We start from the raw sequence: 72,089 nt of genomic DNA, 5'->3' as shown, positions 1-72,089 counted from the left end.
CGAGTCGTGGCAGATATTCAGAGTCATCATCAGGCAGGGAGTAGTCACCCGTGGGGTCCTCGGTGCTGATCCAAGATGGCGGCGCCCGTCGGCCACACATGGTGGGGGGTGGACAAAATGGCGGCACCCGTTCCCCGCACGTGGAGTCGGGGGTCCAAAATTGCGGCGCCCGGGGGTCACACGTGGCGGTGGGGGCAGCAAGGTCCACGGGCCGCGCGGGTCCCCTGAGGAGAGCGGGAGGAGGGGGAGGGAGTCCCGCGGTCGCTGCTTGGGACCACAGCGACCGCTTTAGCTTGGCAAACGGCCACAAAGTGGCCCTTCTTCCCGCAGCTCTTGCAGGTTGCGGAACGGGACGGGCAGCGCTGACGGGGGTACTTTGCCTAGCTGCAGAAATAGCAGCGGGGCCCCGTGGGTTTTTTGAGGCACCCTGCGGCGCAGGCCTGGGGGGGGGGGTTCCGAGTCCGTGGGGGTGAGAGAGGCCAAGTTCAACACTGCCCAGGGGGCCGCCGCGCGGTCGGGGGTGTACGAGCGAGCGTTACAATTCGCAACGTCTAGGGAGGAGGCGAGGTCCCGTGCCTCTGTGATGCTTAAAGTTTCTCTCTCCAACAGTCTTTGGCGGATCTGCAAGGACTGCATACCTGCAACAAAGGCGTCTCGAATCAGAAGTTCAGTATGCTCAGCAGCAGACACCTGTGGGCAGCCGCAGTTCCTCCCCAGCACGAGGAGGGCACGGTAAAATTCGTCCAGGGACTCACCAGGTATCTGCTGCCTCATGGCTAGTAAGTGCCGAGCGTAGACTTGGTTCACCGGCCAAAATGAAATGTTCTTTGAGCAAGTCCATAGCCGCGTCGTAGTCTGTCGTGTCCTCTATGAGCGTGTACATGGCGGTGCCGACACACGAGTGGAGGATGTGCAATTTCTGCTCCCTCGTCGGGACGTTTTCCGCTGTGCTCAGGTAACTATTGAAGCAAGCCAGCCAATGCTTAAATGCGGCTGTTGCATTTGCTGCGTGAGGGCTGAGTCGAAGACACTCCGGCTTGATGCGAAGCTCCATCCTTTAAAATCTTGCTAATTAAATTGATGCACAATCAATGGACACGAAACGTAGGTGAAGTCCGAAACAAAAGGCTTTAATTAGCAAGAAGTGAGCCCGGCAGCAGACGTACAGGAAATGGCTGGCTGCCGGGGAACACGGGTTCTTATACCCTGCCTCATAGGCGGAGCTACCTTCCTTAGCCAATAGGGATGAGGCACACGATACCTGGGCCAATGGGCAGCGAGTCCTCTGCACCAATGGTAGTTCACACTCCCAGGTACCGTAATACCCCTAGTCATACTACCACACCTAGGAATTTTAAACTGCTAACCATCTCCACCTCGGCCCTGTTGATGCTGACAGGGGTGTGTACAGTACTTTGCTTCCTGAAGTCAATGACCAGCTCTTTAGTTTTGCTGGCATTGAGGGAGAGATCGTTGTCGCTGCACCACTCCACTAGGTTCTCTATCTCCCTCCTGTATTCTGACGCATTGTTATTCGAGATCCGGCCCACTATGGTCGTATCTCCAGCAAACTTGTAGATGAAGTTGGAACCAAATTTTGTCACGCAGTCGTGTGTGTACAGGGAGTGTAGTGAGGTGCTAAGTACGCATCCTTGCTGGGCCCCGGCATTGATGTTGATTGTGGTGGAGGTGTTGTTTATTCTTACTGATTGCGGTCTGTGGGTCAGAAAGTCGAGGATCCATTTGCAGCGGGAGGAGCCAAGTCCTAGGTTTTGGAGCTTTGATATGAGCTTGTTGTGACTGCAGCGTTTTGTGTTCTATGTTTCTAAGGGTGCATTTCTATTTTTTGATTATGTGATAATGTTATGTCATGTAACATCATACTCAAAGAGTACCATCTAAAGATGCAGTATTATTGGAATGTTACCGGCACACAAAATCTTTAATAAATATCGAGGTGTTCATATCACAGAGGGTCCACCATCGATAACTGAGTTTCCTTGAGAAGACGAAGAACAAATGCCAGTGGAAAAAAAATCATGCCTCACAGCACTGTTCACCATGCCTTTCCAGTAGCCATCAGAATCACTGTAGCTTTGAATCTTTTCATTTCTGGCCCCTTCCAAAGAACAGCTGTGGGTTTTGATGGTGTATCACAAATGAGTGCTCGCTACCACACCTCACAGGTTACTGGCGTGCTCTTTGCAAGGCATACAATTCCAGACATAGGATGCCTCACAGGCAGAAAGGGTTTCACCTCTAACACTAGATTTGTGCAGGTGTAGGACACCGTTTGATGGCCATCAAAGCACGCAATGATTGGCTTGTCAGATTCATCAACAGGAAGCGCTTTCACTCCCTTAACATTCAACTGGTCTGTGGCCACAAGGACTCTGTGCGCCCACATTCCTGACAGCTGCCATGACTCCTTCAACCCCCTCCGTCCCAGGATCCAGCTGCTTTCTATTCCACCAACTAAACTCTGTGGATCAATTCTAAGGGTGGAATGACAGTCCTTGAAGAGATGGGTCCTTACCCTTTACAAGAACCCATCACATTGGCAGGTGCATTACAACCACAGTCATCGGTTCAGTAAGACAATAACCGTGCAGACCATTAGGCTGGTTGGGCATAGGGGCTGGTTTAGCACACTGGGCTAAATCGCTGGCTTTTAAAGCAGATCAAGGCAGGCCAGCAGCACGGTTCAATCCCCGTACCAGCCTCCCCGAACAGGCGCCGGAATGTGGCGACTAGGGGCTTTTCACAGTAACTTCATTCAAGCCTACTCGTGACAATAAGCGATTTTCATCTCATTTCATTTCCCGGCTTTGGTCACTGTACAGAGTCTGCACGTTCTCCCCGTGTGTGCATGGGTTTCCTCCGGGTGCTCCGGTTTCCTCCCACAGTCCAAAGGTGTGCAGGTTAGGTGGTTTGGTCATGCTAAATTGCCCTTAGTGTTGGGTGGGGTTACTGGGTTCTGGGGATAGGGTGGGGGTGTGGGTTTGGATAGGGTGCTCTTTCCAAGAGCTGGTGCAGACTCGATGGGCCGAATGGCCTCCTTCTGCACTGTAAATTCTATGAAATCCATTTCTGGTGCCTGGACCGGTCGGGTGATACCTGCAGTACACTCCTTTGAGGTTCTCCTGCATAGTGGTGACTGATATGTTCTCAAAAACATTGCCTACCAGATGGGGTGTGGACCTTGAAGGGTGCAGTGCTGGGTCAACACAGCTCAAAGGAGGAAGAGGAGGATGAAAAGACTAAAAGGACATAATGCTGCAGGGAGATGGCAAAAGAATCCTTTATGATGTCCTGTGATCACTATATAGGTACAGATGCTTTATTTAAATTCAATGGAAACTTTGTATCTTAAAGCACACAATATCTTGTTCTCCTACCACTCTTTCTGCTCGCCCGCCGACACTGGCACCTTGTTAGCAAAACTTCAATTTTAAAATTCTCACCCTTGTTTTAAAATCTCTCCTTGACCTTGCTCTTTCTATCTCTGTAACATCCTTGAGCCTCACATCTCACCGAGATCTCTGTGCTCTTCTAATTCTGCTTTCTTGACAATCCCCGATTTCCATCGCTGCATCATTCAGCTGCTTTCAATTGCCTCTAATCTCTGGAATTCCCTCCCAAAACCCCCTCTTTGTACCTTGCTTCCCTCCTTTAAGACTCTCTTTAAAACTCGGTTTGAGCAAGCGTTTGGACATCTGACCTAATAACTCCTTATGTGGCTTGGTATGAAATGTCTTTTTTTTTTAAAGGCAATTTTATTGAGGTATTTTTTGGCATTGTAAACAGTAGCAATATACATTAGTGTGCAAATACCAATTACAAAAAACATAGTGCAAATAACAGTTCCTCTCTCGCAAATCGACCCGCCTATCTTCCCCCTACTCTACACTATTCTATCCCCCCCCCCCCCCACCGCTGACGATTAGTTCCCCGCGAAGAAGTCGATGAACGGTTGCCACCTCCGTGCGAACCCCGATAGTGATCCTTGTAAGGCGAACTTGATTTTTTCCAAGCCGAGAAAGCTTGCCATGTCCGACAGCCATATTTCGGTCTTTGGGGGCTTTGAGTCCTTCCAGGCCAACAGTATTCGTCGCCGGACTACCAGGGAATCAAAGGCCATAACGTCGGCCTTTATCCCCTCCTGGACCCCCGGGTCCTCCGACACCCCAAAGAACGCCACCTCTGGACTCATCGCCACCCTTGTTTTCAGTACCCGGGATATGACGTCTGCAAATCCCTGCCAGTATCCCCTAAGTTTTGGACACGCCCAGAACATGTGGACATGGTTCGCCGGTCCTCCCCCACATCTAGCACACTTGTCCTTCCCTTCGGCTCAAAGAATTTGCTCATCTGGGCCATCGTCATGTGGGCCCGGTGAACCACCTTGAACTGAATCAGGCCGAGCCTGGCACATGTTGCGGTTGCATTTACCCTCCTCAGAGCGTCTGCCCATACGCCTCCCTCCAACTGCCCCCCAAGCTCCTCCTCCCACTTGAGTTTCAGTTCCTCGGTCCCTGTGTCCTCCGCTCCCATAAGCTCCTTATAAATATCTGAGGCTCTCCCCTCTCCTACCTCACCCCTGGAAACTACCCTGTCCTGGATCCCCCTTGGTGGAAGGCGTGGAAAGGACAGGACCTGTCTACGTACAAAATCCCGCACCTGCAAGTACCGAAAGTCATTCCCCCTCGCCAGCCCGAACTTCTCCTCCAGCGCGAAGCTCCCTTCCAGGAACAAGTCGCCCATCCTTCCCACCCCCGCCCTCCGCCACGCTCGAAACCTGCCGTCCATCTTCCCCGGGACAAATCTGTGGTTGTCACATATTGGGGACCAGACCGACGCTCCCACTTCCGCCGCATGCTTCCTTCATTGGCCCCAAATCTGCAGAGCCGCCACCACTATAGGGCTGGTGGAGTACCTGGCCGGCGGGAGCGGCAGGGGAGCCATGAGCAGGGCTGCCAAACTGGTGCCCCTGCACGAAGCAGCCTCCACCCGCTCCCAAACCGACCCCGTACCCACCATCCATTTCCTTATCATGGCTATGTTAGCCGCCCAGTAGTAGTTGCTGAGGTTCGGCAACGCCAGTCCCCCCTCGCTAAGGTTCCATTCCAGCATCCCCCTCTTTACCCGCGGGTAAATCCCAGGATGATTTTATTGATTCTTTTAAAGAAGGACCGCAGAATGAAAATAGGGAGACAATGAAAAATAAACAGGAATCTCGGGAGGATCGTCATCTTCACCGTCTGTACTCTCCCCGCTAGTCACAGCGGGAGCGCATCCCACCCCCAAAACTCGCTCATTTGCTCCACCAGCCTAGACAGGTTCAATTTATGCATCTTACCCCAGTCACGCGCCACTTGTATCCCTAAATACCTAAAACTTTCCCCAACCAGCCTAAACGGTAGCTCCCTCAGCCTATTCTCCTGACCCCTCGCCTGCACCACAAACATCTCGCTTTTTGCCATGTTCAACCTGTAGCCCGAAAACCGGCCAAATTCCCCTAGGATTTCCATAATCCCGTCCATCCTTGTTGTTGGATCTGACATGTACAAAAGCAGGTCATCCGCGTAGAGCGAGACCTTGTGTTCTATCCCCCCCCCCGACCATTCCCTTCCATCCCCTTGCCGCTCTCAGAGCAATTGCCAGTGGTTCTATGGCCAACGCAAACAGCAATGGAGAGAGGGGCATCCCTGTCTTGTCCCGCGGTATAGTCTCAGATGACGTCCTGTTTGTCCTTACACTAGCCTCCGGGGCCTGATATAGCAGTCTAACCCAGTCCACAAAGCCTTCACCAAACCCAAACCGTCCCAGCACCTCCCATAAATAGTCACACTCCACCCGGTCAAAAACCTTTTCGGCATCCATTGCCACCACTACCTCCAACTCTCTGCCCTCTTTGGTCTTCCACAATCACGTCCGGTACGCAGTCTTCGATTCTGGACACCAGGATATTGGCCAGCAGTTTAGCATCCACATTAATCAGGGAGATTGGCCTATAGGACCCACAAGCTTCCAGATCTTTATCCCGTTTTAATATCAGCGAGATGGTGGCTTGCGACATCATCGTGGGTAGCACCCCATTGTCCCTCGCCTCGTTAAACACCCTAACCAGCACCGGCCCCACTATCCCAGAGAACTTTTTGTAGAACTCCACTGGATACCCGTCCGGCCCCGGGGCTTTACCCAACTGCATGGCCTTCAGGCCCCCCATTACTTCTTCAGCTCTAATCGGGGCCCCCAGCCCCTCTACCATCCCCCTGCCCACCTTTGGGAAGGGTCAGCCCATCTAAGAAGCGCCTTATCCTCTCCGGCCCCGTGGGGGCTTCCGAGGTATACAGCTTGCTGTAAAAGTCCCTGAATACCCTGTTCAATCCTGCCGGGTCTCCAACCCGGTTCCCTGCCCGTCCACTACCGTCCCTATCTCCCTGGCCGCCTCCCTCTTCCTAAGTTGCTGTGCAAGCATTCTGCTGGCTTTCTCCCCATACTCATACACCGTGCCCCTGGCCTTTCTGAGTTGCTCTACGGCCTTCCCAGTGGATAGCACCCCCAGCTCCGCCTGCAGTCTCCGTCGTTCCCCAAGTAGCTCTGCCCTCGGGGAATCCACATATTCCTTATTCGTCCGTGTCATCTCCTGCACCAGTCTGTCCATCTCTGCCATATCCATTCTGTCTCTATCGGATTGAGATCAGTTTCCCTCTCACCACCGCCTTCAGCGCCTCCCAGAGCACCGCTGCTGAGACTTCCCCTGTATCGTTGACCTGCAGGTAATCCTGCATGCATTTCCCCACTCTCTCACACATCCTCTCCTCTGCCAACAATCCCACCTCTAACCTCCATTGTGGGTGCTGATAACTTTCTTTGCAGACCTGCAGGTCGACCCAATGTGGAGCATGGTCCGAAATAGTGATCGCTGAGTATTCTGTATCCCTCACCCCCTCCAAAAAGTCCCTACTCATAATAAAGTAGTCAATACGAGAATAAACCTTGAGAACATGTGAATAGAACGAGATCTCCTTCCCCGTCGGCCGGCTGATTCTCCAGGGGTCTACCCACCCCATTTGTTCCATGAACCCTCTCAGTTCCCTTGCCATTGCCGGGACCCTGCCCACTCTGGAGCACGACCGGTCCAGGTCGGGATCAAGGACTGTATTAACGTCCCCACCCATAATCAACTTGTGTGAATCCAAGTCGGGGATTTTCCCCAGCAGACTTTTGATGAAGTTAACATCATCCCAGTTTGGAGCTTAAACTTTCACTAGGGCCACCCTCACGCTTGCCCCGGATCATGAAAAATCTACCATCCCCATCCGCAACTGTGCTGTCCGCCTCAAATTTAACCCGTTTGTTAATCATGATCGCGACCCCTCTGGTCTTAGCGTCAAACCCTGAATGGAAGACCTGGCTAACGCAGCCCTTCCGTAATCTTATCTGGTCCGCCACTTTCAAATATGTCTCCTGCAGCAACATTACATCCACCTTCAGTGCCCGTAAGTGCACAAACACACGTGCCCTCTTGACCGGCCAGTTTAACCCTCTAACATTCCAGGTGATCAGCCTGGTTGGAGGGCACCCTGCTACCCCCCCCCCCCCCCCCCCCCCCCACGCCGAGCAGCCATCCCACTTCTTGGGCCCACCCCCTGCCCATGTGGCGCGCCTCCCCTGATCCACCTCTTGGCAGCTCCCACCCCCGACCTCTTTCTCGTTACCCGATTCAGTTCGCTCCCTCGTCAGCAGTTCATCTTTCCCCCCTCCCCCAGCAACAACCCCCTGTAACCTAACCCCTGCCATATACTGGCTGAATACACAAACCCCACCTCGCGCCCGTTGACTAGCTCGAAGCAGCTCGCCTGGTGGCTCTCAACTCCAGCGCCACATCTCCCACCTATTGTCCCCCCACTCCCCTCCCCTCATTAACACCACCTCCCCAGAACAGCCCTGTTCGAGCAATCGCTCTGGTACCGAAACAGAGAGAAAACAAACAAAGAACAAGGCTCGCCCCCACAATAGTGCAATTCAAACTGTGTAATGAGGTGGGCGCTACCACCCACCCCCCTCCCAACATTCCCAGAAAAATAGCAAAAAGAACCTGAACTGCCCCCAGCACCCAATAACTTAAACTTTAACTATAACTTTAGCTTTAACTTTAAAACTTTCAAACAAACTTAAGAACACCCCCAATTTTAAGTAAAACATACCGAACGACATCGCTAACACGAAGGGCAATCTACGAACAAATGCAAACATCCCTCAATACACTCTAACTTGAGTCCATGGGTCCTCAGTTCAGCACCAGTCCATGCCCCTTAGCGAAGTCCATCGCTTCCTCTGGGTCATCAAAATAATGTTGCTGAGGGCAGCACGGTGGCGCAGTGGTTAGTATTGCTGCCTACGGCGCTGAGGACCCGGGTTCAAATCCCGGCTCTGGGTCACTGTCCGTGTGGAGTTCGCACATTCTCCCCGTGTCTACGTGGCTTTCGCCCCCACAACCCAAAGATGTGCAGGGTAGGTGAATTGGCCATACTAAATTGCCCCTTATTTTTAAAAAAAAATGTTGCTGTTCCCGCTATGTGACCCAAAGCCGCGCCAGAAAAAGTAGCCCGAACTTGACCTTTTTAAACAGGATCTGTTTAATTTGTCTGTAGGCTGCCCTCCTTCTGGCCACCTCCTGGCTCAGATCCTGGTAGATGCGCAGGACACTGGTGTTCCATGAGCAGCTCTTCGTGCTCTTGGCCCACTGTAGAACCCGTTCCTTGTCCACGAACCTATGTAACCTGACCACCATCGCCCCCCTCTCCTCCCGGCTGCCTCGCCTGCACAAGTGTGCCCTGTCCAGCTCCAACGGACGCAGGAAGAAATCATCCCCCACCAGCTTCTGCAGCATGTCTGCCACATATGCCGTGGCATCCACTCCCTCGGCCCCCTCCGGGATCCCAATGATTCTCAGATTTTGCCGGCGAGACCTGTTTTCCAGGTCCTCCAGCTTGTCCATCAGCCTTGATTGCTGCTCCTTCAATCTTCTAATTTCCACGTCCGCTACCATTTGGAAATCCGCCTGCTCTTCCACTGTCTTCTCCAGTGCCTGGACCTTCTTATCCTGAGCGTCCAGCCTCTGGTCCAGTCGCTCCACCGCTTTCTGGAGCGGTTCCAAATTATCCCAGTTCAGTGCTGCGAAGCTCTTTCATGACCTGCAGCATGTTGTCCAGTGCTGTCTGGACCGTCCTTCCGTGGTCCGTTCATCGGCCATCTTTCCTCCCACTTGCGCTTCCACACCACCTTTGTTCAGCCCCTTTTTTGCCTGTTTTCACTCCCTTCTGCTCCTTAAATCCATACAAGTCTGTATGGATTCAGATCTAGAGTGCTATAGTTTTTCACTCCAGCGCTCAAAAGTTCGAAAACGTCGGGGGAAAAGGTCTAAAAGTCTGACCGGAGCGAGGGCCACCAAATGGGCGACTTACTCCCTCATAGCCACCACCGGAAGTCTCGGTATGAAATTTCTTAAAGTGCTGGGACCTGTTACACTAAATGCGCTATACAAATGCAGGTTGTTAGGCCGCTATATGAATGCAGGAGTTGTTAGGGCATGAGGGTGTTAGGGTGCTATACGAAGGCAGGCGTTGTTAGCGCGTTATTTAAATGCAGGGGGGTGTTAGGACGCTGTACAAATGCAGGAGTTATTTGAGCACTATATAAATGGGGGGTTAGGGCACTATACAAATGCAGGAGGGTGTTAGGGTACTATATAAATGCAGGAGTTTTTAGGGCACTATTTAAATGCAGGAGGGTGCCAGGGTGTTGTACGAATGTAGGAGGGTGTTAGAGTGCTTTATAAATACAGGCGTTTGTTATGGCGCTATAAATACAGGGGGTGTAAGGTGCTATATGAATGCAGGAGGATGTTGTGGTGCTATATAAATGCAGGAGGGTGTTGTGGCAGTATATGAATGCAGGAGGATGTTGTGGCACCAAATGAATAGAGAAGGATGTGACGGTATATGAATGCAGGAGGGTGTTGTGGCGGTATACAAATGCAGGAGGGTGTTGTGGCGGTATACAAATGCAGGAGGGTGTTGTGGCGGTATATGAATGCAGGAGGATGTTGTGGCGGTATATAAATGCAGGAGGATGTTGTGGCGGTATATGAATGCAGGAGGATGTTGTGGCGGTATATAAATGCAGGAGGGTGTTGTGGCGGTATATAAATGCAGGAGGGTGTTGTGGCGGTATATGAACGCAGGAGGATGCTGTGGCGGTATATGAATGCAGGAGGATGTTGTGGCGGTATATGAATGCAGGAGGATGCTGTGGCGGTATATAAATGCAGGAGGGTGTTGTGGCGGTATATGAATGCAGGAGGGTGTTGTGGCGGTATATGAATGCAGGAGTGCGTTGTGGCGGTATATGAATGCAGGAGGGCGTTGTGGCGGTATATGAATGCAGGAGGGCGTTGTGGCGGTATATGAATGCAGGAGGGCGTTGTGGCGGTATATGAATGCAGGAGGGTGTTGTGGCGGTATATGAATGCAGGAGGGCGTTGTGGCGGTATATGAATGCAGGAAGGTGTGAGGATGCTATATAAATGCAGTAGCGTGTTGTTCCCCCCGGTCTCACCGGTGAAGGGCCAGTGCTTCATGTCCGTCTGCACCATCGGGTCGTCGAAGGTGCGGCCGATCAGCCTCTTGGCGTCGAAGACGGTGTTGGTGGGGTTCATGGCCACCTGGTTCTTGGCCGGGTCGCCGATCAGGCGCTCGGTGTCGGTGAAGGCCACGTAGCTGGGGGTGGTGCGGTTGCCCTGGTCATTGGCGATGATCTCCACCTTGCCGTGCTGGAAGACCCCCACACACGAGTATGTGGTGCCCAGGTCGATGCCCACGGCGGCGGAGCGGCCTGCCATGGCCGGGGAGAGGGACCCGGTCTGAGGGGCCCGGGCGGAGGGAGGGTGAGGGGCTGGGGGAGGGGCCGTTCCAACGCGCACGCGCGCTCCTCACTCTCGGCACGTGCGCCAGCGGCGCCTGCGCGGGAGGCGCCCCAGCCGGCCAATCAGAACAGAGGGCTCGGGCGCGCTGAGCGGCCATTTTGACCCTCCCTCAGTCTCCCTGGACTCTTTCCCCCCCCCCCCCCCCCGTCTCCCTGGACAGCCCCCACACCCCCCCTCAGTCTCCCTGGACAGCCCCCACACCCCCCCCCCCCCTCAGTCTCCCTGGACAGCCCCCACACCCCCCCCCCTTCAGTCTCCCTGGACAGCCCCCACACCCCCCCCCCCTTCAGTCTCCCTGGACAGCCCCCCCCCCTCAGTCTCCCTGGACAGCCCCCCCCCCTCAGTCTCCCGGGACTGCCCCCCCCACCCCACCCCCCTCAGTCTCCCTGGACAGCCCCCCTCTCAGTCTCCCTGGACAGCCCCCCCCCCCCCCTCAGTCTCCCTGGACAGCCGCCCCCCCCCCTCAGTCTCCCTGGACAGCCCCCCCACCACCCCTCAGTCTCCCTGCACAGCCCCCCCCCCCCCCCCAGTCTCCCTGGACAGCCCCCCCACCTCCCCCCAGTCTCCCTGGACAGCCCCCCCCCCCCCCCCCCCACAGTCTTCCTGGACAGCGACCACACCCCCCCCCCCCCCCTCAGTCTCCCTGGACAGCCCCCCCACTGCCCATCAGTCTCCCTGGACAGCGACCACAGCCCCTCAGTCTTCCTAGAGAGCCACCACACCCCCCCTCAGTCTTCCTGGACAGCCACCACACCCCCCTCAGTCTACCTGGACAGCCCCCCCCCACCCCCCCTCAGTCTTCCTGGACAGCGACCACAGCCCCCTCAGTCTCCCTGCAGAGCCACCACACTCCCCTCAGTCTCCCTGCAGAGCCACCACACACCCCTCAGTCTCCCTGCAGAGCCACCACACCCCCCCCCCCCCCTCAGTCTCCCTGGACAGCCCCCACACCAAACCTCTGTCCTTTCAGAAAGTACTTTTTCTGCTCTATCCAATTTTTTTGGTCCAAAAATATAACTTCACACATGTTTACATTAAATTCCATCTGCCACAGTTTTGCCCATCCCCTTGTCTGTCAATGTTTCATTGCAATTCTATCCTATTGTCTAGGCTGTCGACAATGCCACTTAACTTTGTTTAATCAGCAAATTTGGATATACGAGTTTCTATGCCATCATCCAAGTCATTAATGAATAATTGAGGCCCCAACACAGATCACTACCACAGCGATGGGAAGAACACAACTTGGCAAGTATATTGCCCTTGAAGAGAGAACTGCATTGATACCTGCACTCCTGTGCAGAGGCGGCACGGTAGCACAGTGGTTAGCAATGTAGCTTCACAGCTCCAGGGCCCAGGTTCAATTCCCAGCTGGGGTCACTGTGTGCGGAGTCTCCACGTGTCTGCATGGGTTTCCTTTGGGTCCTCTGGTTTCCTCCCACAAGTCCCGAAAGACGTGCAGGTTAGGTGATTTGGCTGTGATAAATTCGCCTTGAGGAAAAAAAGGTTAGTTGGGGCTATTGGGTTACCAGGATAAGGTAGAGGCATGGGCTTAAGTGGGATGCTCTTTCCAAGGACCGGTGGAGACTCGATGGATCGAATGGCCTCCGCCTCCTTCTGCACTGTAAACTCTCTGATTCTATGACTAAGCAAATTAGACTTGTATTTCCTGGCATTTAGAAGTTCAAAGCTGAGCTTAAACCGTGGACCACAGAATTCTTGGAGTGCTGGTCAAGGCCATCCAACCCATTGCATCCTTTCACGAGTGGGAAGTTTCTCCCCATCTACTTTGTCCAGCCTTCTCGTGAATTTGAATAATTCTTATCGTATCTTCCATCAGCCTTCTTTTCTCAAAGGAAAACAATTCCAACATATTCAATCTATCTTCATAACTGGAGTTCCTCAACCCTGGAAGCATAATCTTGAATATTTTCTGCACCCTCTAATGCTTACACATCCTTCTGCCATGTGAGTGTCCCTTTACATGGCTTGTAGCATGGCTTCAGTGATGTCATTTGTGGGTGGAAGAAGAAGCAGTGTTGCAAAGCACTGAGTAAACTGCAGGAAGTTTCCCTGTTTTATTTTAAAGCTGTTCCAGTGAGCTGAAAGCACATTGGGCGTGGCAAACTGCCTTGGTAACCTTAAAGCAGGAGTTGCTTGCCTGAAGGAGTTTTGAATCTGTTGGTTGGAAACTGGACTAGAACCTCAGGGAAAGGACCAGTCCCATTCAATTAAGATTAGTGTGCTGGGCCACGCCCTTGAAAGGGGTTTTGGTTTTATTGGATTTTGTATTGAATTGGACCAGCTAATAAAGGGGATTCATTAAGAGTTATATACACAGGGGGGGGCACGGTGGTGCAGTGGGTTAGCCCTGCTGCCTCATGGCACCGAGGTCCCAGGTTCGATCCCGGCTCTGGGTCATTGTCCTTGTGGAGTTTGCACAATCTCCCTGTGTTTGTGTGGGTTTGTCCCCACAACCCAAAGATGTGCAGGTTAGGTCGATTCGCCACGCTAAATTGCCCCTTAATTGGAAAAAATGAATTGGGTACTCTTATATTTAAAAAAGAGTTACAGACACAGATTACTGTAGCTGTTGTGCTTTTTTCATGTTTGTAATAGATAACAAATTCTTGCTAAGAGTTTTATATGTTAACTACATTCTTATAATAAACGTTGTTTTGATAAAAGAGCCTAGGAAGTCTGATGAATCACACCTGAAGTGAAGGCTCTTGTGCTCATCCTAGCCAAATTCAACATTAAAGTTATCGGTCAGGTGAGCTTCATAATACACTTTGCAGTTTCTAAGCCCTGGCCCATAACAGATTGGGGGCTCGTCGGGATAAAAGTCTATATTTCATGATTGACTTGGATTAGAGAACTCAAAGACAGTGGGGGGTGAGCATATTTGTGTTTTCTTTTTAGGTGTTGTATTCAAGTATAAATAGGGATTGTGTTGTGGACAATGGCTCTTTCAGAGACTCAGAGGTTTGTGAGGGTGGAGAAGGTCACAGTCTGAGGGTAATGATGAGAATAGTGAGAAAGAGCAAGCGCATCATAGTTGAAGGCTTCATGGGGATCTATTTAAATATGTCCAAGCATTGCCAAGGTTTGATGAGAAGGATGTAGAAGCATTTTTCATTTCATTTGAGAAGTTGGCTAAACAAATGAAATGGCCACAGGACATGTGGATATTACTGATTCAAACAAAGTTGGTAGGTAGAGCTAGTGAAGTGTTTGCATCACTATCAGAGGAGGTATCTGGGGCGTATGAGGAGGTGAAAAAAATCCATTTTAGGAGCATATGAACAAGTGCCTGAAGCCTAAAGACAAAGGTTTAGAAATTTAAGGAAAGAACCTGGTCAAACATGCATAGAGTTTGAAAGGAACAGAGTAATTTTGATAGGCGGATAAGGGCTTTCAAAATAGACCAAACGTATGAAGCTCTTAGAGAAATCATAATTTTGGAGGAGTTAAAAAATTCAGTCCCTGATGTAGTGAGAACTCATGTGGAAGAGCAGAGGATTAAAACTATGAGATTAGCAGCAGAAATGGCAGATGATTATGAATTTGTTCATAAATCAAAGTTTGGTTTCCGATATCAGTTTCCGCCTGTGAGGGATAGAAACTGGGGAGAAGAGAAATACTCAGGTGGTAAAGGTAAAGGGGATCTGATGGGATATAATAAGGATAATGTATCTCAGATTTAAAAGGAAATCCAGGAGGATGGAAGAGAAATGAAAAGTTTCAGATGTTTTTACTTTAATAAACTAGGCCGTGTAAAGTCAGTGTTGGGGGTTGAAGAAAATCACTGGGAAGGAAAAGCACTGGGAAGGCTGATGTGATAAAACAGGGTAAGTCAGTGGGGTTTGTTAAAGTGGGAAAGGAAAGCCCAATTGAAACGAAGGAGGTGCAAAATAATGTATAGCCTGATCAAGAGGTGATTGATAAGATGGTGCCAGATCTCTTCAAAGAATTTACTTGTGTTGGTAAAGTTTATTCATGTGTCCCAGTAGGAGCAGGTAAATAACATTTTAAGAGATATGGGAGCAAGTCAATCTTTAATAGTAAGAGATGAGGAGTTATGTAGTGTAGAAGGAATGTTGCCAGAAAAGGTGGTAATATGTGGAATTCAGGGTGAGAAGAGTAGTGTTCCATTATATAAAGTAAGGTTGGAAAGTCCAGTGAAGAGTGGTGAAGTGGTAGTCGGAGTAATAGAGAAACTATCTCGTCCAGGAATACAGTTTATCTTGGTAATGATATAGCTGGATCGTAGGTGGGAGCGATGCCTACTGTGGTTGATAAGCCAGTGGAAAATTAAACAATTGAATTGTTGAAGGATGAATATCCTGGGACTTTTCCTGATTGTGTAGTGGAGCTGGGCTGTGGCTGTCAGGTGTAAAGGGGGTTTAGTGTTTTGGTTTCATTTTCGGTTTGTTTGTTTGCACTGCAGAAGAAGAAGCAATGTTGGAAAGCAACGAGTTAAGCTGCAGGACATTTATCCTGTTTTATTTTAAAGCTGTTCCAAATGAACTGAAAGCATACGGGGGTGTGGCAAACTGCCTTGGTAACCTTAAAGCAGATGTTGCTTGCCGAAAGGAGTTTTGAATCTGCTGGTTGGAAACTGAACTAGAATCTCAGGGAAAGGACCAGTCTCATTCAAGTGAGATGACAGTGTGCTGGGCCACGCCCTGGAAAGGGGTTTTGGTTTTATTGGATTTTGTACTGAATTGGAACAGCTGAGGGGGATTCATTGAGTTATATGCATAGATTACTGTATCTGTTGTGCTTTTTTCATGTTTTTAATTAATAATAAATTCATGCGAAGAGTTTTATATGTTAACTACGTTCTTATAAGGGCAGCACGGTGGCCTAGTGGTTAGCACAACCGCCTCACGACGCTGAGGTCCCAGGTTCGATCCCGGCTCTGGGTCACTGTCCGTGTGGAGTTTGCACATTCTCCCCGTGTCTGCGTGGGTTTCGCCCCCACAACCCAAAAATGTGCAGAGTAGGTGGATTGGCCACGCTAAATTGCCCCTTAATTGGAAAAAATAATTGGGTAATCTAAAAAAGAAAAAAAAAACTACATTCTTATAATAAACTTTGTTTTGATAACAATTCTGATGCCCTGTCTAATGAAGTCTGATGACTCACACTCGAAGTGAAGGCTCTTGTGTTCATCCTAGCCAAATTCAACACAAAAATTATAGGTCAGGTGAGCTTCATAATACACTCGAGTTTCTAAGCCCTGGCCCAAAACAGTAATCTGCTAGAAGTTAAGTTGAACAGCAGTTTTGCCAAATGCTATCGGGTTGAGCAGGAGCTTCTGATAAGACAAGGATTTTCAGGTTGCTCTTGAAAGGTTCTCTCCATATAGTCTCTGCAAATATAAGCAATAAAACCTGCTCTGTTAGCTTTATAAATGGCTTTTGAACTGTATTGGAGTTGCTAGATTGGTGTTCCCCGGAGTTGCCTGTAAGCGGGGAAACCAAATAGGGCGAAGATGGCTTTGATGACAGTGGCAGACGTCATATCGGGGCATGCGACGGTGAAGGGGAAGCTGGAGTATTCGTTGACCACGCGAAGGAAATACGTGTTTCGGTCGGTGGAGGGGAGGGGCCCTTTGAAATCCACGCTGAGGCGATCAAAGGGGCGGGAGGCCTTCACCAGGTGCGCTCGGTCTGGCTGGTAGAAGTGCAGTTTACACTCCGCGCAGACCTGGCAGTCTCTGGTGATAGTTCCATGACTCTTGGGTGGCAGAGATCGTCATGTAGGGCCCGGAGTCGGTCCACTTGTGTGGTGGCATGTACCTCGGGACAGGGCATCAGGGGGTTCGTTGAGCTTACTGGGGCGATACAAAATCTCGTAATTGTAGGTGGAGAGCTCGATCCTCCACCTCAAGATCTTATCATTTTTTAATCTTGCCCTGCTTGGAAAGGGTCAAGTTCGCCCTGAGGGGGTCGATACAAGGGTTCTTGAGGGGGGAAGGGGGGGGAGAGAAGGGGGGAAAGGGGGGGTTTAGAACATAGAACAGTACAGCACAGAACAGGCCCTTCGGCCCTCGATGTTGTGCCGAGCAATGATCACCCTACTCAAACCCACGTATCCACCCTATACCCGTAACCCAACAACCCCCCCCTTAACCTTACTTTTTAGGACACTACGGGCAATTTAGCATGGCCAATCCACCTAACCCGCACATCTTTGGACTGTGGGAGGAAACCGGAGCACCCGGAGGAAACCCACGCACACACGGGGAGGACGTGCAGACTCCGCACAGACAGTGACCCAGCCAGGAATCGAACCTGGGACCCTGGAGCTGTGAAGCATTTATGCTAACCACCATGCTACCGTGCTGCCCCGGGGGATAGTGTTTAAGTTAATTTGCTTATTGTTAATTTATTCTGTTGTTTATTGGGGTGGGGGGGTTTAGGGGGATAGTGTTTAAGTTAATTTGCTTCTTGTTAATTTATTCTGTTGTTTATTGGGGTGGGGGGGTTTAGGGGGATAGTGTTTAAGTTAATTTGCTTAGTGTTAATTTATTCTGTTGTTTATTGGGGTTGGGGGGGTGGGGGTTTGTTATATGCGTTGTTACGGGTGCTGGGGGGTGTTTATTATTATTATTGTTATTATTGTATTGTTTTGTTGATATATATTTTTCAAAAAATTTCAATAAAAATTATTTTAAAAAAAAGAAGCTGTGTGGCATTGGAGGCATTACCTGGCCGGCAGGAGATTCACTCTCCTCACTGACCAATGGTCGGTTGCCTTCATGTTTGACAACACACAGCGGGGCAAGATCAAAACGATAAAATCTTGAGGTGGAGGATCGAGCTCTCCACCTACAACTACGAGATTTTGTATCACCCCGGTAAGCTCAACGACCCCCCTTGATGCGCTCTCCCTAGGTACATGTGCCAGCGCACAGGTGGACCGACTCCGGACTCTGTCACCCGTTTTTACCATTTCATCAAGGCCCGCAACCTGCCCTACTCCATAGTGGAAGTCAGGTCAATTACCACAGACTGCCAGGTCTGCGCGGAGTGTAAGCCGCACTTCTACTGGCCAGACCATGCGCGCCTGGTGAAGGCCTCCCGCTCCTTTGAACGCCTCAGCGTGGACTTCAAAGGGCCTCTCCCCTCCACTGACCGCAACACGTACTTCCTCAGTGTGGTCGATGAATATTCCAGATTCCTCTTGGCCATCCCATGCCCCGATATGACGCCTGCCACCGTCATTAAAGCCCTCAACACCATCTTCGCTCTGTTCGGGTTCCCCGCCTACGTCCACAGCGACCAGGGATCCTCATTCATGAGCAATGAGCTGTGCCAGTTCCTGCTCAACAGGGGCATTGCCTCGAACAGGACGACCAGCTATAACCCCCGGGGAAACGGGCAGGTGGAGCGGGAGAATGGGACGGTCTGGAATGCTATCCAACTGGCCCTACGGTCCAGAAATCTCCCGGCCTCCTGGTGGCAGGAAGTCCTCCCCGACGCCCTTCACTCCATTCGGTCGCTCCCGTGCACCGCGACTAATAAAACACCCCATGAACGTCTCTTTGCCTTCCCTAGGAAGTCCACCTCCGGGGTTTCGCTCCTGACATGGCTGGCAGCTCCAGGACCCGTTCTCCTCCGTAGACACGTTCGATTCCACAAGGCGGACCCGTTGGTTGAGAGGGTACAGCTACTTCACGTCAACCCGCAGTACACCTACGTAGCGTACCCTGACTGCCAAGACACAGTCTCCCTCAGGGACCTGGCACCAGCTGGTTTCACGCACACACACACCCCCGACCTGACGCCACCCTCCCCTCCCCCGGCGCACCCGACCGCAGCACCCGGACAATCCGTCCTCCCCCTGCTCACACCCGAGGATGAAGAGGATTTCGACATGCTCCCGGAGTCACCGAAAACCAAACCGACGCCGGAGTCACCGCCAGCACTGCGACGCTCTCAACAACAGAAAAAGGCTCCGGACCGCCTGAATTTGTAATATTATCTGTACTTTTAAAACACATCTTTCTGTATATAGTTCTCCACCACCCCCGCCGGACTCAACTTTTTTAACAGGGTGTGAATGTGATAGTCACCACTGATGTATATATTGTATATAGAGGATGTCGATGTAGGTGCTTTATGGTAAGGCCCTGTACTACAGGTGCGAGGGTACCTGTACCTGCTGGCTCCACCCAGTAGGCGGAGTATAAATATGTGTGCTCCCCATACAGCAGCCATTTCGCCAGCTGCTGTAGGAGGCCACACATCTTAGTGTAATAAAGCCTCGATTGCATCCAACTCTCGTCTTTGTGTAATTGATCGTGCATCACAGAGCGCACTCCGTGCCGGGCAGCGCTGCCTGGGGTGTTTTGTCTGTCCCCGCAGAAGTAGCACTTGGGTCCCCCGGGGGTTGGTTGGCTGCCACAAGGCGCAGGCCTGGGGTTGGCACCTCACCAGGACTTTGGCCTCAGTCCTTAGGAGTGAGATGGGTCTGTATGACCCACACTCCATCGGATCTTTCAGGATCAGCTAGAGTGAGGCCTCTGCCAGCGTGGGTAGCAGGATTCCTCTTGACAGCAAGTCATTGAACATCTCCCGTAGGTAGGGGGCCAGTGCTGTCGCAAATTCTTCCCCCAGTGCATGGATTGGATGCTCCCCATGACTTCCCCCAGTTCTGGTGGTGCTTCCAGTCCCTGCCTCTTTTTCTTCCCCACAGCTGGTATGTCCAGCCCATTGAGAAATCGTCTCCTCATCGAGCCCCTCTCCAGGGGCTGGGAGGTGTACTGCTGTCGGTAGAAAATCACGAGATTACTACTGCGGAATATTCCACCTCTCCTACCCTGAAAGCAATAATTTACCAACTGCAAAATCATTGATAAAGGAACGGGAGAAGAATTCCTTCTCCCTCGGATGGTTGAACTTCCACAGGTCCACCCACATCTGCTCCATAAAGGTGTTCAGCTCCTTAGCCATCATCGAATGTCTCTCTGATTTGGGGAGGGATTTTTCCTCCTTGGGTCTTGTACACAGTTGAAGTCTCCCCTCGTGATGAGTCAGTGAGAGTCTAGGTCAGGGATCTCTGCCATGGTTATTGTTGTGAAGTCATCCCAGTTGGGGGTGTATGTTTACAAGAACCACTGGTTCCAGAACACCGCTAACCATTAAGTACTGTCCCCCCTGGTCCGTCACTATGTTTGTCGCTGTAAAGGTCGTCCTTTTGCTGAACAGTATGGCCACCCTCCTTCGAACCATAGCACACTTGATACTTCTGTCCTGTCCAGCTCTTCCTTACCCTCAGTCGGTCCTTCTCCCTCAGGTGTGTCTCTTGGAGGAAGACAATGTTGTCTCTCAGGCTTTTTAGATGGGTAATGATTCTGGATCTTTTCACTGGGCCTTCGTGTCCACGGATGTTCTAGGTGACTATGATGGGAGGTTTCTAATACCCCCCCCCCCCCTCCCCCCCCAGGTTGGGTCAGCCATACTTACCATGTAGACGTGTCCCTGCACACCTGGATGTCCCTTTGTTTGTGGGCCATCCAAGATGGCCACCATTTTCTTTGTTTCAGCCGTCCCCTTGTGCTACCTGTTGTGACCAGCGTTCTACCCTCTCCCCACCTAATCCCCGATTCCCTCCCCCCACTGAGGCTGTCTACCCTTACCGTCCCTCCTTCCCTCTCCCCGTACCCCTCCCCTCCCCCACTTCTGCCAGGCGTTCCATCCGTTTTGGGAGCTGCAGTCCCTCCCCTCCCCCCCTCCTTTATCTCCGCACACTACAATATTCACCAGCGTGGTCCCCGGGAGCTGTTCCTTCTCCCCTCAGCCTGTTTTGTCTTTCGTTGCTCCCCTCCCTTCTCATTTCGGTGTACTTCTACCCCCCCCAGGTTGTGGAAGCGTTCAGCCCATTAAACTCTGCCCGCCTCTTGGCCAGGTCGGCTCCAATGTCCTGGTAGATGCGGATTGCATGTCCCTCCCATCTGCATGACCGTGTGCTCCTCGCCCAGTTCAGTACTCGCTCTTTATCTTGAAATTTATGGATTGCTATAATCCCCCGCGGTGGTCCTCCTCCTTTGGGCCTCTGCCGGAGTGACCTGTGGGCCTCGTCTACGTTTGGGGGTTTGACAAATCCTTCCGCTTCCCGACACACTCGATAGGGTTTCTGCCCTCGGGTAGCTGGACAATCCCTAGGTTCCTGCAGTGGGACCTGTTCTCCTGATCTTCCACCTTCCCCTTGAGCTCGGTTGTTACCAACCTCATTCCCCAAATTAGGTGATCCGATCGCCCAAGTCGCCGGCTGCTTTCTCCAGGTCCCGCACTGTCGCTTCCGGATCTCCAGTCTCCTCTCCGTTCTTTGATGGGGGCCGGAGCAGTCTCTATGGCTGACATGATGTGCTCCTTTACAGAGTCCCTGTGTTTTTGGAGCTGCATTAAGAGAAGCTCCAGCCACTGGTCCGTCGGTGAGTTGGCAATCCTGCTCCGTCCACCATGTTCTGCTCCACTTCACTCCACATGTGTGCTCGCTCTGAATCCTCCTGCCTCCACGACTGGTCCAAACACATTTCCTTTGATGGTTGTTAGTTTGGGGTGAGAGTGCAAAAGATTATTTTTGTTACTTTGGTGTCCGATTTATGGGTTAAAAAGGATCTAATTGTGGGGGGGGGGGGGGGGCACGGTGGTGCAGTGGTTAGCACTGCTGCCTCACGCCACCAAGGCCCTGGGTCACTGTGCGTGTGAAATTTGCACATTCTCCCCATGTCTGCATGGGTTTCGCCCCTACAACCCAAACATGTGCAGGGTAAGTGGATTGGCTACACTAAATTGCCCCTCAATTGGAAAAAAGAATTGGTCACTCAAAATTTATTTTAAATAAGGGCCTAAATCAGGGCGGCATGTGGCACAGTGGTTAGCACTTGGACTGCGGCTCTGAGTTCGAATCCTGGCGCTGGGTCACTGCCTGTGCGGAGTTTGCATATTCTTCCATGTCTGCGTGGGTTTTATCCCCACGACCCGAAAGATGTGCAGGTTAGGTGGATTGGCCACGCTAAATTACCCTTTAATGGGAGAAAAAAATAATTGGGTACTCGAAATGTGTTTTTAAAAAAGAGCCTAAATTTAAGTTCCCAAGGGAGAGTCACCTTTCATGTCACAGCTCGGCCCATCGCCAAGACTGAAAGTCCTTGATTGAGGTATTTAATAGGTGTTTGGTGGAGGTCGTGGGTTTAGAAGGTGCTCTGGAGTCTTGGTGATTTTCTGCAGTGCATCTTGTAGATGGGACACACGGCTGCCACCGTGCATCAGAGGGAGTGGCTGTTGAAGGTGACGAATGGACCGTCAATCAAGTGGGCTGCTTTGTCCTTGACTGAACTTCAGTTTCTGCTGGATAGACGGAAGAGTTTGGCGAGTGCATGACAAACACATTGGAAAGAAATAAGAGAAACAGGACTCCAGCATTGGTTAGTGTCGCTGCATACATACTGAACAATTTTATTAAAAATGAAATTTTAAAAATTGAAGGAAGATTTAACCATCTACGTCCGAGCTCTTAAAACGGTACACTGATTCACAAATAACTTTCTGTATTGCTTCTGTAAGGCATTTGCGAGTCCCAATAAAACCAGCCATTCACACCCTTGGTTTTGTCTCCCTAACCCATAATATTGTCAATGGAGTTGGTTATCCAGAATCAACAACATAGCAGGCAGAGACAGACAGGCAGAGAGAGAGAGAGACAGAGAGAGAGAGAGAGAGAGACAGGCAGAGAGAGAGAGAGAGAGACAGGCAGAGAGAGAGAGAGAGGGAGAGACAGGCAGAGAGAGACAGGCAGAGAGAGAGAGAGAGACAGGCAGAGAGAGAGAGACAGGCAGAGAGAGAGAGAGAGAGTGACAAGCAGACAGAGTGTGAGAGAGACACAGAGAGATAGACAAAGAGAGAGAGAGATAGAGAGAGAGAGAGAGAGAGATAGACAGGGGGAGCATGGGAAGGTACCCTGCTGAAGCCAAACTGGACTGATTCTCATTGTAACTCTGGCAATTCCAGCGATGCCCTGCGCGTACTCACTGCGGGATTTGTAAACCATGACTCTCCAGACACAGCATGTCTGTGCGGAGCGTGCTTCACCCCCCCACCCCACCCCCCTCCCCAATGGGGCAATCAGAAACAACATGAGAGTGGTACCCAGTGGAGCTGGTTTCCATTCTAGACCTCCCTGGCTGAAAACTGTAGATTCAGCTATTGATCCCTTCACTTATTCTTTTAAAATTTGTTCAGTCGTGGTTGGTGTGGTTATTTATTATCAGTTACTAGCACAGGAGATCATTCATCCTATTGTGTCCACACTGAAAGATTGATCCAATTAGTCCTCCTTCTGCTCTCACTCTGTCTCCATAACCCTGAAAACGCCCTCCTTCCGCTGCAGAAAACCCTCACCTGACCCCCCCCCCCGCCAAACCCAACCACCCCGGGCCTCTGGTTCTTGACCCCCGGCCAATGAGCCCCCTCGCCCTGGAAACAGTTTCTATTAGTCATTTTGAACAACTCTCTCAAATCTACAGTGACCCTCTCTGCCCCAAGGAGGACAACTCTGCCTTCCGTACTCGATCAGGCTGCTGACGTGCCTCCGTTAAGTGCCGCCCATAGAATTCACTAACAATTTGGTTGGACAGTATAACAGGGCCACTCACTGAGAAAATACGTCAGTCTCCCAGAGCTGGAAAAAGGTGGAAATCATTAAAACACCACAATTGCATTTGGACATCGATGTGCAAAATGTAAATTCCCAATAAAACAAGAGAAAGCACCATCCGGCTCTTTGCCTTACTGTGTGACTGAGGAGATACACTTGCAAAGTCTGAAGGTTTGTAGTTTGAATAGAAGTCACCGGTGTCAGTTCCTCCCAGCGAGTCAGTGGTCAAATAGGTGTGGTACTGAACCAAGCCATCCCATAATATCCTGAGCGAGCTGGAGCCATGGCTTGCAGGGGGGCGGAGGTCAGGGGTTATTGTGTGTGTTTGCGGAGCGGGAGGGTCAGAGGTTATTGTGTATGTTTGCGGGGCGGGGGGGGGTCAGGGGTTATTGTGTGTGTTTGCGGGGCGCAGGGGTTATTGTGTGTGTTTGCTGGGGGGGGGGGGTCAGGGGTTATTGTGTGTGTTTGCCGGGGGGGTCAGGGGCTACTGTGTGTGTTTGCCGGGGGGGGGGTCAGGTCAGGGGTTAGTGTGTGTGTTTGCGGAGCGGGAGGGTAAGAGGTTATTGTGTATGTTTGCGGGGCGGGGGGGGTCAGGGGTTATTGTGTGTGTTTGCGGGGCGCAGGGGTTATTGTGTGTGTTTGCGGGGCGGGGGGGGTCAGGGGTTATTGTGTGTGTTTGCGGGGCGCAGGGGTTATTGTGTGTGTTTGCGGGGCGCAGGGGTTATTGTGTGTGTTTGCCGGGGGGGGGGGGGGTCAGGGGTTAGTGTGTGTGTTTGTGGGGCGCAGGGGTTATTGTGTGTGTTTGCGGGGGGGGGGGGGGGGGGGGGGGGGGTCAGGGGTTATTGTGTGTGTTTGCCGGGGGGGTCAGGGGCTACTGTGTGTGTTTGCCGGGGGGTGGGTGGGGGGGGGTCAGGGGTTAGTGTGTGTGTTTGCGGGGCGCAGGGGTTATTGCGTGTGTGGGGCGGGGGGGGGTCAGGAGTTATTGTGTGTGTGTTCACGGGGGGGGGGGGGGGAACACTCACATTTTCTTGGTGTGGCTGGTCAGGTGGTGCATGGTCAGATCTTTCTTCAGTTTGAACTTATCGCCACACAGGGTGCAGGCATGGAGGTGAACATCAGTGTGACGCTCCAGCGACTCCCCATCTCCAAACACCTGGAAACACACCTCACAGATCACCTCTCTGCCCGCTAGGTGAGACACCATGTGCCGCAGGTGGTCATGCTTCCGGTAGCTGCCCTGGCCGCACCTGGGGCAGACGTAGCGGGCATCGCCTCGGTGCATGTCGAGGTGGAGGCGGAGTAGGCGCTCCCGCAGGAATTCCTTGCCGCAGATCTGGCAGGCAAACTCCTTCTCCTTGGTGTGGGTGCTGAAGTGTTCCCGAAGGTGGCACCGCTGGTAAAAGGCCTTGCCACAGAGGTTGCAGACGTGCTTCCGCCGGTCAACCCGCTCAGACGAGGCCTCGCGGGCGGGCTGGCCGAACATGCAGCGGGAGACGTGCTCGACCCACAGCTTCTCCTGGTCGAAGGCGCGGGCACACTGCGGGCACTGGAAGCTGCGGCCCGCGTGCCGGTACATGTGCTCCTGGAGCTGCCACCTCTGCTTGAAGCTTCCCCCGCACACCTGGCAGGTGAACCTGCTCGCTTCGTGCCCTGGGCCCGAGGGCGAGGGATCCTCGGCGGGCGCTGTAGCCGAGGAGGGGAGCAGCTCCCCTCCAGCCTGCCAGGTGTATAGCGTGTCGTGCGATCCCAGGCATCGTTCAGCGTGTTCCTGCAGGCGACCCCCTTTGACCAGGATCCGGCCACACTTGCCACAGGCGCACACGCTCTCCATGTGATGCGCCACATAGTGGGCAGAACGCTCACTCTCGGGCAGCGCCACCCCACACAGCTCACAAGCTGGTCCCAGGGGACTACCCCCCTCCACCTGTGGCTCCATCTTCAAGACACCTTCCAGCCTGTCCTCCTCCTCTTCCTCCTCCTCCTCCTCTTCTTCCTCTTTCTCGTCCACTGTCCAGCCAGAGAGACCCTTGATCTGCTCCGCAGCCCGCTGGTGGCTGCTGCCCACAGCTGCCCTTCTCTGGGTGGGGAAGCTGCTGTAGAGTTTGCCAGCTTCCTCAAAAGCCATCCTGTCTTCCTTCTCCTCGTCAGACAGCTCGCCATCATCCACCACCTGGACCACAGTAATGTCACGCAGGTCGACAGCGGCAGTGTCCTCGGGCTCCGTCTTCACCAGGTTGGTCGTCGGGTCCCGGGGGTCCCCTTTAGAGTCGGTGTCGTTTTCCGAGCTCTCCTCAGTCGGGACCTCAGAGGAGTCTGCCTGTCCCCCGGGGCCTTCCTCGCCAATCTGCTCAATCTTGTCGGAACCGCTCTCCTCCGCCCCGCCGTCAGTTCGGGGAGGTGCACACCTGCTGTTGCAGGTCAGCGCATGCTCGTTGAGGAGCTTCTCACAGCTGAAAACAAAGCCACAACAGTCACAGGTGTAACGCTTCCCAAAGCGCTGGTGCAGCCTGCCCTTCAGGCTGCTCCGACCCTGCTTGCGGGGAGGGCTAGGGGGCTGCCTCCTGGGCTGGCGCTCCACGCTGGAGGACAGTAGCGGTAGAGGGGGCAGGGGAGGTGGGGGGACAGCACAGACTCTGGGTACCTCGGGACTCGGTTCCCTCCGAGGCCTCTTGGTTGCCTCCAGCCGGTCATGGTACATACGGACCCCGAACATCATGGAGTCTTTGGGGTGGGCAAAACCCAACGGCGGCGAGTGGGCGGGTGCTCCGTTGCTCTCCTGAAGCTCGTCCAAGCTCTTTGGCACGTGGTAGAACTGCAGGAAGGTCATGGCTGATCGCAGCTCCTCAAAGTCAGAGGGGACGCCGACCAGCTTGCCCAGGTACATGATCTGCAGGATGAGGTCGAAGCACTCAGCGCTGATGTTGACATTGCTCAGACTGAGGTTCCCCGTCAGTTGCTGCTGGCTGATGAACATCATTCGGAAATAGGAGCTGCAGGCCGTCAACACCGCCCTGTGGGCTCGGAAGTAAATGTCGTTGATAATGATGCAGCAGTCGCACAGGAAGCCCCATTCCCTCTGGTTGTTCAGTTGCTGGAGGACATATTCACTGTGGCTCAACTTTGGCATCCTGGATCACCAATCCTAACCAGACTCCTAGGAGGAAACAGAAATGTGGATCAGTGAATAGTAAAGTGCAGGAAGAGCCCATTCAGCCCATCGAGTCTATACTGACTCTTTCAAAGAGTCTCACTCCCCTGCTCTTTACCCATTCCTTTACAACATTTAACATTTAGGGCGGCATGGTGGCACTGTTGCTTCAGAGCGGCAGGGTCCTAGGTTCGATTCCCGGCTTGGGTCTCTGTCTGTGAGGAGTCTGCACGTTCTCCCCGTGTCTGCGTGGGTTTCCTCCGGGTGCTCCGGTTTCCTCCCACAAGTTCCGAAAGACGTGCTTGTTAGGTGAATTGGACATTCTGAATTCTCCCTCTGTGTACCCGAACAGGAGCCGGAATGTGGCGACTAGGGGCTTTTCACAGTAACTTCATTGCAGTGTGAGTGTAAGCATACTTGTGGCACCAATAAATATTATTATTATGACCTGCAAGTGTTTATCCAATTTTCCTTCAACGGCGATAATTCAATCCGAATTCGGAATCCTAAACTAGAGCTCTCAAACCTGCCTCTCCGGATCCATATCAAACTTCCTCAACATCTCATCTGTGGATCCCAACCTTTTCCAGTAAAAGCACATCAACATGCAAAAGGTTTCTGAAGTAACCAGCCATGTAATTTAAGGTTAACAGTCACCATTTCACAAATCACCTCCGGGACGGCCCAATCCCCTTTGTAAAGTTCACAAAAAGGATGTCAGTGATCGAAAATTGAATAAATTCACATAGGATCTGTGAACTTCAACAGAAAATGCATCTGCCCGTCAACTTTCACTCTGCAAATTAAACTTTGCAATGTAGTGTAATCATTAGTACACTGAAATGTTCAATCCTTTTATTATTTTAGCCCCTATTTTTACTTTTAATGATTGTCTACAACGGTTGTCTACAACTGTGATACGGATTAGGATTAATTGCATCTTCATTACTCAGCATTGTTACCCATGATAAGTTTCAATAAACCAAATTATCCAACAAATTCTGTGATGAGCTTCGTTTTTCTGGTGGGGCTAGAAGGCTGCACTTTCCAACAAAAAATAAAAAACATCCTGCTCTAAATAAACCAGTTGCTGAGGTGCAGTCACGGCCGGGTGCCAATAATCCTTTCGATCGAGGAACAGGTTTTTTTGTGATTGTGACTATGATCGATCCTAAAACAGCATCGCGAGAATGATTAACGCATTCAGAATAATGTTTCACGAGAATCAATAACCTCAACTGTCTTAATTCTACCCAACTCAGGGTTAAAGTTGGTGTTAAAGATGACTTCACTGACAACAGTATGGTAAGTGAAAAATTCAATTTCTCACAATATTTGGTTATTTATTTATTTTTAAATTTAGAGTATCCAATTATTATTTTCCAATTAAGGGGCAATTTAGCGTGGCCAATCCACCTACACTGCACATCTTTGGGTTGCAAGGGTGAGACCCACGCAGACATGGGGAGAATGTGCAAAGTCCACACAGACAGCGACCCAGGGCCGGGATCAAATCCGGGTCCTCAGAGCCGTGAGGCAGCAGTGCTAACCACTGCACCACCCCCAATATTGGTTTTAAAACATTAATAAAAGAGCATTCTTTCGTATGACCTGTTCCCACAAAATTAATATGGTTCCTCATTTTTACATTTTCTTTTTGGAAACGCTGATCCATAGTTGGTGTAAATTGATGCAAAAACATGAATATTTGTACACCGAAAATAGATAGGAGAAAAAGTGTTTTAAAAATGCAATAATTCTCAGTTCGGACTAATTGAACTTTGATTTTTTTTTCTATTGATTTAACAATTAGTGTATTATATATGCAAACTATACATTCTGCCAGAAACACTTGTCATTTATTAACATTTGGTTTCAAAATGCCAAATTCCCATCTGGTCACTCCCAATATTTTCAGCACTTAACTGTCCTCCTACTCTGCTGCTGAATATATTAAAGCCGAGACAGTCAGACTTTTGGGCTCTTTGAGATAATCAAGGGATAAGAGGAGTGGTTGAGAAAATGGCGGTACAGGTGAAGATTAGTCACGATCGCACTGAATGGTGGAGAAAGCTCGAGAGGCCGAATGGTTTATAGCTGCTCCTATTGCTTATGTTATTTATATCCCAAAAGCCTGATTAACCGCTTTCTAAGTCCAGCATTTTCCCTCTTGTGGCGCGGCGCTCCCTCAGGACTGACCCTCCGACATCGTGGCACTCCCTCAGCACTGACCCTCTGACAGTGCGGCACTCCCTCAGTACTGACCGTCCGACAGCGCGACGCTCCCTCAGCACTGACCCTCCGACAGCGCGATGCTCCCTCAGCACTGACCCTCCAACAGCGCGATGCTCCCTCAGCACTGACCGTCCGACAGCGCGACGCTCCCTCAGCACTGACCCTCCGACAGTGTGGCGCTCCCTCAGCACTGACCCTCCGACAGAGCGACGCTCCCTCAGCACTGACCCTCCGACAGCGCGATGCTCCCTCAGCACTGACCCTCCGATAGCGCGACACTCCCTCAGCACTGACCCTCCGATAGCGCGACGCTCCCTCAGCACTGACCCTCCGATAGCGCGACGCTCCCTCAGCACTGACCCTCCAACAGCGCGATGCTCCCTCAGCACTGACCCTCCAACAGCGCGACGCTCCCTCAGTACTGACCGTCCGACAGCGCGATGCTCCCTCAGCACTGACCCTCCAACAGCGCGATGCTCCCTCAGCACTGACCCTCCAACAGCGCGATGCTCCCTCAGCACTGACCCTCCAACAGCGCGATGCTCCCTCAGCACTGACCCTCCAACAGCGCGATGCTCCCTCAGTACTGACCGTCCGACAGCGCGATGCTCCCTCAGCACTGACCCTCCAACAGCGCGATGCTCCCTCAGTACTGACCGTCCGACAGCGCGATGCTCCCTCAGCACTGACCCTCCAACAGCGCGATGCTCCCTCAGCACTGACCCTCCAACAGCGCGACGCTCCCTCAGTACTGACCGTCCGACAGCGCGATGCTCCCTCAGCACTGACCCTCCAACAGCGCGACGCTCCCTCAGTACTGACCGTCCGACAGCGCGATGCTCCCTCAGTACTGACCCACTGACAGTGCAGCACTCCCTCAGTACTGACCCTCCGACAGAGCGACGCTCCCTCAGCACTGACCCTCCAACAGCGCGATGTTCCCACAGCACTGACCGTCCAACAGTGCGGCACTCCCTCAGCACTGACCCTCCGACAGCCGACACTCCCTCAGCACTGACCCTCTTGAGGCACGGCGCCTCCTCAGCACTGACACTCCGACAGCGCAGCGCACCCTCTGCACTGACCCTCCGACAGTGTGGCGCGACTCTCCAACAGCACTGACCCTCCGAGGGCTGACGCTCCCTCAGCACTGACCCTCTTGAAGCACGCGCTCCCACAGCACTGACCCTCCGACAGCGCGATGCTCCCTCAGCATTGACCGTCTGACAGCGCACTGCTCCCTCAGCACTGACCCTCCGACAGCGTGACGCTCCCTCAGCACTGACCCTCCGAAGGCGCGGCTCTCCGACAGCACTGACATTCCAAGGGCCGGCGCTCCCTCAGCACTGACCCTCCGAGGACGTGACGCCCCCTCAGTACTGACCCCTCTGACAGTGCAGCACTCCCTCAGTACTGACCCTGTGACAGTGCGGCACTCCCTCAGTACTGACCCTCTGACAGTGCAGCACTCCCTCAGTACTGACCCTCTGACAGTGCAGCACTCCCTCAGCACTGACCCTCTGACAGTGCAGCACTCCCTCAGCACTGACCCTCTGACAGTGCAGCACTCCCTCAGTACTGACCCTCTGACAGTGCAGCACTCCCTCAGTACTGACCCTCTGACAGTGCAGCACTCCCTCAGTACTGACCCTCTGACAGTGCAGCACTCCCTCAATACTGACCCTGACAGTGCAGCACTCCCTCAGTACTGACCCTCTGACAGTGTGGCTCTCCCTCAGTAATGCCCCTCTGACAGTGCAGCACTCCCTCAGTACTGACCCTCTGACAGTGCAGCACTCCCTCAGTACTGACCCTCTGACAGTGCAGCACTCCCTCAGCACTGACCCTCTGACAGTGCAGCACTCCCTCAGCACTGACCCTCTGACAGTGCAGCACTCCCTCAGTACTGACCCTCTGACAGTGCGGCTCTCTCTCAGTACTGACCCTCTGACAGTGCGGCACTCCCTCAGTACTGACCCTCTGACAGTGCGGCACTCCCTCAGTACTGACCCTCTGACAGTGTCGGCACTCCCTCAGTACTGACTCTCTGACAGTGCAGCACTCCCTCAGTACTGACCCTCTGACAGTGCAGCACTCCCTCAGTACTGACCCTCTGACAGTGCAGCACTCCCTCAGTACTGACCCTCTGACAGCAATTCAGATTTTGCTCCCCATTTATGCCAGAGTGAACTGCATTCTTATTATATAATTGCTCCTCCCCGACGTGCTGGTTTTCGAGCTCACTGCCCTCCTTGCCTGGACCTCCTGGCTTTAGTTAATAAAAGGGTGATGTCAGCCTGGATCAAGAGTCTAACTAAAAAAATGACAGCAGTATTCTTGTATCTCCAGTGAGTTGTTTAATTGTCCACCACCATTCACAGCTGGGTGTGGCAGGACTGCAGAGCTTAGATCTGATGCGTTTGTTGTAGAATCGCTTAGAACATAGAACACAGAACAAACAGTGCAGAAGGTGGTCATTCGGCCCATCGAGTCTGTACCGACCCACTTAAGCCCTCACTTCTACCCTATCTCCGTAACCCAATAACCCCTCCTAACTTTATTTGGTCACTCAGGGCAATTTATCATGGCCAATCCACCCAACCTGCACGTCTTTGGACTGTGGGCGGAAACCGGAGGAAACCCACACAGACACGGGAAGAACGTGCACACTCCGCACAGACAGTGACCCAAGCCAGGAATCGAACCTGGGACCCTGGTGCTATGAAGCAATTGTGCTAACCACTGCCTTGAGGATATTCAAGGACGCAATCTCCTTTTGAGGAAGATGATTCCAAAGTCTCTCAACCCTCAAGAGAAAAACTGTTTTCCTCATCTCCGTTTTAAATGGATTACCTCTTACTTTTACACGGGTGACCCCAGGTTCTAGATTCTCCCACCAGAGGAAACATCCTCTCCACATCCACCCTGTCAATACCCCTCAGCATCTTGTATGTTTCAATCAAGTCGCCTCTCACTCTTCTAAACTCCAGCAGGTACCAGCCCGAGTCTGTCCAACCTTTCCTCATAAATAAACCCACCCATTCCTGGTATTAATCTAGTAAACCCTCTCTGAACTGATTCTTTCTGATGCACTTCTTTCCTTAACTAAGGAGACCAATACTGTACACAATACTCCAGATGTGCTAAAGAGGAACATAGGAATTAGGAGCAAAAGTGGGCAATTCAGCCCTTTTGAGCCTGCTCCACCATTCAGTCAGATCATGGATGATCTCTTCCTGGTCTCAAAACCACCGCCCTACCTGTTCCCCATATCCCTTTAACCTGTTTTTTTAAAATCAGAAATATATCAATCTCCTTCTTGAAACATTTACTGATTCAGACTCCACCGCACTATGGGGCAGCGAGTTCCACAAATTCACCACCCTCTGCGAGAAGTAGCTCCTCCTCAACTCAGTTGTAAATCTACCGCCTCTCAACCTATAACCGTGACCTCTCATTCTAGATTGCCCCACAAAGGGGAACATTTGGTCGAAGTTTACTTTACCAATCCCTTTTTAGTATTTTATATACCTCGATCAGATCCCCTCTCATCCTTCTAAACCCCAGCGAGTACAAGCCCAAAATTGTTTAATCTCTCCTCATATATCAACCTCTTCATTCCCGGAATCAATCTGGTGAACCTCCTCTGAACTGCCTCCAAAGCCACCACATCCTTCCTCAAATAAGGAGATCAAAACTGGTCTCACCAATCCCTGTATAACTGAAGCATAACCTCAATACTTTTATGATCAATTCTCCTCACAATAAACAATAACATTCTACCAGCTTTCCTAATTACTTGCTGTACCCGTGTCCCGGCCTTTTGTGATTCATGCACTAGGACACCCAGATCCCTCTGCATCTCACAGCTCTGCAATCTCTCACCATTTAGATAATAAGCTTTATTCTTCCTGCCAAAGGGACAATTTCACATTTTCCAACATTGTATTCCATTTACCATATCTTTACTCACTCATTTAACCAATCTGTGTCCCTTTGTAACCTCCTTATGTCTTCTTCACAATTTACTTTCCTACCTATCTTTGTGTTGTCAGCAAATTTAACAACCAGACCTTCAGTCCCTTCATCCAAGTCATTTCTATAAATGGTAAACTGTTGAGGCTCCAGTACCGATCGGTGTGGCTCACCACATCACATCCTGCCAAGCAGGCAATGACCCATTAATGCCAAATGTTTCCTGTTAGCCAGCCAATCTTCTATCCATGTCAATATGCTGTCCCTCCACCATGAGCTTTTATTTTCTGCAATAACCTTTGATGTGGCATTTTACCAAATGCCTTTTGGAAATCTAAGTACAGTACATCCACCGGTTCCCCATTATCCACAGCACATGTGACTCCTTCAAAGAACTCCAGCGAATTGGTTAGACACTGTTTCCCTTTCACAAAACCATGTTGACTCTGCCCGATTGCCTTGAATTTTTCCAAGTGCCCGGCTATAAAATCCTTAGTAATGGCTGCTAACATTTTCCCTATGGCAGATGTTCAGCTAACTGGCCTGTAGCTTCCCGCTTTCTGTCTCTCTCACTTTGTGACTAGAATGAGATACATTTGCTATTTTCCAAACTAATAGAATCTCTCCTGAATCAAGGGAATTTTGGAAAATTAATGCATCAACTATCTCACTGGCCACTTCTTTCAAGACCCGAGGATGAAATCCATCAGACCCAGGTACTTGTCAACCTGCAGCTCCAAATCCTTTCTAAGTACGGCTTCCCTGGCGATTGTACCATGACCTCTACCACTTAAAAAGGACACAAGGGCAGCAGATACATGGGAACACACCACCTGCAGCATCCTCTCCAAGCCATTCACCACCCTGGACTTGGGAAATACATGTTTTCTCACTGGGTCAAAAGCCTGGAGTTCCCTCAAATACAACACTGAGGGTTTACCGACACTGAATGGACTGGAGCAACTCACCATCGCCTTCTCGAGGGCAATTAGAATAATAGAACTTACAGTGCAGAAGGAGGTCATTCCACCCATCGAGTCTGCACCGGCTCTTGGAAAGAGCACCCTACCTAACCCTACACCTACACCCTATCCCCGTAACCCTGCAACCCCATCTAACCTTAAAGGGCAATTTATCATGGCCAATCCACCTAACCTGCACATCTTTGGACTGTGGGAGGAAACCGGAGCACCCGGAGGAAACCCACGCAGACACGGGGAGAACATGCAGACTCCGCACAGATAGTGACCCAAGCCGAGAATCGAACCTGGGACCCTGGCGCTGTGAAGCAACTGTGCTAACCACTGTAGTACCATGCTGCATGCGGACAAGAAATGCAACGCTGGAAACGAAAATAAAGATCACCAAAAGTGCCCAGTCAGGTTTCACTAGGTGCCTCAGCCATCGCTCAGATGTGGTGTAGGCAAACCGTTGACTGCCGACCATCCCATTTGGTTTCCTCTTACTGGTTAGGTACCATAATGAATTTACTGAAATATCCAAAACGGAGATTTTCCCCAACAGGAAATCTGCTAGATTCTCTCTTTTCAAGAAATATTTCACCAAACCATTACGGTGCAGGAGGCCATTCGGCCCATCGTGTCTGCACCAGCTCTCCAAATAAGCATTATAACTTAGTCCCATTCCCCTGCCTTTTCCCTCAAACACTGCACATTTTTTCTATTCAAATAATCATCTAATGCCCCCTTGAATGCCTCGACTGAACCTGCCTCCACCACACTACCAGGCCGTGCATTCCAGACCCCAACCACTCGCTGTGTGAAAACGTTCGTTCTCACATCACATCTGCTTCTTTTGTAAATCATCTGCGTCCTCGTTCTCGATCGTTTTACGAGTGGGGACAGTTTCTCCAAGTCTACTCTGTCCATCCCCCTCATGAATTTGAGCACCTCGATCAATTATCCTCTTAGCCTGGGGCGGCACGGTGGCGCAGTGGTTAACACTGCTGCCTCACGGCGCCGTGGACCCGGGTTCGACCCCAGCCCTGGGTCACTGTCCGTGTGGAGTTTCAAATTTTCCCCGCGTCTGTGTGGGTCTCACCCCCACAACCCAAAGATGTGCAGGGTAGGTGGATTAGCCACGCTAAATTGCCCCTTAATTGGAAAGAAAATAATTGGGTACTCCAAGTTGAAAGTTTTTAAAAATGTTAGTATCCTCTCAGCCTTCCTCGCTCCAAGAAGAACAGTCCCAACCTCCCCGATCTATCCTCATAACATTCTTGGAACTATTCTTGTAAACCTCTCCTGCACGCTCTCCAATGCGTTCACATCCTTCCTGTAGCGTGGCTCCCAGAACGTTCATGTCATCCGTCAATGGTCTTCTTACCAAAATGCATCATCTCACTTCTCTGGATTGTACTTTATCTGCTTTATACAGATACGTATCCCTGAGGTATGAGCACTGCTTGCAAGGCGCCATTTGTGGCCTCGCTCTGGGTGACATCCGGGAGAGGCTGCTGGGTAATTCGAAAATTGTGTTTGTAAATCACTGCCCGCCCTCACCTCTCCCTATCACTGTAGCCTACACCCCCACCACCCTCCGGGCTCTCCACATTCCTCCCTTTCTGACCACCTGAGGACTCCAATTTTAATCAGTCTATCACTGGTGGCATCGGCGCCTGGGCCCCAAAATCTGCAACTCTCTCCATTTCTCTATCTCATTTTCTTCTTTTAAGACCAACTTTTTCACCAAGCATGTGGTCTCTGACCTAATATCTCCTGATGTGGCTCAGTAATAAATTGTCTGATATTCGCTCCAGTGGGGCACCTGGCATTATTTTATAAAGCACTGTTAACATAGTACATGCAAGTTGTTGGGGATGGTTCAGCACAGGGCTAAAGAGTTGGCTTTTAATGCAGACCAAGGAAGGCCAGCAACACGGTTCAATTCCCATACCAGCCTTTCCAAACAGGTGCCGGAATGTGGCGACTAGGGGCTTTTCACAGTAACTTCATTTGAAGCCTACATGTGACAATAAGTGATTTTCATTTCATTGTTGTTGTAATGAGAACAATCCATATTGTCCATAACTGCACCTACAGGACTAGACCGGCTAAGCATTGCCCGAAAGGACATTAGCGAACAAATTGGATTTTTACAACAATCCAATAACTTCATTAACATTTCAACTGAGATTTTTTTTTGGATTAATTTATGAGAAGTAGGCGTCGCTGGTTAGACCAGCATTTATTGCCCATCCCTAGTTGCCCTTCAGAAGGTGGTGAGCTACCTTCTTGAACCGCGGCAGTCCTTGACGTGTAGGTACACCCACTGTGCTATTAGTGAGGGAGCTCCAGGATGTTGCCCCAGTGACAGTGAAGGAATGGCCGATATATTTCCAAGTCAGGGTGGTGAGTGACGTGGGAGGGGAACCTCCAGGTGGTGGGGTTCTCAGGTATCTGCTGCTCGTCCTTATAGATGGTAGTGGTTGTGGGTTTTGAATATACGGCCTCAGGAACCTTGGTGAGTTACAACAGTGCGTCTTGTAGATGGTACACACGGCTGCCACTGTGCGTTAGTGATGAAGCGATTAAATGTTTGCGGGAGGAGGAACAATCAAGCAGGCTGCTTTGTCCTGGATGGTGTTGAGCTGCTTGAGTGTTGTTGGAGCTACACTTATCCCGACAAGTGGAGAATATTCCATTGCACTCCTGCCTTGTGCCTCGTAGATGGAGGACAGGCTCTGGGGGATCAGGAGGCGAGTTACGCGCCGTAGGATTCCGAGCCTTTGACCTGCCCTGGTAGCCACAGTATTAATATTCTCTCTTTCTTAATATATATTAGCCCCCCCATCTTATCAACCTTTCCTTACCCCTTCTCCTCTTTGCTTCCCCCTTTCCCTCCCCCCACATCTACATCTATCACAGTTTACCCTCTGATGTTAGTTTCTCTGCTGTTTGGCCTTTCACATCTTTTGTTCTCTCTGGGGACTGCCATTAGCACTCTTTCCCCTTGGTTTCTGTGGCTATTGGCACTCTTCCCTTGGTGTCTGTGGCTATGACTCATCTTTCATTCTCACTCCACAGTATAAATATTTCCCACTTTCTCTGTCTGTTACTTTTGAGAAAGGGTCACCCAGATTCAAAACGTTAGCTCTTTTCTCTCCCTACAGATGCTGCCAGGCCTGCTGAGATTTTCCAGCATTTTCTCTTTCGTTACAGATTCCAGCATCCGCAGTAATTTGCTTTTATTAATATGGCTAGTCCAGTTCAGTTTCTGATCAATGTTAACCCCCAGGATGTTGATTGTGGGGATTCAGTGATGGTAATGCTATTGAATGTCAAGGGCGATGGTTAGATCCTCTCTTGTAGGAGGTGGTCATTGCCTGGCACTTGTTTGGTGTGAATGTAACTTGCCACTTGTCAGCCCCAAGCCTCGATATTGTCCAGGTCTTGCTGCATTTGAACATGGACTGCTTCAGTATCTGAGGAGTTGCGAATGGTGAACATTGTCCAGTCATTCGCAAACATCCCCACTCCTGACCTGATGATGGAAGGGAGGTCATCGATGAAGCAGCTGAAGATGGTTGGGCCTCGGACACTATCCTGAGGAACTCCTGCAGTGATGTTTGTACTGCGTCTACACAGGGTCACTTGCAAGGCTGCCATCAAGACCATAAGACATAGGAACAGAATTTAGGCCACTCGGCCCATCGAGTCTGCTTTGCCATTCAATCATGGCTGATATGTTTCACATCCCCATTCTCCTGTCTTCTGTCCATAACCCCTGATCCCCTTATTGATCAAGAACCTATCTATCTCTGTCTTAAAGACACTCAGGTGATTCGGCCTCCACAGCCTTCTGCGGCAGAGTTCCACAGATTCACCACCCTCTGGCTGAAGAAATTCCTCCTCATCTCTGTTTTAAAGGATCATCCCTTTAGTCGGAAGCGTGGCCTCGGGTTCTAATTTTTCCTACTCGTGGAAACATCCTCTCCACGTCCATTCTATCCAGGCCTTTCAGTACCCTGCAAGTTTCAATAATATCCCCCCCTCATCCTTCTCAACTCTGAGGACAGACCCAGAATCCTCATACGACAAGCTGTTCATTCCAGGGATCATTCTTGTGAACCTCCTTAGATACAGGGCCCAAAACTGCTCACAATACTCCAAATGGGGTGTGACCAGAGCCTTACACAGCCTCAGAAGTACATCCCTGGTCTCGTATTCTAGCTCTCTCAATATGGATGCCAACATTGCATTTGCCTTCCTAACTGCCGACTGAACCTGCACGTTAAGAGAATCCTGAACAAGAACTCCTAAGTCCCTTTGTGCTTCTGATTTCCTTAGTATGTCCCCATTTAGAAAATAGGCTATGCCTCCATTCCTCCTTCCAAAGTGCATAATCTCACACTTTTCCACATTGTATTCCCTCTTCCACTTCTTTGTGCACCGTGCCAGGGCCGACTGCAACGTTGCCTCCTGTGCCAGGGCCGGCTGCAACGTTGCCTCCTGTGCCAGGGCCGGCTGCAACGTTGCCGCCTGTGTCAGGGCCGGCTGCAACGTTGCCTCCTGTGCCAGGGCCGGCTGCAACGTTGCCGCCTGTGTCAGGGCCGGCTGCAATGTTGCCTCCTGTGTCAGGGCCGGCTGCAATGTTGCCGCCTGTGTCAGGGCCGGCTGCAATGTTGCCTCCTGTGTCAGGGCCGGCTGCAATGTTGCCTCCTGTGTCAGGGCCGGCTGCAATGTTGCCTCCTGTGTCAGGGCCGCCTGCAATGTTACCTCCGGTACTAGGGCAGCCTGCAATGTTGCATCCGGTACTAAGGCAGCCTGCAATGTTGCCTGTGCCATGGCCAGCTGCAATGCTGCCTCCTGTGCCAGGGACAGATACAATGTTGCCTCCTGTGCCTGCTACAATGTTGCCTGTGCCAGGGACGGATGCACTGTTGCCAGCATCAGAACCAGATGCAATGTTGCCTCCGGTACTAGGGCAGCCTGCAATGTTGCCTGTGCAATGGCCGGCTGCAATGCTGCCTCCTGTGTCAGGGCCGGATGCAATGCTTACATTGTGCCAGGGACAGATGCAATGTTGCCTATGCCAGGCCCGGCTGCAATGCTGCCTCCTGTGTCAGGGCCGGATGCAATGCTTACATTGTGCCAGGGACAGATGCAATGTTGCCTATGCCAGGCCCGGCTGCAATGTTGCCTCCTGTGGTAGGAACGGCTGCAATTCTGCTTATGCCAGGGCCGGCTGTATTACCCGAGTCCCCGGGCTCGGGTGCAATCTCCCCCCCCCCCGGTTGCATTGCCCCAGTCCCCGGGCTCGGGTGCAATCTCCCCCCCCCCCCCCCCCGGTTGCATTGCCCCAGTCCCCGGGCTCGGGTGCAATCTCCCTCCCGGTTGCAATGCCTGAGTCCCCGGGCTCGGGTGCAATCGCTCCCCCCGGTTGCATTGCCCCGGGCTCGGGTGCAATCTCTCTTCCCGGTTGCAATGCCTGAGTCCCCGGGCTCGGGTGCAATCTCCCCCCTGGTGCAGCTCCTACCTTGGTTGCCGGAGCCGGGACTGGCTGCTCTCTCCCCGGGAGAAGCTGTAGCTTCTGCTGGATTCCGGGCCCCGAACACAGGAAACGAGTCCAGTCTCCCCCTCCTTAAAGGGGAAATGTCCCGAGTCCAGCACACTGGCTGCTGCTTCCTCCCAACGCAACTCCCCTGGGATCAGACCGCACAGCAAGAGGCCACTCGTCCCATTGCCCCTGTGCCAGCCCTCTGTTGGAGCGAGCGGGTAAATGCCACTCCCTTGCCATTTCCCCCCAGCCACACAAACCTTCCTCCTCAACCATTCATCTCATTTCCTTTTTGATAATTACTCTTGACTCTGCTCCCACTGCCTTTCAAACTTATTCCTGATTATTTTATACATTCTAAAATGATTTTGCAATATTGACACCCGTTCCTCTTGAAACTAGATGGGGTGGTGCCAGTCTCTCTCTCTCTCTCTACAAGAAAGCACGACAGCGCCTATACTTCCTCAGGAAACTAAGGAAATTCAGCATGTCCACATTAACCTTACCAACTTTTACAGATGCACCATAGAAAGCATCCTATCGGGCTGCATCACAGCCTGGTATGGCAACTGCTCGGCCCAGGACCGCAAGAAACGACACAGAGTCGTGAACACCGCCCAGTCCATCACACAAACCTGCCTCCCATCCATGGACTCCGTCTACACCTCCCGCTGCCTTGGGAAAGCGGGCAGCATGATCAAAGACCCCTCCCACCCGGCTTACTCACTCTTCCAACTTCTTCCATCGGGCAGGAAATACAAAAGTCGGAGAACACGCACTAACAGACTCAAAAGCAGCTTCTTCCCCGCTGATACCAGACTCCTAAACGACCGTCTTATGGACTGACCTGGGGCTGAATTCTCCGTCCCACCGCGCCAGATTTCTGGTTCAGCACGCCAACGGGATTCTCCGTTTCGCTGGCTGGTGAATGGGGTTTCCCATTGTGGGGCAGCCCCACGCCGTCGGCAAACTGACGGGCTGCCGGCAAAACGGAGCATCCTGACGGCGGAGAATCCAGCCCTCGATCTCTTCACACATCTTCTCTACTGAGTAGTCCTATACTCTGTACGTCCACCCGATGTCTGTGCCTATGTATTTACATTGTGTATTTTATGTACATTGTGAATTTTATGTACATTGTGTATTTTATATTTGCCCTATTATGTATTTTCCTTTCATGTATGGAATGATCTGTCTGAACTTTACGCAGAACAATACTTTTCTCTGTACCTCGGTACACGTGACATTAAACAAATCCAATCCAATCCAATGCAATGCACAAGGTGTTGTCGACTCTGAAGGGGTTTTGATGGAATAGGTAATGCAAAACGGTTTCCACTGGCAGTACAGTCTGTAACCAGGGGGTTTAACATCATTGAACAAGAGAGCAAGGGCAGCACAGTGGTGCAGTGGGTTAGCCCTGCTGCCTCACGGTGCCGAGGTCCCACATTCAATCCTGGCCCCGGGTCACTGTCCGTTGTAGCCACCGAAGCTGGCCATTCCCTAAATACAAAATGGAGGAACGCAAAGCTCACCGGTTAAAATGGACAATGTTAACACAGCACAAGCAGGCAATGTGTATTCTGTCTGCTAAGAGAGCAGACAGCACCAAAACGAACATTCCGCATCCTAATGAGGCAATCTCCGGGATAGTTAACATAGTAATGGAACGATCCCAGGGACAATGGACACAAATGGGGAAGTGATCGCAACAGTGTATGAGAAACCAGACACCCCGGCACCAGCGGGGTCCGAAAACAAAGCACCTGAAAGCCCGCCCAGTAGCCAAGGAACAGCCTCAGTATTGGGGGGGGATTCAAACAAATCGATTGGGAAGAGACCCAATCGATTCCCAGCAGGAAAAGGGTCCGCCCAAAAGGGCGCGAAGCCCTGGGACCTATAAAAGACAGGTCCCACACTTAGTTCGTTCTCCTTAACCAGCCCTCCTCTCTGGACCAGCATCTCGACCCGCTTTTGCCAAGAAGACCTTGAACGAGAGAGAGGAGAGGTTTGGGATAGCAGCCGCCAGCAAGTAACTGTCTCACAACGATCGCTACCAGAGATAGACACTCCTGACCCCTTTTAACCCGTACCAACCTGAAGTCTGCAGACCAGAGCAGAGCAAGAGGCCTTGTCCCTTGATCCAGCAGTTCCCTTTGAGATAAGTATTGGTTTATTTAGCGGTAGGAATAGTTTAATCCTCTTAGCGTGTGCATGGGTAGTATTATAATTGTATTATAATAAACTCAGTTGTTTGAACTTACTAATTGGTGTGTGGTTTTATTGCTTTGAACTTGTCCTTGACGCTTGTGGCGGTATCTTAACGATACCTGGCGACTCCAGAGCTAAGCAACGAAACAGAGCCAAATTGAGTGTTAAGCACACTCACCCAGAACGAGCAACACCGTGTGGAGTTTGCACATTCTCCCCGTGTTTGCATGGGTCTCGCCCCCACAACCCAAAGATGGGCAGGCTAGGTGGGTTAGCCACACTAAATTGCCCCTTAATTGGAAAAAAATGAATTGAGTACACAAAATTGTTTTTTAAAAATTGAAGCAGAGAGCGGGAGGGGTGTGGAGAGAGTTCCTTTGAACACAGTGGGTTGTTGCCACCTGGAATGCAATGCTGAAATTCAATAAAACTTTCAAAACAACCTGAAGGGGAGAAGTTTCTGTTCTTTATTCTTTCAGGGGATGTGGGCGTCGCTGGCTGGGCCAGCATTTATTGCCCATCCCTAATTACCCTCAAACTGAGTGGCTTGTTCGGCCATTTCAGAGGGGGTAGTTAAGAATCAGCCACATTGCTGTGGGTCTGGGGTCAGGGTAGACCAGGCCGGGTAATGAAGGCAGATTACCCTCCCTAAAGGACATCAGTGAACCCAATGGGTTTTTAAATACAATGGTTTCATGGTCACCATTACTGATATTTTTCCAGATATGTAATTCCAGATGTTATGAACGGATTTCAAATTCCCCCAGTGGGATTTGAACCTGTGTCTTTACATTCCCAGAACATTAGGCTGGGTCTCTGAATTACTGGTCCAGTGACATTGACACGACCCAACCATCTCCCTGAAATGCAGGGCAATGGAGAAAGAACAGGGATATGTGACTAATCAGATACTGTAATCATGTTATATTATTCCAGTCTGATTTAGGAACTTTATGATTTTGATTTGATTTATTATTGTCACATGTATTAGTTTACAGTGATGAGTATTGTTTCTTGCATGCTGTACAAACAATGCATACCGTACATAGGGAAGGAAGGAGAGACTGCAGAATATAATGTTACAGTTATAGCAAGGTGTAGAGAAAAGATCAACTGAACACGAGGTAGGTCCATTCAAAAGTCTGATGGCAGCAGGGAAGAAGCTGTTCTTGAGTCGGTTGGTACGTGACCTCAAACTTTGATATCTTATTCCTGACGGAAGAAGGTGGAAAAGAGTATGTCCGGGGTGCGTGGGGTCCTTAATTATACTGGCTGCCTTTCCGAGGCAGCGGGAATTAGAGACAGAGTCAATGGATGGGAGGCTGGTTTGCGTGATGGACTGGGCTACATTCACGACCTTTTGTAGTTTCCTGCGGTCTTGGGCAGAGCAGGCTCCATACCAAGCTGTGATACAACCAGAAAGAATGCTTTCTCTGGTACATCTGTAGAAGTTGGTGAGAGTCGTAGCTGACATGCCAAATTTCCCTAGTTTTCTGAGAAAGTAGAGTTGTTGATGGGCTTTCTTAACTATAGTGTCGGCATGGGGGGACCAGGACAGATTATTGGTGATCTGAACACCGAAAAACTTGAAGCTCGCGACCCTTTGTTCATGTGCTTACAAGGATACATATGAACAGGGCAGCACGGTGGCCTAGTGGTTAGCACAACCGCCTCACGGCGCTGAGGTCCCAGGTTCGATCCCGGCTCTGGGTCACTGTCCGTGTGGAGTTTGCACATTCTCCCCGTGTCTGCGTGGGTTTCGCCCTCACAACCCAAAAATGTGCAGAGTAGGTGGATTGGCCACGCTAAATTGCCCCTTAATTGGAAAAAATAATTGGATAATCTAAATTTTAAAAAAAAAAGGATACATATGAACATACTAACATACAAACATACATTATGTATGTATAACAAAGTAACCAAGGTGCCGCCATGTCATTCACTACAGCTGCACCATCAGTGTATCAAGCTAGCAATCTGTCAGTCCACAGCATATTCAGTGTTCTGAGAGATACAATGAAGTTCCGGCATTTGAGTTTAAATTGCGATCATTTTCAACTTCTGGGAAAAACAAGAGCTGACACCGGCACAAATGGGCTGTATGGCCTCTTTCTGTGCTGTATCATACTATGATTTTACTGAGGAGACAATTCCACGGGTCAAGTGGGGAATACAGAAGAAGGGGCACCATCAAGCTTCTCTTCCACCACCAATCATTTTCATAAAGCTTGCCCTTTCAATTCTTACATAGAAGCTGGAGGAGGCCATTCAGCCCCTTGAGCATATTCCATCATTGATTTATGGCTGATCTGTACCACAACGCCATCTTGCTTTATATCCCTGGATAAACAATGATCAGTTTCGGCCTTGAGAACTCCAATGAACACAAAGCATCCACATCCCTTCGCGGGAACGTGCTTCCTGTGAGGATACTGGACCAGACCCCAACATTTATTAGGATACCGGACGAGAAGCACATACAATTTTTTTAAATTTGTAAAACTGTGAGGAAAGGACATTTCACCCCAGGTGTGACAACTCTGACTAACAGGTGTTTTTAATGTTAAAATAAACTTTAATTTAGATAGGCATAGAACAGTACAGCACAGAACAGGTCCTTCGGCCCTCGATGTTGTGCCGAGCATTGTCCGAAACCAAGATCAAGCTATCCCACTCCCTGTCATTCTGGTGTGCTCCATGTGCCTATCCAATAACCGCTTGAACGTTCCTAATCTGTCCGACTCCACTATCACAGCAGGCAGTCCATTCCACACCCTAACCATTCTCTGAGTAAAGAACCTACCTTGGACATCCCTCCTATATCTCCCACCCTGAACCTTATAGTAATGCCCCCTTGTAACAGCTACATCCACCCGAGGAAATAGTCTCTGAACATCCACTCTATCTATGCCCCTCATCATCTTATAAACCTCTATTAAGTCACCTCTCATCCTCCTCCACTCCAAAGAGAAAAGCCCTAACTCCCTCAACCTTTCCTCATAAGACCTATCCTGCAAACCAGGCAGCATCCTGGTAAATCTCCTTTGCACCCTTTCTAATGCTTCCACATCCTTCCTATAATGAGTGACCAGAACTGCACACAATACTCCAAATACTCACCAGGGTCATGTAAAGTTGCAGCATAACTCCGCAGCTCTTAAACTCAAGCCCCCTGTTAATAAACGCTAACACACTATAAGCCTTCTTCATGGCTCTATCCACTTGAGTGGCAACCTTCAGAGATCTATGGACATGAACCCCAAGATCTTTCTGTTCCTCCACATTCCTCAGAACCCTGCCGTTGACCCTGTAATCCGCATTTCAAATTTTTTCTATCAAAATGAATCACCTCGCACTTATCAGGGTTAAACTCCATCTGCCATTTTTCGGCCCAGCTCTGCATCCTATCAATGTCTCTTTGCAGCCTACAACAGCCCTCCACCTCATCCACTACTCCACCAATCTTGGTGTCATCAGCAAATTTACTGACCCACCCTTCAGCCCCTTCCTCCAAGTCATTGATAAAAATCACAAATAGCAGAGGGCCCAGCACTGATCCCTGTGGTACACCGCTGGTAACTGGTCTCCAGTCTGAAAATTTTCCATCCACCACCACCCTCTGTCTTCTATGTGATAACCAGTTACTTATCCAATTGGCCACATTTTCCTCTATCCCACACCTCCTTACTTTCTTCATAAGCCAACCATGGGGAACCTTATCAAACGCCTTACTAAAATCCATGTATACGACATCAACTGCTCAACCTTCATCTGCACACTTAGTTACCTCCTCAAAGAATTCAATCAAATTTGTGAGGCAAGACTTACCCTTCACAAATCCGTGTTGGCAATCCCGGATTAAGCTGCATCTTTCCAAATGGTCATTAATCCTATCCTTCAGGACCTTTTCCATTAACTTACTGACCACCGAAGTAAGACTAACTGGCCTATAATTACCAGAGTCATTCCTATTCTCTTTCTTGAACAGAGGAACAACATTCGCCACTCTCCAGTCCTCTGGCACTATCCCCGTGGACAGTGAGGACCCAAAGATCAAAGCCAAAGGCTGCAATCTCATCCCTTGCCTCCCAAAGAATCCTTGGATATATCCCATCTGGCCCAGGGAACTTGTCGACCCTCAGGTTTTTCAAAATTGCTAATACATCCTTCCTCAGAACATCTACCTCCTCCAGCCTACCCGCCTGTATCACACTCTCATTCTCAAAAACATGGCTCCTCTCCTTTTTTAAAATAAATTTAGAGTGCCCAATTAATTTTTTCTAATTAAGGGACAATTTAGCGTGGCCAATTCACCTACCCTGCACATCTTTGGGTTGTGGGGGTGAAACCCATGCAGACACGGGGAGAATGTGCAAACTTCACACGGACAGTGACCCAGAGCCGGGATCGAACCTGGGACCTCAGCGCCGTGAGGCAGCAGGGCTAACCCACTGCGCCACCATGCTGCCCACTTGGCCCCTCTCCTTGGTGAACACTGAAGAAAAGTATTCATTCAACGCGTCTCCTATTTCTTCTGACTCCATGCACAAGTTGCCACTACTGTCCTTGACGGCCCTACCCTCACCCTGGTCATTCTTTTATTTCTCACATAAGAGTAAAAAGCCGTGGGATTTTCCTTGATCCGACCCGCCAAGGACTTCTCATGCCCCCTCCTACCTCTCCTGAGCCCTTTTTGTTAGCTCATTCCTTGCTACCTTGTAACCGTCAAGTGACCCAACTGAACCTTGTTTTCCTTCCTTCTTCCTCTTGACAATGCATTCAACCTCTTTTGTGAACCATGGTTCCCTCACACGGCCATTTCCTCCCTGCCTGATGGGGACATACCTATCAAGGACACGCAGTACTTGTTCCTTGAACAAGCTCCACTTTTCATTTGTGTCTTTCCCTGACAGTTTCTGTTCCCATCTTATACTCCCTAATTCTTGCCTAATCGCATCATAATTACCCCTCCCCCAATTTAAACCTTGCCCTGCCGTGTGGCCCTATCCCTCTCCATTGCAATAGTGAAAGACACCGAATTATGGTCACTATCTCCCCCGGTTCATTACCCAGTATCAAATCCAATGTGCCCCCCCCCCCCCCCCCCCCCCCCCCCCCCTCTTGTCGGCCTATCCACATATTGTGTCAGGAAACCCTCCTGCACACACTGTATAAAAACTGCCCCATCTGAACTGTTCGACCTTAGAGGTTCCAATCAATATTTGGAAAGTTAAAGTCACCCATGACAACTACCCTGAGACCTTCACACCTATCCATAATCTGTTTTGCAATTTCTTCCTCCACATCTCTATTACTATTTGGGGGCCTATAGAAAACTCCTAACAATGCGACCGCTCATTTCCTATTTCTAACTTCGGCCCATATTACCTCAGTAGGCAGATCCCCTTTGAACTGCCTTTCTGCAGCCATTAAACTATTCTTGATTAACAATGCTACTCCTCCACCTCTTTTACCACCTTCCCTACTCTTACTGAAACATCTATACCCCGGAACTTCCAACAACCATTCCTGTCCCTGCTCTAACCATGTCTCCGTAATGGCCACAACATCGTAGTCCCAAGTACCAATCCACGCTCCAAGTTCACCTACCTTATTCCGGATACTCCTTGCATTGAGGTAGACATACTTCAACCCACCTTTCTGTCTGCCGGTATACTCCTGCGACCTTGTTACCCTCCTCAGTACCTCACTACTCTCAACACTGGCTTCTGGATTACAGCTAGTTTTCCCAGCCCCCTGACAAATTAGTTTAAACCCCCCCCCCCCCTGGAGAGCCATAGCAAATTTCCCTCCCAGGATATTGGTGCCCCTCTGGTTCAGGTGCAAACCGTCCTGTCTGTACAGGTCCCACCTTCCCCAGAATGTACTCCAATTAGCCACATACTTGAAACCCTCCCTCCTGCACCATCACTGCAGCCACCTGTTTATCTGCATTTTCTCCCTGTTCCTCACCTCACTAGCACGTGGCACCGGCAACAAACCAGAGATGCCAACATGGTTTGTCCTGGCTCTCAGCTTCCACCCTAGCTCCCTAAATTCCTGTTTTAACCCCTGTCCCTTCTCTTACCTATGTCATTGGTACCGATGTGTACCACGACTTGTGACTGTTCCCCCTCCCCCTTAAGGATTCTGAAAACACAGTCCGAGACGTCACGGACCATGGCACCCGGGAGGCAACATACCATCCATGAGTCTCTTTCGCTGCCACAGAACCGTCTATCTGTCCCTCTAGCTATCGAGTCCCCAATAACTATTGCTCTCCTGCTCTCCCTCCTTCCCTTCTGAGGCACAGGGACAGATTCAGTGCTGGAGATCCGTTCACCGTGGCTTACCCCTGGTAGGTCGTCCTCCTCAACAGTATCCAAAACGGTATACTTGTTACTGAGGGGAACGACCACAGAGGATCCCTACACTGACTGCTTCCTCCCAGCCCCTCTCACCGTCACCCATCTGCCTTGATTCTTCGGAGTAACTACATTCCTGAAGCTACTATCTATGACAGCACGGTAGCATTGTGGATAGCACAATCGCTTCACAGCTCCAGGGTCCCAGGTTCAATTCCGGCTTGGGTCACTGTCTGTGCGGAGTTTGCACATCCTCCCCGTGTGTGCGTGGGTTTCCTCGGGGTGCTCCGGTTTCCTCCCACAGTCCAAAGATGTGCAGGTTAGTTGGATTGGCCATGATAAATTGCCCCTTAGTGTCCAAAATTGCCCTTAGTGTTGGATGGGGTTACTGGGTTATGGGGATAGGGTGGAGGTGTTAACCTTTGGTAGGGTGCTCTTTCCAGGAGCCGGTGCAGACTCGATGGGCCGAATGGCCTCCTTCTGCACTGTAAATTCTATGTAATTCTATGTAAATGACCACCTCTGCCTCCCGAATGATCCGAAGTTCCTCCAGCTCCAGGTCCCTAACACGGTTTTTGAGGATCTGGAGTTGGGTGCACTTCCCACAGGTGAAATCAGCAGGGACACTGACGACGTCCCTCACCTCAAACTTTCTGCAGGAGGAACATTGCACTGCCTTCCCTGCCATCCCCTCTAGATAAAGAACAAGAAAGAAAGAGCTTACCTGTTATTCACTCTACCCCTTAGGTTAAAGGAGGTGGAAGGGTGGGGGACACTACAAGTGTAGTGTCTAGGGTTGAGGAACTGCCCAACTTAAATATAGGTAAAAATAAAACACTTAACCAGCAATCACTGCGCCCCACGCAAGAACAGCAATCAGCTGTTATGGGCCTGCGCAAACAATTTAAAACTTTACTCCTTACCCAGCAGTCACTCTGTCCTCACTCCGACCGGATTCAGCTGGAAACTCCCAACAGTAAGTTTAAAAAAAAATTTTCTCCCCTTCTCAGCAAGCACTCACTCAGCAACCACTGCGCCCCGCACGGTAACACCTCAGGGAAAAGAAAAACTACTTACCAGTCACCAGCCAATCACTTACCTGCAGGCTGTGACGTCACAGTTTAACTTCTTTCTACTTCTACCTGCCCTCGAATCTCCCTCTTTATCTTTACAGTGATTGTTTTTTTTGGGTTAGAGGAGGAGGTAGGGAGGGAAACACTGAAGAAGTGTTTGGGGTTTAACTGTTGGTGTCCCTCTGGTTCAGGTTGCGGGGAAAATTTGCATCAGTGCATTGCGGTCACCGTATCTTGAAGGTGGTTTGTGGAGGAGCTGTTGTCACATTTTCCCCGCAACAGCCAATCAGCAGCTCTGCTCTACTGCCCTCTGCTGGATGCTTGCCCTCACTTGAACACGGAGGGTATCTTGCTCAGGTACACGTTATGGATGCAGTGACCACAATGCACTGATGCAAATTTTCCCCGCAACAGCCAATCAGTAGCTCCACTCTACTGCCCTCTGCTGGATGATTTAAACACAGAATTAACCACATTAACATGAAAGAAATAGCTTTATATCAGTTCAACAGGTCTTAAACAAAAGGAAAAACTTGAATTTACTATCTATACCTGCTATTAATTCCAATTAAGCAACCCAATACAAATCAAGTGCCATTATATAAATAGAGTTAATACAACAGGTTACTTGCTTAGCTGTGTAGAGACGTTTGGAAAGAGTTCCTTTCAAGAGCCGATCCAGTACACTTCTGCTCAACCTAACAGCACTTGGCAACTTAAAATCCTATCACACTTCAAAAACTACAGATAGACCTGGCTCTTCCCACTAATTACATCATCTGTATCCCACTAAGTTCTATGATCTGCTTAGCTAAGACTAAACACCAATCCCCCCCATAGATTATCGACAGTCCAGGGAATCTCCAGAGATCAAAACACTATTCCATTAGCCTTTTATCTGTAACCAAGTAAGTAGTTGCAATCAGTAATGACCTCACACTTTTATGATTCCTTAATTACAGTTTTAGCACTCGCACAGTCTGGGTACCGTAATCAATGTTCTTTAATAATATTACCGAAACAAGTATATACCTTAACTCAGACTTTTGAAAAGATTACAGCAACAGTTATAAAATATATTATGTAGCAATTTCTATATTCATCACATTACTGACACCACCCTGGAACAGCCTGGCTCTTACTTTAAGAATCAGCCCACTTGTTCTGGACTCCCCCACCAGAGGAAATAGTTTCTCTGCAGGCTTTGAAAGCAGACCAAGGCAAGCCAGCAGCACGGTTCGATTACCGTAACAGCCTCCCCGGACAGGCGCCGGAATGTGGCGACTAGGGGTTTTTCACAGTAACTTCATTGAAGCCTACTCGTGACAATAAGCGATTTTCATTTCATTTTTGTTTTCATTTTAAATCTTTCAACTAAATCACCCTTCAACCTCGTAAAGTTAAGGGAATTAATCCAATTTAGTTCCTTCCCTTTGATAATATTCAGTTTCCCATATACAGCTGGCACCCTCTTTATTCAATGGGAAAATGGACTCAACACATTTATTTGAACTCATCTATCATTTTCTCATGATAGTCCGCTTGTTTCTGTCCGTATACTCCTTTTTCAGTCTTGGGATAACTCATGTTCTCTAGTTTTGGAAGAACAGAACAGCTAAATATTATTTGAATGGAGAAAGACTGGAGAACACTGCAATGCAGAGGGATCTGGGAGCTCCGATAAATGAAATGCTGGTCTGCAGGGACAGCAATTCGGAAGGCAAATGGAATGTTGGCTTTTATTGCAAGGGGGCGGACTATAAAAGTAGGAAAATCTTTCTGCGGCATGATAGCACAATGGTTAGCACTGTTGCTTTATCGCGCCAGGGGCCCAGGTTCGATTCCCGGCTTGGGTCACTTATTGTGCGGAGTCTGCACGTTCTCCCCGTGTCTGAGTGGGTTTTCTCCGGGTGCTCCAGTTTCCTCCCACAAGTCCCGAAAGACGTGCTTGTTAGGTGAATTTGACATTCTGAATTCTCCCTCCGTGTACCCGAACAGGCGCCTAAGTGTGGCGACGAGGAGATTTTCACAGGAACTTTTTTTATTCGGGTATTTGCAAGTTTTTATAATAATAACAGCTACATAAACATGGTACAATAAACATTTCCACCCCATTACAATCTTCACACACCCCAACCATAAAACAACAATCCGGCCCTCTTCTCCACCCCCCCCCCCCCCCCCCCCCCCGCCCTTTGGAATTCTGCTTCTGCTGACATTTTAATTTTCCCCGAGAAAGTCGACGAACGGCTGCCACCTCCGGGTGAACCCGACCATTGACCCTCTTAAGGCGAACTTTATTTTCTCGAGACAGAGAAACCCAGCCATGTCACTAACCCAGGTCTCTACACTCGGGGGCTTCGAGTCCCTCCACATTAATAAGATCCGTCTCCGGGCTACCAGGGAGGCAAAGGCCAGGACGTCGGCCTCTTTTGTCCCCTGAACTCCTGGCACAGTAACTTCATTGCAGTGTTAATGTAAGCCTACTTGTGACACTAATAAAGATTATTATTATTATTACAGAATATTGTGAAACCACACCCAGAGTACTGAGTACAGATTTGCTCACCTTATTTAAGGAGGGATATACTTGGACTGGAGGCAGTTCAGAGAACTGTTATTTGTAAAGATATTTATTTGTTACTAATATGGTTAAGTCTGTGTTTACATTAAAGTTTGTTTTAACATAAAAGATACACATTGGACAGGGTTATCACTCGTGTGCAGCATCCACCATTCCTCACAGTTTAAAAAATTGCAAATAGTTGGGTGCTCATCCGGGATCTTAACAAAATTGGGGCTCGTCCAGGATTTAAAAGTATAATTCATTGTTTGCCTTGAGATTCTTGGGTTAAAAGAAATTTGCAACTTTACTTTTGTCAGCTCATAGTGTCTATTGGTTACTTTCAATTTTCAAGTATAAAATTTGGGATATTCCGACTAGCCTTGCAGCCAGCTAATCAGAATGATTGTCTTTCTCAAATACAGACTGTTGAATTCAAAATACAATGACAGCTCGTGGTAATTTCTTGGAATCAAGACACACAGTACAAAAGGACTGCGCAGTTTAAAATAGAACAAAATAGCGGTTTTGAAAAGCAATCAGAGAGAATAGGTTTCAGAGGATAGGTTGAATTGATTCTAGAATAGCTTTCCCATCCCGATACCTGAACTTTTAAGGAGATTACTATCTTTAAAGTTTCGTCCTTTTTACAGCTTTGATTGGGGTTATCTGATCTATAATTCATTTAATTCAGGCCAAAGTGTCTGTCTGTCAAATTAAGAGATAAAAGATTTCTGTATTTTTCCACTCGAAGAAAACATTTCCCAACAAAGATTCTTACTATGGGGTGACTTGTTGTTACCATGGACACAGAACTGGATCTTAGCCTAGCTCTCTAACACAAAGAGTCTTTCTGCCAGTTTGTCCTTGCAAATTCTAGCATTTTGCTTATCTGATTAATTCACAAGCAGTCAGCCTTTTCTTACTGTTATGGTTAATATATATTGATTAAAAATTTTAGTTAATGTGATTTCTTTAAATAATTTCTTCCTTTAACCCTTTTTACCTACAATAAAAGGTTGGTTTCTATCAGGTAGGAAGGAGGAGATAATTGGAGTGATGGCTCAGCATTTAAATTTGGAAAAGATTCCAGAGACCCGATCTGAGTCATTGGAATTAGTTAAGATCTTGTTGCAAATTAAACAATTCCAACATGATAAAGAAATGCAACAGCTGGAATTAGGAGCCACGGAAGGAGGGAAAGAAAAGGAAAGAGAGGCAATGGCAGAAGGAAAGGAAAAAAAAGAGGGGGCAGAGAGAGAAAGAGAGAAAGACAAGGAGAGAGATTTTGAACTTCAGAAAGTGGACCTGAAGCAGAGGGAATCGGAAAGGCATAGAATATGTCAACTTCAAAGGTTGGAGTTAAGGGAAGTCGCTGAGGGTAGTCTAGAGGAAGGAGGAGCCCCTCTGAGTCAAAAGATTAGTAGGGATATGTTTGAATATAATGAAGCATTGCCAAAGTTTGACGCGAAAGATGTGGAAGATTTTTTGAAATCTCATTTGACAAATTAGCTAAACAATTGAATCGGCCAAAAAAAATAGGTATTATTGATTCAGTCAAAATTAGTAGGCAGAGTTAATTAAGTGTTTGATGACTATCAGAGAAGGTATCTCGGGATTATGAAGAGGTGAGAAAAGTCATCCTAAATGCATATCAACTAGTGCCAGAAATCCACAGAGATAAATCCACAGAGAGAAGTTTAGAAATCTCAGAAAAGAACCAGGTCAGACATATATAGAATTTACAAGAATCCAAAAAAATAATTTTGCTAGGTGGGTGAGAGCTTTAGAAATATGGCTAATGTATGAATCTCTTAAGGGAAATTATTATTCTGGAGGAATTTAAAGATTCACTTCCCGCAGTAGTGAGAAGGTACAAAGATAGGGAGGCTGAGGTTCAGTTATCAGAAATAATCTTTGGCCAGATTGTTGATAAAGAACAAGAGCAGGTGGAGGGTGAAGCGGATAGCTTTAGATCAGGAAAGTGGTAGAATTACAGCAGAAAGATTCAGAGATAAGGCAATTGCATGAGAAAGCATATACGGAAATAGAATCTGAGTGCATATTGGAGTGTTATTCCATTAGTAATAATGCATTAATGAAAAAATGGAGACCTTTACATATTCAGGCAGATGAGAAATGGGCAGAAGTTCATCGTGTATCAACAGTGGGTTATAGAAAGGAGGTTTTGCAGGTAGTTCCAGTAGGGGATCTTCCACCATATCCTCTGGCAGCGCATTCCAGGCACCTACCACTCTCTGCGTGAAAAACTTACCCACCACACATCTCCCTGGGGGAATGGCGGAGCAGGATCGAGGGGCCGAGTGGCCTACTCCTGCTTTGTATATTTGTTTGCACACGTGTAAACGCTTAGTGGAGTAGTTCAGAACACGGCAATGCCAGTCTTAGACATTACTGACAGGCCTCATTGCTATATGGGGCTGGTTTAGCACAGTGGGCTAAACAGCTGGCTTGCAATGCAGAACAAGGCCAACAGCGCGGGTTCAATTCCCGTACCGGTCTCCCAAAACAGGCGCCGGAATGTGGTGTTAAGTAATGGGTTAACAGACATTGCAATTAGTTGTCTCATTTATGTTAAGTGTTCAATTATTGTCTCATTTATGTTAAGTGTTCAATGATTGACACTGATATGTAAAGGGGCTTCAGGTGGACTCTGGAGCTTGTGATGATCTGTAGAGTTCTGTGCAGAGTGAGTTTGAACCATTAAAGGTGTGTTGGTGAAAAAGGACCTGAACTCTTGCCTCTTCATACCACAGCATCTAACACATCTAACAATGGTAGCAGAGGATGGTTGTTGTGTAAATGTGAAGGCTTGAAAGATACAATTTTTCCAGATCAAACCAAGGAGTGAAAAAAAAGGGAAACATGGCTGAACCCAGGACAAAGATGGCTGGTTATGATTATCTTCTCCTATTTTCTGAAAGGGAATCATACGACCAATGGAGAAGTGCAGTAGTTATGTGGACTAAGGTGACTGCTTTAGGAAAGAGAAAATAAGGTATGGCATTGGCTCTTTCTTTACCATATGGCAGTAAAATCCGAAACAAAGTGCTTTCTGAGCTGGAGTTGGAAGAGTTACACTCAGAAGAAGGTCTGGCGACTTTATTACTTTATATGGACAAGATTTATAAGAAAGATGACTTGTTAAGTGCATATGAAGCATGGTCGAATTTTGATAAGTTCCGGAAAATGAAGGATTTATCTATGGAAGACTATATAATGGAATTTGGCAGACTATATAAAAGGCTGCAGAAACACAGGCTGGAATTCCCACAGTCTGTGTTGGCCTTTAAATTACTTGACTGTGCTAGAGTGAGCAACATAGATAGGCTCCTGGTTTTGACAGGAGTTCAGTTTACGGATAACGATACCTTATTCGAACAGATGACAGCAGCTTTATAAAAACTTTTGGGGAAACATTCGATTCCAATGGCTCTGATGACCCAAATAGGTCAGCCTACCATAAGGCAGAATATGGAAGATACACTACTAACAGGATGGCGAAATCGTATGGCTACGAACAGGCCTCAAGACTATAAAAGACCGAGGCAAAGAAATTATGAAGACAGAAACCCAGTTAGAACCTACAATAGGAGGATGAACCCCAGAAATGCACGGGGCATGATAAACCGATGTTTTCGATGTGACTCTCAATACCATTATGCTTTCAACTGTCCAACTCGTTATGATAGAGTATTTGAAGCGACACATGACACGGAAGAGTCAGAAGAGGAAAAAGATAGTGACCAGAAAGAAGGCATTGTCCTATTAACAAGCTGTTTTACGCCGGTAATGAGGGTGTTGGTTGCAGAATCTTTTAACTGTGCTGTATTGGACAGTGGCTGCACATCTACTGTGTGTGGGATTGACTGGTTAAAATGTTATCTGGACTCATTGGATGCTGAAAATCGTAACAAGGTTAAGGAATTTAAAAGTTCCACAAGTTTCAGGTTTGGGGATGATAATACTCTGAAGTCGCTGAAGAGTGGTGATCCCTTGCAATATTGCTGGAGTGAATCATTTTATTAGCACGGATGTTGTATCAAGTGAGATACCTTTGCTTCTGAGCAGACCGTCGATGAAGAAAGCACACATGAAGCTGGATATGGAACAGGATAAGGCAACAGTTTTTGGAAAAACGGTGGACTTACAATTTACACAGTCGGGACATTATTGTATTCCATTATTGACAAATAATGTTTCAAGTAGAGTGGTTAAGGATGTATTAATGACAGTTGATAATGCGACTTTAGCTGGTAAAAAGCTTATTGTAGTAAAACTGCAGAGGCAATTTGCACATCCATCTCCTCGGAGGCTGAAACATTTATTAAAGGATGCAGGAGTAAGGGATGATGACTATTCTAAGCTGATAGAACAGGTTAGTGATCGCTGTGAAGTTTGCAGGAAGTACAGAAGTACACCAGCACGACCGATAGTAACCCTACCTTTGGCCAGGGATTTTAATGACATTGTGGCCATGGACCTTGAGATCTGGGATAAAGCAAATAATATATTTATTTTGCATTTTGTAGATTTAGCTACCAGATTTAGTCAATCAACGATTGTACGAAGTAAAGAAAAGTGAGTAATTTTGGACAAAATTGTGGAAAAATGGATCGGGACAGGAATGGGAATTCTTTACGGACAATGGGGGAGAATTTGCTAATGATGAGTTTAGGGATATGTGTGAAAACATGAATATCAGAGTTATGAACACGACTGCCGAAAGCCCGTTTAGTAATGGTGTCTGGGAAAGAAATCATGCTGTTATCGATGACATGCTTCGGAAAATTTTGGGAGATCGACCAAACTGCACGCTAAATTCAGCTTTAGCATGGGCGGTACATGCAAAGAATTCATTGCAGATGGTTGGGGGCTATAGTCCTTATCAATTAGTGTTTGGTAGAAATCCTAAAATTCCCTCCATTTTGGATGACCAGCCTCCAGCTTGGGAAGGGACTACAATTAGCTCAGGTTTTGCTGAACATTTAAACGTGTTACATAGCAGTAGAAAAGCTTTTTTGGAAGCAGAAGTCTCTGAAAGAATTCGCAGAGCTTTAAGACATAATGTACGGCCATCAGATGCCGCTTTTCAACAAGGAGAAATGGTATACTATAAGAGAGACAATTCTAATGAATGGAAAGGCCTAGGGAAGATCATAGGCATAGATGGCAAAACATTTATTTTGCAACATGGTAATCAAACTGTTAGGGTACATTCATCAAGGATAATGGGTACCGATTACAAATTTTCAAATTTAGACAGAGCAGACAGACATAGAACATAGAACAGTACAGCACAGAACAGGCCCTTCGGCCCTCGATGTTGTGCCGAGCAATGATCACCCTAATTAAACCCACGTAACCCATATACCCGTAACCCAACAATCCCCCCATTAACCTTACACTACGGGCAATTTATCATGGCCAATCCACCTAACCCGCACATCTTTGGACTGTGGGAGGAAACCGGAGCACCCGGGGGAAACCCACGCACACACGGGGAGGACGTGCAGACTCCACACAGACAGTGACCCAGCCGGGAATCGAAGCTGGGACCCTGGAGCTGTGAAGCATTGATGCTAACCACCATGCTACCGTGAGGCCCCCAAGACAAGACGAGGAACCAGAGTCATCTGGTACGCATGTGTTACAGAACTATGAGGACCAGTTAACTGATATAGACAGGGTTTCTGTAGAGGAACACGACACTTCTGATAAATTAGATCAGGCCATTTTTCCAAAAGGGCAACTGCCAAAGGTTGGTACAAAAGTGACATACTTGCCTGAAGGGTCTAGTCAATGGAAGGATGCAACTGTTATTAGTAGAGCAGGGAAGGCCACTGGAAAGTATAAACATTGGTTGAATGTACAGCATTCAGGGGAAGAAGGTAAGACAATGGATTGGGAAAACGAAGTTCAAAAATGGAGGACACAGAAACAGAGTGCATGTTCAGATAGCACATCGGATAGTGAACAGGTTCGCAGGAAAAGGTCGAGAACTATTGAAAGGACATCCCGCTACAGAAGAGAAAGATCAAGCAGTAGCAGTACAGAACGAGATACCAGGCAGGAAAGGGGACGTAGTTTATCAAGATCTCGGAACAGGAGTAAGACTACGAATACTAATAGAAGTAGAAGCCCACATGCACGTGAGATTTTGGTGGCTTCAAATAAATTAGATGAAAAAGTTATCAAAGATGCTAAACAGCAAGAATTGCATAGTTGGAGTGAATTTGGGGTATACACGGAAGTACCGGATAGGAGACAAAAAGCTCTATCCCACAGATGGATTTGTACAGAAAAGGTTTTTCCAGATGGAACTTATAAGGCAAAGGCCAGGCCTGTGGCAAGGGGATTTGAAGAAAACTTAGACGATCAGGACTTAAGGGTAGATTCACCTACAGCAGGAAAGGTTATTTTAAAGATCTTCTTGGCTCTATTAGCCACAAAGGCATGGAAATGCAAATCTATAGATGTAAAAGCTGCCTTTTTGCAGGGGCATCAGCTCCAGAGAGACATTTTTCTCCGTCCTCCTAAAGAAGCCGCTAACACAGAAGGGGTACTGTGGAAGTTGAACAAATGTGTATATGGATCAAATGATGCATCTAAAGTGTGGTACTTTTCGGTGAGGTCAGCCTTGTTAAAGTTAGGCTGTTGCCAGTTGAAAGCAGATCCTGCAATGTTTACTGGCACTATAAAGGAAATCTTGCTGGCATCTTCATGATGCATGTCGATGATTTTTTGTGGGGTGGGACTAGTGATTTTGAAGCTATTGTAATCTCTGGTTTGAGGAAAGAATTCAGGGTTGGAAGTCAGGCTTCCGGTGCATTTAAATATATTGGTTTGGAAATCGGACAGACTCAGTTAGGAGCAACTTTACGTCAGCAATCTTACTTGGAAAGCATCAGTCCAATAGCAATTAGTCGTGGCCGGGTTTCACAAAAAGACGCAATGGTTTCAAAGATAGAAAAAGAGCAACTGCGAAGTTTAATTGGGCAACTGAACTGGTTAAGAAGACAGACTAGACCGGACGTGAGTTTTGATGTTTTAGAGTTGAGTACAAAGATGAATGATCCCAAAGTGGAAGACATAATAAGAGCAAATAAAGTGTTGGCCAAACTAAAAATGCAGGAGTGTGTTTTGAAGTTCCCTGTTTTAGGTGATCCTAGGCATTTGAAACTCATAGTTAATAGTGATGCGTCCTATGCAAATTTATGTGATGGAGTTTCAAGCGCAGGAGGTTTTATAATTTTTCTTTTGGGGAACAATGGTAAATGTTGCCCTCTTGTGTGGTCAAAAGCACTTTGGCTGCTGAGACATTAAGCTTAGTGGAAGCGGTGGATATGGCCTTTTATATAAGTCAGATATTGACAGAAGTTTTGGGATTAGAGGATTTAGGTAATATACCTATTGAGTGTCACATTGACCATAACTCCCTGTGGGAAAATGTGCACTCTACAAAAAGTGTCAATGAAAAGAGGTTACGGATAGACATCGCAAGTTTAAAGCAGATGTTGGACAGAGGGGAAATAACAAAAATTAAATGGGTTGACAGTAGCTATCAACTGTCAGACTTTCACGAAACGAGGGGCTCGTTCACAGAAACTTTTAGATATCGTGAATGAAGGGCGCCTGTTTCTGTGAATGTTTTTTTTTCTTCTACTTAAAAAAAAAGAATGGGGAATCAGGTGTGTGTTTTAGTTTCTTGAAAATTTAGTTTCTTGAAATTTTGTTTTTACCTAATTGTTTTTTTTTCTCCAAGGAAGGGGAGACTGTTAAGTAATGGGTTAACAGACATTGCAATTAGTTGTCTCATTTATGTTAAGTGTTCAATGATTGTCTCATTTATGTTAAGTGTTCAATGATTGACACTGATATGTAAAAGGGCTTCAGGTGGACTCTGGAGCTTGTGATGATCTGTAGAGTTCTGTGCAGAGTGAGTTTGAACCATTAAAGGTGTGTTGGTGAAAAAGGACCTGAACTCTTGCCTCTTCATACCACAGCATCTAACACATTTAACATGTGGCAACTGGGGGCTTTTCACAGTAACTTCATTGAAGCCTACTTGTGACAATAAGTGATTATTATTATTAAGACATAAGTCAGGAGTGTAATTCTCCAGTTGCCCGGATGAGTGCAGCTCCAACATCACTCAAGATGCTCAACACCATCCAGGACAAAGCAGCCCCGCTTGATTGCTCCCCCTTCCACAAACATTCAAACTCTCCACCATCGACACACAGTAGCAGCCGTGTGTACCATCTACAAGATGCACTGCAATAACTCACCAAGGTTCCTTCGACAGCACCTTCCAAACCCACAACCCACAATACTGGTGGACATAGAACAGTACAGCACAGTACAGGCCCTTCGGCCCACAATGTTGCACCGCCATTTATCCTCATCTAAGATCAACCTAACCAAGCCCCTTCAATTTACTGCTGTCCATGTGTCTGTCTAAGAGTTGTTAAATGTTCCTAATGACTCTGACTCCACCACCTCTGCTGGCAGTGCATTCCACACACCCACCACTCTCTGTGTAAAAAACCTACCTCTGCCATCTCCCCATATCTTCCTCCAACACCGGTAAGAACTGGAGCAGCAGGCCAGGAAGTGTAGAGACTGGGGAAAAGCTTGAGACTAAGACAAATATAGCAAAGAGGGAGAGACGCTGATCTCAGTGGGTCTGGAGGTTTGGTGTGCGTTTGTTTCAACGCAAGAAATATAACAGGTAAAACGGATGAATTTAGACCTTGGATTAATGTGGGGATTTATTTATTTATTTATATAAATTTAGAGTACCCGATTCAATTAAGGGGCAATTTAGCATGGCCAATCCACTGTAGCCACCTGGGTTGGCCACTTCCCGACTTAAAATGGAGATTCGCTAAGAATGCAGGGAAAAATGGACAGATTCAGGAAAGCAAGCAGAATGCAAAGCTTCCTGTATATTCGAAGTTGCAGAACCCAGACAGCACTGAAACTGACGACCATCTACATATTGATGAGTGATCCCCGGGAACAATAGCAACAGTTAAAGCTAATCGAGGTAAAGCCAGACTCCTCGGCGCCAGCAGGAGCCAAAACAAAAGAAGCCAACGGACATTTAGGAACCGCCCAGCGATCAGGGAACAGCTCCAGTATTGGGGAAATCAATTCAAATGATCAGAACTTAGTCCAATCAATTGGAACCAGGTACAGGGTCCACCCACAAGGGCACAGAACCCTTGGGGACTATAAAATAGAGTCCCCAAGTTCAATTCGGCCTTCTTGGCACTCGGCTCTCAGCAAGGAGAGACCTGCCTAGCTGCTGCACCAACAAGTAAGTGTCCAGTCAATGCACGCTACGAGATAGGCGCTCCTAACCCTTAGTCCATACCTGCTGGAAGCCTGCAGACTCAGGATCGAATGAGAGGCCATTGTTCCCTGACCCAGTGGGTTCCTTTTCCAAAGCTAAGTATTGGCCTTTAGTGGTAGAAATAGTCTAGTTCTGTAGTATTTTATGCATAAATAGCGATTGACTGTGTATATAATAAATGTGTTTTGATTTGAACCTTACTAACTGGTGTATTGAGGTATTGATCAGCACTTGAACTTGAACCTCGTGGTGGTATCATAAAGATACCTGGCGACTCTAGAGCAGGGGTGGGCAAACTACGGCCCGTGGGCCGCATGCGGCCCGCCAAAGGTCTTTATGTGGCCCACCAAGATCAAGTCATAAAATAAATATTAAAAACATTTAAAAAAAATTTTTTTTTTTTTAATTTTAAGGTTAATGGGGAGGCCTTTGGGTTACTGGTATAGGGTGTATACGTTGACTTGAGTAGGGTGATCATTGCTCGGCACAACATGTGTTTCATGTGAAGTTTCTACTTTAAAATATTAATTAATAAAAATTAATTGCTTTTTTTTTCTTTAAAAACCTTTTATTTTGGCTATTTTAAATATTAATTATTTTACTTAATATACTATGCGGCCCTTTAAAATTGTGAATTTCTGAATGTGGCCCTTGCACAGAAAAGTTTGCCCACCCCTGCTCTAGAGCAAGGTGATTAAGCAGAGCAATTAAGTGTAAAGCACACTCACCACAAATTAGCAACATTTAGTGGCGAACTCTGACGGGACACGACGTAGAAGTGGCCACTCCACTCTGAGAGAACCCAGAAATTTGAAATTAGAATCCAATTGGGAACAGAGATAACCACAAGTGTTCAAGCAGTTCTGATCAATCCTCATAATTCGGAAGTGTGTTAATGCATGTGTAACTAACAGGGATATAAGGTAAAACCGAGAGATTTTGTTGCGAAAAAACTGTCGGGAGTTTGTATTCCGGAAAATAGCGAAAGCCGTACCCGTGTCTACAACACTGCCTTAGTACCCCTCGTTCCAAATTTTAAAAGAGAGCATTAAGATAGGAAAAATGGCCATGCAGGCAATGGAACGCCTCATGAACCCTCAAGAATTCGTGGTCGCAGCGACCAGCAGCAAAGTAGGTCAGTGTCCCGTTTGGGAAGTTGAGTTGAGAAAGTACCTCAAAGGGAAGGGATGGCCCCTTTGGAGTGACTTTTGTTTAAATGAGGAAACAGGTCCCGGGAGTATAGGACATACTTGGTGGGAGAACCTAAGCGAAATACATAAGAAGAGCTTAGGGAAAGCTCGTAAGCCGATGGCAATTATGTCCTGTCTGGCACAATTGTTAGGCACAGAGGAGGTCGTTCGGATGCTCCGCAAAGAGTTAGAGGAGAGACATCGAATGTTAGCGAAGTAGAGAGCGAGAATATAGAGTTAAGAAGGAAGTTAGCAGCAAAGGACGGAGAGGTGGATGATGCCAAGAGGGCAAACCAGTCTTGTCTAGCGCATCTGAGCAGCTTCTATACCCAATACGGTGAGGCCTATCAGGACAGGCAACGTGCAGTCCTGGTAAGAGAAGAAACAGAGAAACAGGTAGAGGCATTGCAAAAACAATGCAGCGACTTAATAGCAGCGTTAAGAGCACTCCATGCTGCTACCATGGAGCAGAGACAAAGCTCAGTAGATCATGCAAAACGCCGGAAGCAGATTGCAGAACTGCAGTCTTTGCTTTCCGTACAAAATGGGTTTCAAAGCACCTTTGGCTCCCAATTAGGTGAGGAAGGTGGCCCCGATTGGCAGGAGTTAAATGAAACCGCGCATAGATATGTACAGGGAACATGTGCGCAAGGAAAGCCCCAAAAGAGAAAAGCACCCCAACCCCCCACAGAACAGATAGCTCAGGCACCCATGAATCCAGTCACCACCCACCACACAGTCACAGCGGACGGAGACGCGGATTTCATGTACACGACTCCCTTAACCGTGACCCAATTACGGGACACTTGCGAGAGGATCCCACCGTTCTCCCCACCTTAGACCCCCACCAATTCTTTGCTAGAGTGAAGCAGCAGGCGACCATGTACGGCCTGGATGAGCGAGAGCAAGTGAAGCTCACAGTTTTAAGTTCAGACCCTTCAGTTGTAGCAGCCCTTCCCGACCCACAGAATGTAGGAGGAGGCACCCTTGCAGAGGTGCACACGGTGATCCTAGATGCGATCGGTTATAACAGAGGTGACCCCGTAGAAGGCCTGAATAAGTGCAGGCAGAAGAAGACAGAACACCCCACAGCGTTTGCTGGACGCCTGTGGTTCCATTTTACAGCCGTTTTTGGAAACTTAGACCGCTCCCATTTGTCCCCAGACAACATGGCCAAATGGACCCGCACCCTTATCTCCCATGCCACAGAGGCAGCACAAAGAGCTTGTACTAACTATGACCCCTCGGAAGAAACGCATAATGAGAAATGGGTTTTTAAAAGGTTGTCCCGCGCTTGGGAGCAATCCGTTCACAATAAACCCGCGATTAGAAAACCCGATGAAGAGCAGGCAGAGGCAGATATGCAAGCAGTTAGAGCGCACCAGGACCCCGCTTGGGTGAACGAAGGCAGGAACAGCCCCCCACAGAAACCACAGGAGTGTTACAACTGTGGACAATTAGGTCATTTTGCACGAGAGTGCAATGCTCCACAAAAGCCACAGAGAGTCCAGCAGACAGGCACTCTGAATAGAAACAGGACAAAGCCCATACATAGTGTAAGCACCCGTTCAGACCAGGGAGACATGAACGGCACTGACTGACGGTGCTCGGGCTCCCCCACTTGGGTCTGCGACACTCTTTGGGATAGGTCTGGCCGACCGGTCGTTGCGGCGAAAATACGGGGACAGCCCATTGAACTTCTCTGGGATACAGGAGGGTCCCGCACCACAATTAATTCCTCCAACATGTTTCAAAAGGACACGTGGCCCACTACATCCACTATCACCCTCAGCGGCTTCACAGGCCACTCACAGCAGGGACACATCACAGCCCCTGTATCCATTCAAATTGGCACCATTTCAACAAAACACCCCATAGTTTTAGTCGACCTGCCCCACACAGCAGAGCACATTTTGGGCATCGACTTCATGAATTCTCACAACTTGTCATTTGACCCAGTAAATCAATGTGTCTGGAAAATGGCAAAGTCAGCAAGAGCCCTCGCAATGCTCACAGTAGGTGAGTATGCAAACAAGATTAGCGCAGTCGGTGAATATTGGTTTAATCCGACTACAATTAGCACGGACAAGCAGGTTAGGGCAGTTCTGCAGAAAAACAGGACAGCATTTGCAAGTCATAAACACGACTGTGGCAGGATGACTGGTTCGGTTCAAATTACAGGACCTTAGACCCCAGAAACAATATGGATTTCCCCAAGAGGCAGAGGGAGAAATCGCAAAAGTAATTGATAGTTTATTAGAGCAGGGCGTACTTAGATCAGTAGCCTCCACTAATAATGCCCCGATTTGGCCAGTGAGAAAGCCCGATGGATCATGGTGACTGACCATCGATTACCCCCACGGTAGCCACAAGTCCCAAGACCATGCTCAAACAGGGACTCAACTCACGATATTTTACAGTTTTGGACATCAGTAATGGATTCTGGTCCATTCCATTGGCAAAGGCGTGCCAGTACAAATTTGCCTTCACTTTTAAAGGTCAGCAGTATACGTGGACATGCCTTCCACAAGGATTCCACAACTCCCCCTCCATTTTCTACCGACAGCTGGCAAATGGTTTGTCTAAATTTTCTCGCCCCGAATGTCTGGCCCAGTATGTGGACGACCTATTACTGCAGACAGACACCAAGGCAGAGCACATCGCGCTTCTGTCAGAGCTCCTGGAACTCCTACAGCAAACTGGATGCAAAGTAAACCCCAAGAAGGCCCAAATTTTGGAAAACAAGGTGATAAATTTGGGAACAGTTATCACTCATGGTAAACGCGAGATCGAGCACAAAAGGATTGACTCGATTGTCAAATTGCCCCTTCCCCAGAATGTTTCAGCCCTCCGGTCGTTTGTAGGACTGGTTGGGTACTGTAGAAACCATATAGACGGTTTTGCCACTAAAGCAGCACTCCTCTCAGACCTCCTGAAGAAAGGAGCCCCTTGGGAATGGCTTCCGCAGCGTACGGATGCTGTGGATGCTTTGAAAAGAGCCCTCATTGCAGCCCCCGCACTACAGGTTCCAGACCCACTCTCCCCCTATGCCATAGAGGTAGCTACCACAGATCGCACCCTTTCGGCCGTGCTCCTCCAGGAACGGCACGAACAGTTAAGACCCGTGGCTTCCGCCTCCAGAGTTTCAGATCCTGTGGAGCAGGGATTTTCAGCCTGTGAAAGGCACCTGCTCGCAGTTTTATGGGCAGTTCAATATTTTTCTTACATAACCGGACTAAACCCCATCACAATCCTCACGGAACACACCCCACACAACTGTTACTAGACGGACGACTAAAGGACGGCACAGTCAGCCAGATCAGAGCAGCCAGATGGACCCTTCTTCTGCAGGGATGGGACATCACAGTTAAAAGGACCAAGACCCACACTTTCTTAGCCGACAACCTCCAGTACCCAGGCACCCCCCATGAATGTGAAATCATCTCACAGCACCACAACACAGGCCCCTTTATCGCTTGAAGACTTAGAAAACCGCTCAAGGCGGCACAATTTGAGAATTGTGGGCTTGCCCGAAGGGACAGAGGGCCCAAGGCCAACACAGTACTTCGCTAAGGAGTTGGTGGAGCTGATGGGGGAGGGTGAGAACCCGTCCCGATACGAGCTAGACCGAGCTCATCGGTCATTAAGGCCGAAGCCCAAAGTGAACGAGCCGCCCAGAGCAGTAATTATCTGCTTCCATAAGTTTTGCATGAAGGAGAAGGTATTAAGCTGGGCGAAGCAGAAGCGTGAGGTGTTGTGGGATGGTACTGCGGTTCGGATCGACCAGGACTTAACGGTGGAGTTGGCAAAAAGACGAGCGGCGTTTGGGCGAGTGAAGGTGACGTTGTACAAGAAGGGGGTGCGATTTGGTATGGGTCCCCAGCGAAGTTGAGAGTAACGTATAACGGCAAAGACTTTTATTTTGAGACAGCGGATGCGGCTGAAGCGTTCGTGAGGGCAGAAGGCTTGGGACAGACGTGAAGAGCGGAACTGGAAGAGAGACTGTGGACTGTGTCTGAACAGCCGGAAAATGTATAAATGTTACAACTTTCTTTTTACGGATTTATATTGTAATTTACTTCACTTTGCATTGTTACAGAGTTCAAGTTAATGGTGGGTTGATTGGCGTTCTGTGTGGCGACGGTTAAATGTTATGTTGGTGAATTGTAGGGGTTGGATTGTTGGGTTTGTTTTGTTGTTTCTTCCTCAGGGACTGGTTTGAAGGGGACGATATGCCTTGGTGGGGGGAGCCACCCACGCTAGCTAACTAAAGTCAGCTAGTGAACGGAGGTGAGGTGAGAGGAGGGTTGCGGATGTTGGAGCCTGGATAACAGGCTTCAATGGGCCTATGAGGCGAGCGAGAGGTGGGGAAGGGATGGATGTTGGGGGATGTTGTTTCAGGGGAAATGTAAGGGGGGTTCTCGGGAGGGGGGGAAGGGGTTCGATGTTAACAATGGGCAGGGGCGGGTCAGGCTTATGGGGCAGGGCCCGGTGGTATGACGATGGTGGATAAGAAAGGTGGGGGGGGGGGGGTGAGAGACCCCCAGTAAGGATAGTCACGTGGAACGTGAGAGGGCTAGGAGGTCCGGTCAAGGATGCTTGTGCATCTTAAAAGTTTGAAAGTCGATGTGGCAATACTGCAGGAGACTCACTTGAGAGTGAAGGACCAGGTGAGACTTAAAAAGGGCTGGGTTAGCCAAGTGTTTCACTCTGGATTTGATGGAAGGGCTCGAGGGGTAGCGGTGTTGGTCAGCAAAAGGGTACGCTTCCAGATGGAGAAGGTGGTGGCAGATCAGGGGGGTAGATATGTGATTGTGGCCGGGGCGCTGGAGGGGAGATTAGTGGCGCTGGTAAGTGTATACGGTCCCAACTGGGACGATGTGGGATTCACGAGGAAGATGTTTGGGGCCATTCCCGACTTGGACACACATGAGCTGATTGTGGGGGGGTTGGGGGGGGGGGGGGGGGGGACTGGAACTTGGTGCAGGAGCCAAGGTTGGACAGATCGGGGGGGGGGGGGGGGGTGGCGAAGGCGCTAGCTGGGCTAATGGTGGAAATGGGAGGGGTGGACCCTTGGAGGTTCCTGCACCCAGGGGAACGGGAGTACTCATTTTTCTCAGCAGTCCATAGGGTATACTCGCGGATCGACTTTTCATGGTGGGGAAGGCTTTGCTGGCTGGAGTCAAGGGGTCGGAATACTCGGCAATTGCTGTGTCAGATCACGCTCCACATTGGGTGGATATGGTGCTGGAGAAGGGGGTAGTGCAGAGGCCGGGGTGGAAACTGGATGTGGGGCTTTTGGGGAACCAAGTATTCTGTGAGAAAATTGAAAAGGTAATTAAGGAATATGTAGGTTTCAACTGTACGGGTGAGGTGTCGAAGGCAGTCGTCTGGGAGGCTCTAAAGGCGGTGGTGAGGGGTGAGGTAATTTCGTTTAAGGCCAGGGTGGACAAAGAGGAGAGGTTGGAGCGGCAGAGGCTAATAGATGAGATGTTGGAGGTAGATAGGAGTTATGCAGAAGATGGGGACCCAGCGAAGCTGGAAAAGAGGAAGGAACTACAGGCGAGCTTCGACCGACTGTCCACCAGGAAGGCGGTGCGCCAACTGAGACAAGCCAAGGGTGCAGTTTATGAACATGGAGATAAGGCAGGGTGTATGTTAGCAGGTCAGCTCTGGAGGGAGGCAGCGGCAAGGGAAATTCTTCAGGTAATGGGATAGGGCCGGGAAGTTGGTGGCGGCTCTGGAGCTGATTAACAAGGTTTTTCGTTTTCCTTACTGGCGTGTTTATTTGTTAAATGGGGGTTATAGTATTTTGTTGGAAATCTCAAGTATAATTTTTGCTTGTTTTGTGCTTTATTCTTTTTCTGTTTGGAGTGTTTTGTTGAAAATCGTTGAAAATTTGAATAAATATATATTTTTTAAAAACAAGGGGCGAAATTCTCCCCTACCCGACGGGGCGGGGGGTCCCGGTGTAGCGGAGTGGCGCCAACCACTCCGGCGTCGGGCCTCCCCAAAGGTGCGGAATTCTCCGCACCTTTGGGGCCAAGCCCTCACATTGAGGGGCTAGGCCAGCGCCGGAGCGGTTGGCACCACGCCGACGGGCACCAAAAGCGGCAACAACGGCCTTTGACGCCCGCCGCCCGGTGCCGGGGCTGGCCAAAAGGCCTTCGCCGGTTCACGCATGCGCCGGTGGTCAGCTGCCGCTGACGTCACCACCGGCACATGCGCGCTGGGGGATTCTCTTTCGCCTCCGCCATGGTGGAGGCCATGGTGGCGGCAGAAGAAAAAGAGTGCCCCACGGCACTGGCCCGTCCGCCGATCGGTGGGCCCCGATCGCGGGCATGGCCACCATGGGGGCACCCCCTGGGGTCCGATCGCCCCGCGCCCCGCCCGGGACCCCGGGGGCCCGCTCGCGCCGCCGATCCTGCCGGCACAGAGGTGGTTCAAACCACGGCGGCAGGAGAGGCCTCTCAGCAGCGGGACTTCGGCCCATGCGGGCTGGAGAATAACGGCAGCACAGAAACCCGTAGCCTCCCGCCGGCCCCCGCCATTCTCCGCAGCGGGCGGCGGGATTGGCGGCACGCCGACTTTTTGCGGGTGGGAGAATTCTGGACATGGCGGGGGACTTGCGGCGGCCCCGGGCGATTCTCCGACCCTGCTGGGGGTGGGAGAATTTCACCCAAGGTTTTTGAGGAGTTTTACGAGAGGTTGTACAGGTCAGAGCCACCCGGGGCAGACCGTGAGATGCAGGAATGTCTCAATGGTTTGGAGTACCCGAGGCTAGGGGAGGGGGACAGGACTACATTAGAAGGAGCAATACTGGAGCAGGAGATAAAAGATGCGATTGGGAGGATGCAGTCGGGGAAGGTGGCAGGGCCGGATGGGTTTCCGGTGGAATATTATAAAATATTTAAGGTAAGTTGGCACCCCTGATGGTGGGGATGTTTGAAGAGGCGATAGGGAAGGGAGTGCTGCCGCAAACCTTGGGGCAGGCATCGATTTCACTGTTGCTTGAAAAAGATAAGGATCCGACGGAGTGTGGGTCGAAGAGGCCCATATCACTTCTGAATGTGGACGCAAAAGTATTGGCAAAGGTACTGGTGGGTAGGCTGGAGGGGTGCCTCCCGAAGATGATAGGTGAGGATCAGGCGGGGTTCGTGAAAGGGAGGCAGCTGTTTTCGAGCATTAGGAGGGTTTTGAACGTCGTTATGGCACCGGCGGAAGGGAAGGAAACTGAGGTGGTTGTGGCATTGGACGCCGAGAAGGCGTTTGATCGGGTAGAATGGGGGTACTTGATGGCAGTGCTGGAGCGGTTTGGGATTGGACTAAGATTTGTGAACTGGGTAAAGTTATTATATAAGGAGCCGAAGGCGCGTGTCCGCACGAACAATATCAGTTTGAGATACTTTTCTCTCCACCGTGGGATGAGGCAGGGATGTCCTATGTCCCCCCTGCTGTTTGCACTTGCGATTGAGCCATTGGCCGTCGCATTAAGAAGTTCGGGAGCATGGAAAGGAATAGTGCCGGGGGGGGGGGATAGAGCATAGGGTGTCCTTGTATGCCGACGACTTGCTGCTGTATGTGTCGGAACCGAGTGCGTCGATAGGAGGAATATTGGAGCTACTGCAGGTATTTGGGTCTTTGTCGGGGTACAAGCTGAACCTGGACAAGAGTGAGCATTTTGTGGTGTCTCGGCCAGGGGTGGGGCACGGGTGGGGGGGGCTGCCATTCCGTAGGGGGGGGACTCACTTTAGGAATCTGGGGGTGCAGGTTGCCTGGGAGTGGGGAAGGCTTCATAGGTACAACATCACTAGTTTGGTGGGGAGAGTGAAAGCCGACCTGGCAAGGTGGGATGGTCTCCCTCTGTCACTGGCGGTGTGGTGAATGTGATTCACACCGGATTGTAATCTGTATATACATGTGTCTGTATTGTAAGTGCAGTTGCACTACCTGTCCTCCAGGGGGAGTAGCTCTGGGAATGCTCGAGTTGTACGGGGCTTCTCCCTTGGCTCTGCCCAGGACTCCTCCCCCGGACGCTGCTGTATAAGATCAGTGCCACATGGTCAGCCGGCCAGTTCACCGAAAGTTCAATGGCTAATAGGCTGGCTCTGTTGTGAGTATATTAAAACCGCTATTCTAATCCTACAAGCTCGTGTCCATAGAATTGTTGGTTCCAACAATTTAATATACTCAGGAAACAGTCGAAGAAATCATGGAAGCAGCCCTCAAGCCCGGACGCCTAGAACTCGACCCAGAGGATGCAGAGGCTAAGGAAATTTTCTCCCACTGGCTGAGATGTTTTAAAGCCTGCCTGGCAGAAGCCAGCACCGCCGGAACAACGGAGGAACAAAAACTCAGCCTACTGCACGCAAGGGTAAGCCACAGAATATCCACACAGCTAAATCCGGCCGGTTCTTACACCGCAGCGCTGGCGATATTGGACAAAATGTACGTTAGGCCCATTAACGAGGTTTATGCACGCCACGTGTTTACGACCCGCCGTCAGCGGCCTACAGAAACGCTAGCCGAGTTTTTAAGGGAATTGAACAATCTTTCCAATGACTGTAATTATCAAGCCATTACCGCGGCTGAACATAGGGAGCTTGTTGTGCGGGACGTTTTCGTGGCGGGCCTTAGGTCTAACTATGTGCGCCAAAGACTGCTAGAAAAGGGGGCCCAGGACTTAGACACTACTGTGGAGGCTGCTACCACAATGGAAGTTTCCTTCCGCAGCCTCACCTCGTTTCCCGCGGACCCCGCGTCCTCATCGTGGGCCCCCGACCAACAGTCCCCCCAAGCCTGTGCCGCACAGCCCCCCAGCTACCGCGCTGCCAAAGCCAGTTACTCTGCTGCCCCGGCCAGTTACTCTGCTGCCCTAGCCAGCTACTCGGCTGCTCCAGCCAGTTACTCTGCTGCCCCAGCCAGCTACTCGGCTGCTTCAGCCAGCTACCGCGCTGCCAAAGCCAGTTACTCTGCTGCCCCAGCCAGCTACTCGGCTGCTTCAGCCTGCCATTTCTGTGGCCAAAGCCAGCACCCGCGCCAGCACTGCCCGGCCCGTAACGCGACCTGCAGCAGCTGCAGGCGAAAAGGACACTATGCCAGAGTGTGTCTGGCGAAGAAAGCCCCAGCCTCTAACCCTCCCATGGCTCAAAGCACTCGTTCCCTGAATTCACAGGCCTGCAGGCCCCGAAATGCTGCAGCCTGTATGCCGACTCCGCCCCCACCTGACATGTGCGACTCATGGGGGCGGCCATCTTGGCAATCCTCCTCCATGCAGCCGGCCATGTGCGACACATGGGGGCAGCCATCTTGGCAATCCTCCTCCATGCGGCCGGCCATGTGCGACTAATGGGGGTGGCCATCTTGGGATCCACCCCCCTTCAAACTCTGAAACTCACCTCGACGACTACGAACTCAGAGGGCAGTCAACACGGGGCCACTCCAGCACAGCTGATCGAGCCGCCGACTACCCGCAACTCAGCGCAGTCACCTTGGATCAATCCCGCCCAAGCACCTACGAAGTTCGATGGTGGAGATCCAGATCAACAGGTACAGCACGCCGTGCCTCTTTGACTCCGGGAGCACCGAGAGCTTTATACATCCAGAGCTGGTAAGACGCTGTTCGCTTTCTATTTTTCCGGTGAGCCAAACTATCGCCCTCGCTTCGGGCTCCCACTCAGTCCAAATCCAAGGACGCACCGTTGCTACGCTCACAAGTCGAGGCGCTAGTTATTCTAAATTTAAACTTTATGTCCTGCCTGAC

At 49.5% G+C, this 72,089-nt stretch overlaps 2 protein-coding genes across 2 annotated transcripts in view; both read right to left on the bottom strand.

Annotated features, from left to right (window-relative positions):
- Window positions 1-10,967, bottom strand: part of LOC119979590 (heat shock-related 70 kDa protein 2-like) — a 21,313-nt gene extending 10,346 nt beyond the window's left edge. The window contains exon 1 of the mRNA XM_038822049.1: window positions 10,627-10,967. Within this exon, the coding sequence (XP_038677977.1) occupies window positions 10,627-10,909 (283 nt within the window). The 5' untranslated portion in view covers window positions 10,910-10,967. The remainder of the gene's footprint in view (window positions 1-10,626) is intronic.
- A 13,545-nt stretch (window positions 10,968-24,512) lies between these two features.
- Window positions 24,513-39,765, bottom strand: zbtb1 (zinc finger and BTB domain containing 1). The gene is made up of 2 exons (XM_038822040.1): window positions 39,522-39,765; window positions 24,513-26,819 (listed from the first exon to the last, which is right to left on the bottom strand). Exon 2 carries the CDS (start codon window positions 26,790-26,792, stop codon window positions 24,684-24,686), a length of 2,109 nt encoding a protein of 702 aa, XP_038677968.1. The 5' UTR covers window positions 26,793-26,819; window positions 39,522-39,765; the 3' UTR covers window positions 24,513-24,683.
- Window positions 39,766-72,089: the final 32,324 nt, after the last annotated feature.

Source organism: Scyliorhinus canicula, chromosome 2 (genome assembly GCF_902713615.1).
Source record: "Scyliorhinus canicula chromosome 2, sScyCan1.1, whole genome shotgun sequence".
Lineage (NCBI taxonomy): Eukaryota > Metazoa > Chordata > Chondrichthyes > Carcharhiniformes > Scyliorhinidae > Scyliorhinus > Scyliorhinus canicula.
Note: the sequence above shows the minus strand (reverse complement) of the source record. Positions and strands in the feature narration are given on the sequence as shown.

What these genes read in the sequence shown, in the direction of transcription:
- zbtb1 (XM_038822040.1), bottom strand. Translation starts at nt 26,792, where the DNA reads ATGCCAAAGTTGAGCCACAGTGAATATGTCCTCCAGCAACTGAACAAC.